At 37.4% G+C, this 72,089-nt stretch overlaps 4 protein-coding genes across 4 annotated transcripts in view; 1 reads left to right on the forward strand and 3 right to left on the reverse strand.

Moving 5' to 3' along the window:
* Nucleotides 1-1,557: 1,557 nt before the first annotated feature.
* LOC127417169 (aspartate aminotransferase, mitochondrial-like) lies at nt 1,558-12,292 on the reverse strand. The gene is made up of 10 exons (XM_051656968.1): nt 12,118-12,292; nt 7,728-7,884; nt 7,338-7,466; nt 7,199-7,258; nt 6,905-7,066; nt 6,669-6,773; nt 6,303-6,453; nt 4,767-4,932; nt 3,153-3,303; nt 1,558-3,027 (listed from the first exon to the last, which is right to left on the reverse strand). Exons 1-10 carry the CDS (start codon nt 12,210-12,212, stop codon nt 2,905-2,907), a joined length of 1,299 nt encoding a protein of 432 aa, XP_051512928.1. The 5' UTR covers nt 12,213-12,292; the 3' UTR covers nt 1,558-2,904.
* Nucleotides 12,293-15,219: 2,927 nt separating this feature from the next.
* On the reverse strand, nt 15,220-24,379 carry calb2a (calbindin 2a). Its single transcript, XM_051656627.1, has 11 exons — nt 24,202-24,379; nt 20,850-20,926; nt 19,923-20,012; nt 19,578-19,658; nt 18,760-18,816; nt 18,050-18,127; nt 17,447-17,502; nt 17,318-17,357; nt 17,145-17,198; nt 15,932-16,003; nt 15,220-15,832 (listed from the first exon to the last, which is right to left on the reverse strand). The coding sequence occupies exons 1-11, from the start codon at nt 24,293-24,295 to the stop codon at nt 15,716-15,718; spliced, it is 816 nt and encodes a 271-aa protein (XP_051512587.1). The 5' UTR covers nt 24,296-24,379; the 3' UTR covers nt 15,220-15,715.
* Nucleotides 24,380-39,325: 14,946 nt separating this feature from the next.
* Nucleotides 39,326-47,794, reverse strand: pnp6 (purine nucleoside phosphorylase 6). Its single transcript, XM_051656638.1, has 6 exons — nt 46,881-47,794; nt 44,517-44,686; nt 44,156-44,259; nt 41,311-41,486; nt 40,792-40,982; nt 39,326-40,680 (listed from the first exon to the last, which is right to left on the reverse strand). The coding sequence occupies exons 1-6, from the start codon at nt 46,901-46,903 to the stop codon at nt 40,484-40,486; spliced, it is 861 nt and encodes a 286-aa protein (XP_051512598.1). The 5' UTR covers nt 46,904-47,794; the 3' UTR covers nt 39,326-40,483.
* A 1,544-nt stretch (nt 47,795-49,338) lies between these two features.
* The window catches only part of hydin (HYDIN axonemal central pair apparatus protein), a 120,993-nt gene continuing 98,242 nt past the window's right edge, over nt 49,339-72,089 (forward strand). Inside the window, exons 1-10 of the mRNA XM_051656808.1 lie at nt 49,339-49,416; nt 49,947-50,072; nt 50,734-50,853; nt 51,989-52,123; nt 52,854-53,053; nt 53,219-53,343; nt 63,811-64,012; nt 64,884-65,061; nt 70,172-70,271; nt 70,612-70,730. Coding sequence (XP_051512768.1) covers nt 49,339-49,416; nt 49,947-50,072; nt 50,734-50,853; nt 51,989-52,123; nt 52,854-53,053; nt 53,219-53,343; nt 63,811-64,012; nt 64,884-65,061; nt 70,172-70,271; nt 70,612-70,730 — 1,383 coding nt within the window. The remainder of the gene's footprint in view (nt 49,417-49,946; nt 50,073-50,733; nt 50,854-51,988; nt 52,124-52,853; nt 53,054-53,218; nt 53,344-63,810; nt 64,013-64,883; nt 65,062-70,171; nt 70,272-70,611; nt 70,731-72,089) is intronic.

Genomic DNA, 72,089 nt, shown 5'->3' on the forward strand with positions numbered 1-72,089 from the left:
TATTCAGTTGGAAAACATTTATACATATAAATGATGCGATCCAACGTGCATTTGAACAGCGGTGACACACTATCTTATGATGTGTCACATTCATACGAGCAGACAGAGAAGTAAGTCTGAAGTATGATTGGAGCAGCAGAAATAAAAATAAACATTGTGTAAATTGTCATGTGAATATTTAGCTTTATGCTAAGCAAAAATGCTATTTCTAGCCATTTTACATAACCAGTTACCAGACACTTTCATAGATTTTTAACAAGAAAATCCACATTAGAACATTAATTCTTTATTCTCTAGTAAGACCTTTGATATTTGGGCAAAAATCGTATTCTTGATCAGAATTTTTGTATTGTTTTTCTGTAACAATACCTAAAAATCCTTAATTTTACAAATTTGTTTAATCTTGTTTTAGAAGCAACACTGGATAAGATATTTACAATTTTTTCAGAGAAGGCAGATTTTTTAAAGTCAAAACTGATCAGTCAAAATCTACCAGTGCTGAAGAAGTAATCCAAAGTATTTAGAATACGTTACTGACCTTTTGTAACGTATTTCATTAGATTACTCATTACATTTTACAGCATGTATTCTGTAATCTGTAGTGGAATACATTTTAAAAGTAACCCTCCCAACCCTGTTAACTCTATATCTTCAGAAGTAATATGATAGGTGTGAGTGAGAAACAGATCAATATTTCAGTCCTCCCTGCCCAGTATGTGGCGAATGTGAATTGCCAAAAACAAAAGAAGAATGTGGAAGTGAAGCGGACATTTGAAGTAAAAAAAATACTGATCTGTTTCTCACCCACATCTATCGTATCACTTCTGAAGACATGGATTTAATCACTGGAGCCCTATGGATTACTTATACAATCTACAGTTATTGTCCCTACTGTATAACCACAATAAATAAAAATGATTCTCTTTTTAACAGTGTAAAAAGCTTTCAGAATGTTTGTCATTTTGTTTAAATTCTTTCAAGACATTAGTTGTTTAAACCAAAGTCTTTCTAGCAAGTCAGTCCACTGTCGGCCATCTTTGGAATGCTCTCGGGAGGCTATTTCCAGTCATGCCAGTGCAGCTCCTCTCTACTTGAATGGGAGAACACCGAAATCTCAAAAACTGCTCACCAAGCTTAAATTGAAATGACATTTAAAATCAGCAGTAAAATCTGACAACACTGGTATCATAAAGTGTGCTTTACCTCATATTACACTAAAAAGCGCAATTTTCCCAGCTTGTATAGCTAATGCACATTCTCAAGTTGATTGACAGGCGATGTCTGTATCTAAAAGGTGATTGGCTCTTTTAACTGTAAGGCTGGACTTCCTTTCTTCATCCATTGACCGTTGGCCGCAAGAGCTCCTTGGTTGGCCGTTCCAATTTCTCCCATTAATTTTAGAAGAAGTGGCCCATCTCTCATAAATAAATAGTATCTGCAAGTTACCAGATTTAATGTAGTGGTTTAATTTTTTTAAGGGATTCTGTAGTAAGATCATATGATCCATATAAATGTTTAAATGTTTTGCACACAAGCTTCACAAAAGGATCACAAACGTGAGGTTTCATTGAGCTCACCTTTATTCATTTGTTTATTGTTTAAGTTGCAGGAGGTATACCACTTGTGACATTTTATAATTAATTTGTTTTTGGCAAATGGCAGTTCTGAAAAATGTGGAAAATTTTATTAACATCTCGATTTAATTTAGGAATAAAATAATCTGTAATACAAATATATATATCTTTAACAGTGTTTCAATAGACAATGAACTTGATCACACCTTTTTCTCTTTTTAGTGCAATTCAAAACATAGTACCCATAACCAGTTGATGACACTCTTAGGCAGAGCCAGTTCAGAAAGGAGACTGAATCACTGGATCCATAAACAGACACAACAAACAGCACTAAACATGCAAAGCTTTTCTTAAAGCATTGATTAACTACTGAAATATCAGTTACAATGCATGTTCATGGAGGTTTTAATTTCAAAATGAATCCTAATTATATTTTGCCCATATATGAAAATGACTGTTAATCAACATTATTATATATTATTATATAAAATTTAACAGATCAGGTTAAATTTCAAGAGCCAGGACAAAATTGGAGAACATTCCTCCTGGTCCTCAAATTAGTGTGTATGCCATTTATAACATGATTTGTGTGTGACGTTTAGGAAATACTGGGCAGTCATACAGCAAGATAACTACAATAAATTACACAGGAACACATCTAGAGCACAACTGTGGGTAAGCATTCATCACTACTAGTGTGTACATAGCAACTTACAACTCAGGATGGATCAAATGCCTTGTTGTCATAAATATAGCCAAGAACAATATTTCACTACTCAAGAACACCTTTGATGTTAAATCATTAGATGGATAAGAGTGTAATAACTCAGGCACCTCTGGGTTAAATTACCATTATAAATTCATTACAGTCCTTCAAGAACTTTACAATTAGTATATAATGAAATCTGGTTTATTCTTTTTAGTTATTTCTCTATTTGGGTTTGAATAGTCTAGTCTGACTACTGTGTTTCAGAGAGTTTCTAAACAAGCAAAACCTTGATTTATGCATGCTGTAAATCAGCATTTTTGGACCATAAAACCGTTCTTATCGGTTTTACCTCAGGAAATACATGATAAGTTATATTTAAAGCTTGTTGTTATTATGGAATTTCAAAGCACAAATCCTGCCTTAGTTTCTTAAGTGGCTCACATTTACAGTCATGTGTCAACCTTATAATGCCAAATCAAGTGAACTGGCAGACTACATATTAGCCCTATTTCACATCTGGTCCTAAAAGAGCGCCAGTACTTCAAATCATGTAAATTACTTTTTGCTTATGCAAACCTAATTACCCCTGTGTCTGCTGCAACTAGTCACGGGACCCCGGCTTTATTTGGTGACAGCATGGATGGCGTGTGCTAGATATCCCACGTTTCCAGAGGTCACACCAGCCATGGAGATTCGACCATCTTTCGTCATATATATAGAGAATTCTTTAATCAAACGCTCCACCTGACAAAGAGACGTAAAGAACACAAATGAGTAATAGGTGATAGTGCGACAAAGATATGATGTAGAGACCTCAACAGAGTATGAACTTATCAGTAATATTAAGAAAACACTTTCACTTGACTTGCCTGCTCTGGTTTGAGCCCTGTGAAACAGAACATGCCAATCTGGTCTGTGACATGCTGCCAGTTTTGAGTGGAGCCCTCCTTTTTCAGATTAGACACAAGCATTTCCCTCATCTTAATGATGCGGTTTGCCATGCCTTTCACCTCCATAAGCCTACCAGATAAACAGTCAAATAACATTCTGTAGAACTCATCACAGGCTAGCTGGAAACAGTGTCATGTATTTTTGAGATCAGGAAATGACCCGAGCTGGATTCAGACTAAGATCACCTGCATACAAGTGCTACTGCCCAACTGCCCGCTCATTATTTTGCATTATCTTTATTAAAAATACTGGAAATATTTTCCTGTTTTTTCCTTGCTTAATTGTGACAAAAAAGTCTGGGGTCACCGGGTCTCAAGATGAGCCAGTCTCGGTGGCTCAAAGGGTTAGTTCACCCAAAAATGAAAATTCTCTAATCATTTACTCAGCTTCATGCCATCCCAGATGTGTATGACTTTCTTTATTCTGCAGAACACAAACGAAGATTTTTACAAGAATATCTCAGCTCTGTAGGTCCATGCAAGTGAATGGTGACTAAAACTTTGAAGTTACAAAAAGCACATAAAGGCAATATTAAAAGTAAGTGGGTAAATCAATGTCTTCTGAAGCGATCTAATCAATTTTGGGTGTGAACAGACCAAAATATATCTCCTTTTTCATTATAAATTTTAACATCAGCAGTCTTCCTTGATGATTATGATTTCAAGCTCTATTACACTTCCTAACGCCATCTAGCACTCTGCGAATGCATCAAGCACTAGGAAGTTTTTGAGCTTGAAATCATGACCGTGCCTAGAGACTACAATGGCAAGATGTACAGCAGGGGTGTCAAACTCAGTTCCTGGAGGGCCGCAGCCCTGCAGAATTTAGTTCCAGCCCTGCTCCAAAATGCCTCCTTATAATCTTCAAGCATTCCTGAAGACCTTGATTAGCTGCTTCAGGTGTGTTTAATTAGGGTTGGAGCTAAACTCTGCTGGACTGTGGCCCTCCAGGAACCGAGTTTGACACCCCTGATGTACAGTGAAAATGGAGTTACATTTTTGTTTGTTCTCACCCAAAACTGATTGGATCGCTTCAGAAGACATGGATTAAACCACTGGAGTCTTATGGATTACTTTTACACTGACTTTGTGATTTTTGGAGCTTCAAACTTTTGAGCACCATTCACTTGCACTGTAAAGACCTAGAGATGAGATGTTATTCAAAACATCTTCATTTGTGTTCTGCTGAAGAAAGAAAGTCATACACATCTGGGATGACATAAGGGTGAGTAAATGATGAGAGAATTTTCATTTTGAGTGAACGACTCCTTTAATTCAAGGAATATCCCACAAGTATTGCCACTTTCAGATCTGGAGGAAAAAAAAAACAAAACAACTTGAAGCATCATAGACAAACTTCTCATGGTAAATTTTCCACAAAGGTAATGTTGTTCGCATGAGTCGCAACTGAAGTTTTCTTTAATATATGGTTTGATCTGAATTGAGAGTTCAACTGCCAATTTCTACCTGCATTTGGCGCATGGCGAGTGTTAATCTTAGACCCTGGTAACAAGTCTTACTCTTGGGACTCACCACTCTTTGTTGAGATCAGGTGTGTTGAGAATAGTGGAAGCAATGCGCGCTCCATTCATGGGGGGGTTGGAGTAGATGGGCCTTATGAGAATTTTCAGCTGGGACTCCACACGCTTTGCCTCTTCAGCATCCTTACAGACCACAGTGAACCCTCCTACACGCTCACCTGATCACAAAATGCAAAGATAGAGCACTGATATAGCTTTCGCCATAGAGTAACATTTAAACATACAGTACTTCATGAAATAAACATTTCACACTTACTGTAGGTAAGTTTATAACTTGGATAACATAACTGTATTCTGATATTTACTTTATTTATAACAATATTACAGTAAATATAGGAGACTTTTACATGTCTCTTTGAAATACTTGATTCTGATTGGTCAATTACAGCATATTGTGGTCAAATATTTTTGTACACTGATCAGCCACAACATTAAAACCACCTGCCTAATATTGTGTAGATCCCCCTCGTGCCGCCAAAACAGCGCCGACCCGCATCTCAGAATAACATTCTGAGATTATATTCTTCTCATCACAACTGTACAGAGCAGTTGTAGACTTTGTAAGTTTGAACCAGTCTGGCCATTCTCTATTGACCTCTCTCATCAACAAGCCGTTTCTGTCCACAGAACTGCCGCTCACTGGATGTTTTTTGTTTCTGGCACCATTCTGAGTAAATTCTAGAGACGGTTGGTTGTGAAAATCCCAGGAGATCAGCAGTTACAGAAATACTCAAACCAGCAATCATCCATGCGATTATCTAATCAGCCAATTGTGTGGCAGCAGTGCAGTGCATAAAATCATGCAGATACGGATCAGGAGCTTCAGTTAACATCAACCATCAGAATCTCAGTGATTTAGACCGTGGCATTATTGTTGGTGTCAGACGGGCTGATTTGAGTATTTCTGTAACTGCTGATCTCCTGGGATTTTCAGACACAACAGTCTCTAGAATTTACTCAGAATGGTGCCAAAAATAAAAAACATCCAGTGAGCGGCAGTTTTGCAGATGGAAATGCCTTGTTGATGAGAGAGGTCAACAGAGAATGGCCAGACTGGTTCAAACTTACAAAGTCTACGGTAGCTCAGATAACCACTCCGTACAATTGTGGTGAGAAGAATAGCATCTCAGAATGCTATTCTGAGATGTGGGTTGGTGCTGTTTTGGCAGCACGAGGGGGACCTACACAATATTAGGCAGGTGGTTTTAATGTTGTGGCTGATCGGTGTATAATGACTGCTAAACTATAACTTATTGTCATAGGCAACCATTTTTTTTCTACAAAACTGTGCTAGTTCTAGGTCTCAGCCCAAATCAACATTTCATGTGCACTTTTATTTACTTATTTAATAAATAGCTGTTTATTAAGTGGAATAATGTACAATTAGCCAGTCATTATTGTGTGAATTGTAAAATCGGGTCCTAATAATCGTGTCAGGGTTTTTTCTCTGAGAATGACTGGCTGACTGTACATTATCCCTTTTAAAAATACAATTTATTAATTAACACTACACAAATTTTATGCTCACCGTACAGCCCCATATTCTTAGCAAAAGACTGGGACAGTAGAATGTTATGGCCCTGCTCAATGAAATAACGCACAGCCCAAGCATCACGATCAATGTCGCCACTGGCAAATCCCTGGTAAGCCATGTCAAAAAACACCAGAAGATTCCTTTTCTGTTGAGAAATGAGAGTGGAGAAACTTATTATTGCTTAAAAAAATCATTCTTTTGAGACTTAGTACAGTCCTTCTTTTATCTGTCCAAATGGTCAAACACAGAGATAAGTCACGGAAAGGCTTTCCAACTATTCTGTCACTTCACCTAAGTAGCTTTTCTTAGGCCTGTGTTCAGCTGGCTCACAGACTTTAATTTAATGTCACAACCAGTTACCTTGATCAGATCAGCCATTTCCTTCCAATGCTCAGGCTTTGGGTCCACTCCTGTGGGATTGTGGGCACACGCATGCAGAACCATCACACTCTTCTCAGGGATTTTCTGATAAAGAATGGAACACCGCAATCATTCAACAAAGGTATTTGAGGCCAATGATCAATAAAACAGTATGCTGACTTACTTTCACTACTTAAACAAAAAACAAAGTACAAAACAAAATTCCAAGATCTTACTGAAATATCATCCAGGGCTCCTTTGAAGTCAAAGCCACAGGTTTTCGGGTCATAGTAGGTGTAAGCCTTTAGCTGCATGCCTGCATCTCTGAAGATAGGGGTGTGGTTTCCCCAGGAGGGTTTGGGCAGGTACACATCCCGGGCCACATTGTGGAATCGGGACTAGTCAAGAGGATATGTGAGAGTGAGGGTACTCGGTTAGTAATATTTCTCTTAACCAGACAACAATTACAACCACATAAAATCCAAATTGTTTTGTGAATTTTTTGCATTCAACTACTTTTAATTGCATACCAAAAAGTTAGCACCAATACGTAGAGATCCAGTTCCTGAAATAGTCTGGACTGTAATGCTCTGTGTGCAAAGAGAACTGGCAATTAATAACTAAATCTCTGGAAAAGACTTCCTAAAAGTTTAGCTTTGAAGTACTTACTCTTCCACTCTTTAAGACCTCATTATCAGGACCAAGAGCCAGCTGAGCACAGGCCTTTGAAAAGTCTGCCAAACCTCCAATTGGAAGGTACTCTTTATCCAGCATCTTAGCAGCAATCTGGGCCTCAGCCTGAGAATACCAAAATCTGTCATTTGATTTATGCAAGGATTAGATGATTCAAATGTTATTTGGATGACTAGAAATTGATATAATTTTGGACAATTGCTCTTTTAAATGTAGGTCAGCTATAAAGCTAGAAGATAAAATAGTATGCCCAGTGTGACTCAGAGTTTCAAGCAAATCTATCTACCAGGAAATGTTTGTCATATAACAAAAGGTTTGTCCATTGTTAAGTTGTAAGGTAGAAGAATAGGCTATATAAGGTGGCACCTTGCGGACACAGTTGAGGACATATGGCTTGCCCTGGTCATCTCGATAAGCTCCCACTCCGAGGTTCATCTTCTTAGGGTTGGTGTCACGTTTGAAAGCCTCTGTGACCCCCAGGATGGGATCAGGGGGTCCCATCTGCACCTCTGTCCACCATGAGCTGTGAAAAAAAGAATGCACCCAATAGTTAACTTAAAAGCAAGGGTAAGTAAAAGTAAGCTGCTCCAATCAAATAGCTAGCTATAACTGCACATTGCCATAAAATTGACCAGGACAGTGGAGAGGTTGAATGTTCACAACTTTCATTGTTACATATGCATTTTAAGCATCTGAGCTCAAACCCTTCTGTGCCAGAGTTCAATAGCTGTGATGCCAATGGAATTTATAACAATTCAGGATTTTTGATATTAGTAATAAACTGATTTAGCAGTTAAAATAGCAGACTAATATAGATCAGTTGACCGGTATTTGGCCACTGTGAGATTATCAGCATTGGACCACAACTGTGCCCACTTTGCAAGTTGGATGATTAACAAATTGGTCATTCCCCTTGTGTCAATTTCAAAATCTAGGCAGTACACATTTTCTGTTTTCATACATTTAGGTGAATTTTGAGTAAATAGTGTGTAAAATAAGAGTTCAAGCACTTAAAAGAATGGTTCACTCCCATTTACCTCATGCCATTCCAGATGTGTATGACTTTTTCTCTTCTGCAGAACACAAAATTTCTTAGAAGAAATAGCTCTGTAGGTCCATATAATGCAAGTGAATGGTGACCAAAATTTTGAAGCACCGAAAAGCTCATAAAGGCAGCATAAAAGTAATCCAAATGACTCCAGTGGTTTAATCCGTGTCTTCTGAAGCGATCCAATCGGTTTTGGGTGAGAACGGACCAAAATATAACTCCTTTTTCACTACAAATCTTGACATCAGCAGTCTCCTTAGCAATCATGATTTCAAGCTCAATTACACTTCCTAGAGCTTTCTAGAGCTCAGCGCATGCACCGAGCACTAGGAAGTGTAATCGAGCTTTAAATCATGATCGTGCCTAGAGACTGCAATGGCAAGATATACAATGAAAAGGAGTTATATTCTGGTCTGTTCTGGTCATACACAATATCGATTGGATTGCTTCTAAAGACATTGATTAAACCACTGGAGTCATATGGATTACTTTTATGCTGCCTTTATGAGCTTTTTGGTGCTTCAAAGTTTTGGTCACCATTCACTTGCATTGCATGGACCAACAGAGTGGAGATATTCTTCTAAAAATCTTGAGTTCTGCAGAACAAAAAGTCATACACATCTGCGATGGCATGAGGGTGAGTAAATGATGAGAGAATTTTCATTTTTGGGTAACTTTCCCTTTAAATTTTGCAACAATGTGCACATCTTATTTGCTTTTGTATTATACAGTAAATATTGTCAATCGGCCACCCTGCACTCTAGATATTGGTATCAATATCAGCTATTGATAAACCCAATTCGGTTGATCAATAATATCCACTTTAAAAACAGACCTCATCCTTACTCTGGTACCAATACTAATTATTTGAGTATCAGTATACATAAAAAAAAATGTAGTCTTTGGACAACTCATTAAAAATTCTTCAAGCTGGAGTTTAGAATATTATAAGGTGATTACTATCACAAAGCTTTCGTTCTTTAAACTTGAAGGAATGTCATTAAAAGCTTAAAAACTTAACTGTTACGTTCCACTAAGTTATGTTTTGTGAATGTTTGGTGCATACATGTTTGCCTGTCTGCTTTGTATTCTGCTCTCCTAGGATAAGTAGGAGATGTCCTAACGGCTCCTGATGTTAATCAACGCGCTTGAGCGTCTTCCTCTTCTGACTGGCGCCTGTGGCCATGTGCTCTGATATAATAGCGGTCCAGTTTGGAGTTACGACAGAGACATTTTCTCTGCGGTCTCTCTTGCTGACTACCTTTCTCCTGTCCCAGATGCTGGATAATTTCTCCCTGTGTTTATGTACCGTGTAAGGTATTGTAGTTGTATGTAATGTTATCGCAAGAGAGTTTTGTTGCACTGATTGTAACTGGACATTCATTGTTATCCCTAAGTGCAGGGCGAGTTGTATTATCTTGCGTTACTTTATTTAGTGAGTTAATTTTAAGGAAGCTGTAGGGAGGTGGGCGGCAGTTATTTTGTATATCTTTTTCTCCTGTTTATAGTCAGAGAGGGAGTAAGGTTTAGTATTGTCTTTTGTTTGTGTCTTTGTTTTGTATATAGATTATTTAACTGACTAACACAGGTAGACTTCTTTGTTTGTTATTTTGGCACTGCCCCCTCCTGAAGTTAATTTATTGCTTCTAGGTAAAATTCTTAAGTTTCTCTGTAACTCTTCTGTTCCCATAATAAAACTTTATTGTTGATTTGATAAATTGTGTGGTAAATAGTGCTGGGACGGGAAAACAGGGGCTCAGTAATGTTAATTCGTTTACATTTATTTAGTTTCCTTAACTTATTTTATAACTGTTCCTCCTCTAACCTAGACAGGGGAGGTCGTAACACTTATCAACTTACTCTACCATCATTAAAGAGATTCATGTATGAACTTAGGCCTAGAGAAAAGCATGTTGCAAGGCTGTACTTGTTCTGATGGATGCTTGGTGCACGCTTTTAACCATCCGAGTCCTACTAGATAGCCTACACACAGGAGAACTGTAGGCTGTCTGCTTTGTAAATAACTGTAAACTGGAGTAAAACACATCCAAACCCCACCCACATAAGGTAGTGTAGTTATCCAATGAAATGAGGTGTACACCATTCCACCCTCTGAATCAAAACCAATCCTGTGCCATGTTCACACACTGCCCATTTCAAACTGAGCTCTAAGTGTCAAACACCTTTTCTTGTACCAGACATTATTAAAAACAACCAGAACTTAAGTAAAAACCATAAGTACTTGGTCGATGTGCTATCATATTTTGTATTTATAAGACACACACTACTTTAAAGGCCTTGTTTTTGTCCTCGATGACAGGCATAACATGAAGTGCAAAACATTAAAGGGATAGTTCACCCAAAAATTAAAGTTCTCATTATTTACTCACCCTCATGCCATCCAAGATGTGTATACACAAACGAAGATTTTTAAAAGAATAGCTTAGCTATTAAATGAAAGTCAACAGCGTCAAAAATTTTGAAGCTCCAAAGAGCACATAAAGGCAGCATAAAAGTAACCCATACAAATCCAGTGGTTAAATCAATGTCTTTAGAAGCAATGTGATAGGTTTTTGTGAGAAACAGATATAAATATTTAAGCCCTTTTTTCAAATAAATGTCCACTTTCACTTCCACATTCTTCTTTTATTTTAGGCGATTCACATTCTTTATCCATATCGCCACCTACTTGGCAGGGAGGACAATTTATAGGAAAAAAGGCCTTAAATATTGATCTGTTTCTCACCTCAACTACCATATCGCTTCCAAAGACATGGATTAAACCACTGGAATTGTATTGACTACTTTTATGCTGCCTTTGTGTGCTTTTTGAGCTTCAAAGTCCTGGTCACCTCTCACTTGCACTGTAATTCCTTTATTTCATGATAATAGTTTAATGTGGCATTTGGGGTTGCACGTACACATGCATCACTTTATCCGGCTGAGCACGGGCTGCAGTGATTGGCTGAATTTAAGGACGTAGGCGCGATGAGCTGCTACCAGAGCATGTGCTTTTTACAATGTAACTAACTGTTAGTATCACAGAAAATTAACAAGTAACCAATACGATTATTTTTTATATAATAAGGTGTTTTTGTAGTAAAACAAACAGCCTGATGCCAGTTCAGAGCCCTGCAAGGTGCCTGGCAATCTGCAGCAACAGTTATTCGTGTAACTGAATACTTTAACAGAGAGAGAGCAGCAACAGGATACACTCCTAAAAAAAGTGTATTTGTTGTTTGTTCCGGTTATCTCCATTTAATCACACTACAATGCTATTATAGAGAAAATCAAAAATCTATGAACAACCTTGGAACAGACACTAACCAGGCCTGGTTGAACTTGCTATATGGCTAATGTGATACTCAATACTAGACGTGAAAAACAAACTCTTGTCTGCTAGCCTGCTAATAACCAGGTGAACCCTGGTCTGGTCTGTGATTAAAGCGATATTAATGATTTTTGACGACTTCTGATGTTGACAGCGGTCATTATAAAGTCATTCTAAAAGATAAAACCACTGGTCAAACATCATAAACATTAGTGTATTCCAAATGAAGTTGTATTCTAAGCACAAGACTAATGTATTGTGCATTACAGCTGAGTGGCATGGTAACATTTAACTGTGCTCTGTCTGCTAACTGGCTAACACAAGCCAACATGTCAGATGGGCGAGTGCGTGCACAAGAAAATAAAAACACAAATTACCTTGCACGGAGCTGTAAAACTACCAAGGCAGGGGCCTGGGCCTGGGCCTGGGCCCCGACTCTTGTCAAAATCTTGCTGGACTTCAGTAGTGCCATTGCTCGCAATACAGATGACTTACTGGAAGACAAACACACACTGCAAAGGAACTTGAATGTGCTGTAGAGCCAATGGTTTATAGCGCCCCCAAGGACATTGCATTGCATAGCGTCCGGAGACAAGGGGTAGTACAGTAGACGTGGCTGGAATAGTGACTGAGATTGAACTGGCCATTAACATACGTGACCAGAGAACTAGCTAACAACAACGAGCAGCTGATGCAAGTTATGGTGAAACTACGCTGTTTGACTCGGCAACATTTTCCTCATCCATGACAGCAGTGTGTTGGGTAGTTTTTAACCTAACTCTACTGGATTAGTGGCCTTTTTTAAACTATAAATCTCCACCTTTCACATTCTTGTTTTGTATTTGGCGATTTGCATTCTTTGTGCATATCACCACCTACTGGGCAGGGAGGAGAATTTATAGTAAAAAAAGGACTTAAATATTGATCTGTTTCTCACCCACACCTATCATACCACTTCTTAAGATATGGATTAAACCACTGGAGTCATATGGATTAGTTTTTTACATTTATACTCTCATTATGTACATTTTGGAGCTTCAAAGTTCTGTCCCCATTCACTTGTATTGAATTTACCTGCAGAGCTGAGATATTCTTCTAAAAATCTTCATTTGTGTTCAGCAGAAGAAAGAAAGTCATACACATCTGGGATGGCATGAGGGTGAGTAAATGATGAGAGAATTTTCATTTTCGGGTGAACTATCCCTTTAAATCAAAAAGCGTGGGGTGAAAGAAAAAAAACCCTGCCTTGGCTGCATTTGATGATTTTAAATCAAAATAAGCTTCTTTTATCATTTCCTTTCACACATATTGTGTTGTTCCATAAATATTTGATTTTGATCACCACACATTACCACATTTATATATAGCCTACCATGGTATTTACATGGTACTCCAAGGAACTTTAAAGAATACCATGGTATTACCATGGTCCAAAAACATGGTAATTGTAATACTATGATACTTTTCTGTCAGTGGAGTCATTTTTATGCCAGTCTTGTTCCACAAGCCATGTTGTTCTCAGTCCTGCTCTATGACACATTACACGCAATTTGAGACATTTGTGACATCTTGTCATATGAAGCAATATGTATGTTGACATAATGCACTTATAAGCAGTGGCCACTTGGAGACAATGTTGCTCCACACATTTCAGCACCCCCCCCCCCCCCCCATTAAAATAACTCAAGTACCACCCCCAGCAACTTGTCTCAGGATCTAAAAGCTAAAAGCTGTAATTTACTCCAAACTATTGTTTACTGCTAAATCTTAGTCATTCTGTGAATATAAATATTTCTTAAATCACAAATATACTTGTGAACATATGTACTGCCAGAAATATAGTTCCAGTATTTTGTGCACAAATAAAAACATAAGGCATGAGCCTCAACTGTTTAGGATATATTTGATTACATTATTTAAAAGATGAAAGATAGCCTATTAAAGTGGTAGCATTTTAGTGGCAGCATCCTTGTCTGCCTTGCAGGAGATTCAGGGAACGGTAAGGTTAGACTTTTAAATCCTTGCTATTAGTTGTGCTTTGTCTTGATGTTTGAGACATATCGTCATAGCTTAGAAAGCATTTTGTATTCTTGCTCATCCTGAACTGCTATTAACGTGAGTTGTGCACTATTATTAAAGTCATTTTGGTACGATATCATCTGCTAAAAAAACTTCTATTTAATGAGATCAGTTGAAGTTGGTTTACAATACAGCATAGCTAGGTGTAAAATAATGTCCAGTAGCAGAAATACCTCCACATTGCCGACGAAAAGGTATTGGCATTGCAATCAAATGCCTTGTGTACTACAGGTCATTTTATTTTTAGATTTCACTTGTGAAACAGCAGTAACCAAACTTAAGTAAATTATGGTAAAAGGAATACATTTCCAAGCCAAGAAAAGGTGTAGCAGCTGTTGATGGACACCTTGCAATGTGAATTGCTTTATATTGAGAGCAGCTTCATAAGGTCTCAACCAAGTATTTAGATGCCAATTTTATAATTAAAGTAGCTCTTTAGATATTGCAAGGCCATTTTAAGCCTCCAAATTATACAAAGGCTTTGTATAATTAGCCTGGATTAACTTTTACAATTGTTTTTTTATCGTTTTGAACCCCACAGTCTCTTTCCCCTTTGCAGTGTAGAAATGGCTTAAAAGAATATCCCAATAAATGTATTGTTTATTTGCTTTGAACTTGGTCCTCTTATTAGCACTTGCTTAGAAACAATCAGCATTGTGACACTACTAAATTGAGTCATATTGCTTTGGGTTACTTTTTCAATTAAAGTTTTATATATATATATATATATATATATATATATATATATATATATATATATATATATATATGGTTTATGGTTGGTTTAACAATTGAATTGAATAGAATTTGCCATATTATATAAAGTTCCCTAAACAACATATAGGGCTGGGTTTTTAATTGTCTTATACAACATTAAATACATTGAAAATTCTAGGTTAGCATTTGTCAAATTAGAAGCATTCTTTTTTGCCATTGTTAAATGTCTTAGACATAATCATCAGTGTACATTGAGGCAACATGAACAGTCAATGCAAACAAAGTTTTTTTACTTGCCTATGTAAAGAGAATCCCCTTTTATAAAACCAAAACTGCATTTGGATTAATTATTCATCATCTAATGATTAATTAATTGGAATTTCTACAAACTATGCTATGAAAGAGGAAAATCTGACTGATTAATTATTTAGTGTGGTTTAAATGGATCTGGACGAAATTAGGATTTAAAAAAACAAAACAATGTTAACCAGACGTGATGTCTCAATTCAGCAAGTCACAGCAAAGTTACATCTGACTGAGAGTATTATTCTAAACCCTCAGAAAGAGTGAATGTAGTCCTTTTCCGTAGAATGAATGTTCAGCATTTGGATTAGCAAATACAAATATGTATTCTTTTAATAGTTTTTCCTCTACAATGGACAAAATATCTGAAAAATGAAACATATCTTATCACATAACTTTTATTAATGCTCTCCGTTACATCCTTAACAGTATCAGCCAAAAACGCACCACAAACCCAAACATAATTGGGCAGGACTGAAATGATAAATGAGGACAAAACCAAACAGATGGGAAGAAAACTAGAAGAAGAAGTGGAAGCCAAGCCCTCCAAATAAATATATCACATCCCTTATTATACATTATACCATTTGTCTGCTACTCTTTCAATCAGAGACTTCTTTAAATATATAGTTTAAAAATGTTGCAGAGGGCATCATAGTAGCTGGGTTAGTTTGTAGGCAAAGGAAAGCAGTGGTGATCAGGTTGTGTGAAGGAAAAGGAAAGGAGAGGAGAGATTTTGTGCTTTTCTGTGCACACTCATTCAGAAGTCATATAGAGAGGAGGACAGGAGGGGGAGGGTGGTGCCTGGCACATGCACACAGTAACAGTAGTCAGGCAGCTGGAACAGAGCTGAGATGAAGGTCAGGAAGCCTCAATTCACAGCACTGGCTCCCGACAAAGAACAATTTCCAGCTCTGTGCGGTACAGTTTTCCCCCGTCTGACAGTGCCATGATGCTTTGCTTATAACCAGTCAGGCTCTTAGAGTCCACCTCCTGAGGTTACACATAATCACAGTGCAACAGTCACATGGGATTGCCTCTGTTATCTGTCATTGTGAAGTGATAGAATTATTCTGAGCTGTCTAATCTCACCTTATTGTTCTTCTCATAGAGGTCTTTTAGGAGAGCATCCAGCTCTTGCTCATCAATATAGCCGTTTCCATCCTTAAGAGCAGGAAATACATCTGTTAAATTCTGTTTGATACAATATATAAAACCTTTTGCAAAGTCAGGGCAAGAAGCTTAGAATTTTAACATATACGTTCATTGTATCATATAGATTACTTACCCTCAAGTTGTTCCTAACTTGTGTGACTTTCTTTCCTCTGTGGAACACACATTGAGATGTTAAGTAGAATGTAAGCCTCAGTCACCTTTCAGTTTCATTGTATGGAAAAAGATGCCAAGAAAGTGAATGGTGACTAAGGATGTCATTCTTCCTAACATCTCTTTTTGTGCTCTATGGAAGAAAGAAAGTCATAAAAGTTTGGAACAATATTAGGGTTAGTAAATGATGACAGATATTTTCACTAAACTATTCCTTCTATGAATAATTGAGTGTTGGGACCTCACAGAAAATCTCTGGTTTAGCCCAACTCATGTGAGCTGGTGCTGTACTGTTGACTAATAGTCTCTTTATTTGCTCAGAGATATTGTGTTTAATTTGAGACAAAAAAAAAAAAAAAAAAAAAAAAAAAAAAAATATATATATATAATTTTTTTTTGTCTATTGGTCTCAAATTAAATATATATATATATATATATATATATATATATATATATATATATATATATATATATATATATATATTTTTTTTTTTTTACATCTCCATGTTTATTTGATTTTATATAAGCTAAGGTTTACATCATTTTGCCACCCTAAAAGTTACAAGGCAGGTCTGTGTAAGTTAACTGGAGAAAGATGATAACAGCTTTGCAAACAACACAAAATTGTGGTTGTACACTAGCCAATTTTATCTTGCACCAATTTTCATTTGGGATTCTGTAATTACTGGTGGTTGGCAGTTAAAGTGTTGTAAATATGCCTTCAGTTTTGCATTTTAAATTGGGTCCCTCATAAAAGCAGTGCTAAACAAATGATGATACCACTAAGCTGGAAGAGATGGGCAGAAAAAACACATGCAGGTGCCTCTGCTCATTTGCCTGCACAACGAGGACAACGTTTTGCATTTAGAAGGCAAGGGAGGTAAAATCAGAGCAACATTACAGCATTCCATACAAATCTGTATAATGTCCTGAAGCCCTAAGCCTATTCACTCTATAATACTGCTGGATTATACACTACCTTGTCATAGTATGTAAAGATGGCGTTGAATTGGTCTGCAGTCAACCTGACACCCTGTTGAAAAAAAAAAAAAACAATTCTGTACCAAATAAATATTTGACCTCAGAAATCTTGTGAGGCCTAAGAACAGTGTAAATGCATTTTGATTCATGTAAAAATGTATGTTATCCCACCTGAAACTTCAACAAGAAATTTTCCTGAACAGGCAGAAGTCTTAAAATAAACAGAAAAAAGATTATTGGCTGGATTTATCTAAATAGTCCAATATCTTTGTGGACAAACTTTCCCAAAACATTTCCCACCTTGCCATTTCTGAGAGACCCAGCTTCCCATCGCCATTCAGATCAAACATCTTAAGCTAAAAAGGGATTGAGAGAGAGAGAGAGAGCAGAAGGCTTAGATTAAACTTTTATGCAATTTAACAACAATTAAAACAAACCACACATACAAAACCTGCATCAAATTTATTTATGAAATCAAAATATTCCAATTGCAGCACAGCATAAATGATAATGTTCTTCACAATTGATAGAGGACAGCTAAGATCACAATTATTCAGCTGGCTTGGCTTGGAAAAAATCAAGTTTGAGTCTCTGGCCTTAAGGAGCAGACATATGTCAGCACAGCTTGAGTACAGACACAACCCGTGGGTCAGTGCATGCACAACTCATTTAACCAAGCTGCAGTCACCAGCATGGTGGCAAACAGCTCAAGGATCTCAAAGTACAATACCAGATTTTAAAGTTTTATATTTGTGCTCATTGGTGTTATCTAAAACTTTTAATTTGTTGTTACTGGGTAAATGTTTTTTTGCTGAGTAAGATCTTTTTCAATTTTAAGACGTCTGCAGATAACATAGGAGGTAAGAAAATGACTAATGCTCACCACTTTGACTTACTACTTACTATTGTTTGTGTGTATTCCATCAATTTCTGGTCATCGTAGTGTCTGTTTGCCTTTTTCAGCAGGTCAGAGAGAAAGCCCTGTTTGAGAGAAAAAAGGCAAAGTCAAAGCATCTGAAGACTTAATTTACATCCATTTCAATAAGTGATTTAGAGATGACATAAGTGAGTTTGTAAAAAGCTAATGTAGCTTGTTGGTTTAAGCCAGAGTTTCAACCTTTTTTCAGCTCAAGCAATTTGACTTACTTTATACACTTGAAGTACCCCATGTAATTTTAAAGGAACTGTTCACCCAGAAATGAAATTTGAATTTGCCTTAGTCACCATTCACTTTCATTGCATCTTTTTTTCCATGCTATGATAGTAAATGGTGATTAAACCCTGGTTGGGAAACCCTGTTCTAAGCATTTTTGCCTGATTTTCTGTTAGTCTCAATAACTTTTACTTTACTTGAGGTCATAGCCTCCTCAGTGATTAGTGCTTTATTTGCTTTCTTTACAAATGTAGTAATTTGTATACTCTCCTCGGAAGGCAGGCACCCAATGCAAGGAGATTTGCATAGTTTCCATCTGCCTCATCGGCAGCATTCTGTATTCAGTATTCTGATATATTTGAGTTTGAAAGTAGAGCCACTAAGACGACTAATCACATTAGTGGCTTTGGAGGCACTCTTCAGGATTACTTTGAAGTGGGAAAAATAATAGAAAACTTACCTTTAGTTCATTAGCCTCAATGAAGCCACTGCGGTCTGTATCATACTTCCGCCAGGCCTACAGATACAAACAAACATATAAAGATATTGTATTCGTTACTCTTTACTACATGCAGTATATTTTACAAGACAAAGTGCATTGAAAATATACATGTAAATTCCTTCTCTCTCCTTTTTCCTCTATTTCTCTCCCTACTAATAAAATTCATACTTAATATGAGACGTTAACATGTATGGAGGGGGAGCAAAAAATTGTCAAGTTATTACATGAATTACACTGGCTTTTTCATTATACCCTTTGTATTTCCAAGACAAAGCAGCTGTGCATTCTAAGAACAAGGAGCAAGAAATGCCATTTAATGCATGTTTTAATCTTGTAGCTGTCCTTGTTTCCATCAAGGGTTCTTATCAAAGATAGATGCCTCCCTCTACAGGTCTACAGAGAATTACAGCAGCACATCGATAATATATGACTCTGAAAATAGAGTTTGTACTTACTCATTGGATCCCTTTAAAATGCTTGCCTACCACACTGGATGATTAAAAAGCTCTCATTTTCCCTTCTTCAACTTGACATAATGCATCATTAAGGCAGTCAATTTCCTTCAGTCATAGTTATAGCTGATGATCAAACTCTCAGAAATGTTGTTTGTGTTACACATATTATATCATGAGAAACGGGGGTAGACAAGATATTTGTATGATGCCCAAGACGTAAGCTGTTACTATTTGTGTGTATACGTACATGTTATTTTTTTACACAGAGTTAAATATGTACCGTAATAGACCATGGACCTGAAATGTAAATGTAACACTTACTGCCATGAATTCAGTGCTGGATCCCACAAACTGTCTGAAGCAGAGGAGGAAGTTCTCTTCTGTGGGCAAGATCTGCGCCAACTGATAAAAAAAGTAAAGATGACTGGATTAGACACCCATAGAACAAGGGAACGAAAGTAATAGAAAACTTCATTTTTCAGTTATGAAACCTGGGACTTTTTAGGCATCTAGGTCAATAAGTTACATGTTTATTAAAGCTATAAATGGCATTAGAGTGCCCTCTTCTCAGAAAGCAAATATACAGCATTATGGCATGCATTTTATCAGAGACTAAGTATTGAACAGCAGAGTTTTGGTGATGTGTTAGGTGATATGTTCCCTTACCTCTGACATCTCAATTCGCCCGTCTTTGTTCTGGTCGAATTTCTGCATGAACTCTGTCATCTTCTCTTTAAAGGCTGCATTTGAGGGGTCCTGCATTATGAAAGCACAACAAGATCAATCTATTTCTAATTCATGAGTTATTGGAAAAGCTTTTTCTTCCAATTTGAGCCTCTCATGTTAGGAAATAGCTATCACCATACAAGTTGTTTACATTGTGCTGTGCAATACAGAGTGTTATGCATAGAAACAGCACTGCCATTTGTAAAGTATATGGTATTTCTTACTTTATGAGACAACAGATTTTAAGTGATTTCCGGGGTTCTCCCATTTTATTGTTGAGTGTATAGACATAAAGATAAAATCTCCATTCCTTACTTTCCTGCCATCTGTCTGGTCATCTGGTCATTTCATTTGTACGTGGTTACAAAAACTAATGCCATTCTAAAGCAATATGTAAGTAGTATGCAAGTCAAGTAGTATGTGATTTCTGTGCCACTAGGAGCAGAAAACAGAAAAATAACTGTTTTAAACAAGTTTCAAATGCTTTCCGTTTTCTGTTTTTCACCCAAACAGTCTTGCCCCAAACGCATGCCATTGGTTGAGCCAGTGTTGTTATGTTGGGTCGCTTAAACAAACAGATTACAATTCCGTTTGGTGCAACACAAAAATAACACTGTTTCTATCAATATCTTAATATTGTTTGAGTTTATGCATATTTCAGCATTAGGATTACTATAACATCTGAAAGATTTGCAACTACTGTGTTTTTGAATCTTGAGTTGATCTCATTGTTTTAATATGAGCACAATGAGTATGTCATTGCTGCTTTGCATGTAACAGGTTTACTCATGACTTTTGGATTATAATGATGATATTGTGCATAAAATATACTTCTTTAAATGATTCCTTTCTTGTCTGCATACTTACCACACCTGCCCCTCTTCGTGCAATCTCCAGCTGACTAAAGAAGTTCTCAAGCTCCTTACCCTCAATGTAGCCATTTCCTGCAATATAAGGACGTAGGGTTGAGTACTTACTTAAATGGCATAGTCCATTATAATGTTTGTCATTATATGACTAGATAAATACTATCTTGAAATCTTTTTATTGAAATGCTAAGTAATGAGATTGGCTGGATGGCTGCTTTGAAGCTGGTTAACTCTAGATTGGTTTGTTGGCTGGCACCCAAATCCAAGTAACACAGATCTTAATTAAAAACTTTTGATGGCAAGTCTCCCAGTTAAGCTTTGAAGGCTCTCTCTTTTTCATTTTTCCTCTAATTGGGGGCCTTTACAGTATGAGTCTTTTAAGGCCATTTATTCGAAAAGATGAAAAGCAGAGTCTTCTTGATGCTTCTGAGTATAATGCTGAAATTTTAAATTGCTTCCACAAATAAATGTAATATTACCATCTGGGGGTAATTTCCCATGCCAGGAAATTGGCCTTCATGCAAAGGAAATGTGTGTGTGCATGAGCACATTTGAATCGAGAGTTTGTGTATATGGCCTAATACATCAGAACGTAAAGTGATTGTAACTTATGGGTAGTGGATCCATAAATATATTATTATCTGTGCTTCTCCCCATGGCATTGGGTTTGCAGAACTGTCTTATTGTTAACTACTATTATTGGTTATTAATTTGCCTGTGGATTATATTGGTATTTGCAGACAGCTGGACACAGGACTCATGGGAAATCTATATTTTGGTTATTTATAATTCATTTGAATTACCATCACTTCTTAGCATGGCTACAAAGGAAAAACAATGAGCTGTATAAGACACACTGTGTGTATACAATTTATCTGACCATCTCATTGAAAGTCAGAACCCTGAACATACAGTACATCGATTGTAGCCAAGGATCTAAGCAGAACAATTAATCTACTAATTTTCTTGGTACAGTACATGCTCATTAGAGTTTGCACATGCATTGATCCTGCTGAGTAATGGAGTAAAAGATTTACTATGTTGCTTTCTGGTGTCAATATACGATACCTCTGATATTTGAAGAAATAATATGACCATTCATTCTCTTTACATTGAATTAATTTTTTGCATACATATCGAACTCATAGGCTTTGAAAATGTCTGTGTGCACAGACTGTTATATGCATGCTAATATGCAGATGGCCCATGCATTAATTACATACTGAACATTCAATTTTATATTTCAGCTCTATGCCCATTGCTTTGCTTCCCTATATGCTATTATCATCTCAGTTTTGCCACATCTGCATACTTTTTGCATATGCCATCTTGGAACTAGAGTTGATGTGTTGTAGCCATTCTGGGCCACAACACATCAAAATGTGTCACACATTGAACTTTACGTTCCATTGTGCTGCAATAGCTATGCCCTTTACTGATAATGAAATGGAACAGCATGCTATACTTGGATGAGTGGCAAAACATTTTAAATGTAAAACAATTATAGATACTACTTAATAACTGAGAATCTTCATTGATATTATTTATTTGATAAGTTAACTTAATAGCATTCTCTATCTAATCCAGCTTTGAGGCAATTAGATTAATTATTAATTGCATTTTAACCAAACATCTCATATTTCATGCCTCACAGACTTGACAGCCTGTGCAACCTTCTCGGCTTCAAATATTTTTTCCTGCAAACTTTATTCTGTGATAACTAGTTATATTATTTTATCCTGGAATTTTGATAAACATAACTTGTAAATGAATTATGCAACGTCAGCACACTAACTGTAGGCTACTTCTGACCACCCAGCTTTAAAACAAGTTTGCGAATGTGTTTATAATGCAAAGGGTTTTAAGTGTTTCAATTTTCTGTGACCTGAAAGAGGTCCTAAAAGCACAATTCAATGCATTTCTCACTTTTGTCTTTAAGATATTTTATGATTAGATATTTATCGAGGTCAATAATCCGTATTTATCCAAGTGGCATTGCTATTCTTCTGTATTTCAAGAACGCGCATTAAGGGAGGGGGGGAAACCATCAGGAACGAAACCCGAACCGAACTGTCAAAAATTACTGCTGCCCAATGATGCGACCTATAAGGAAATGTCGCTTGTACATACATAATTAAAGAGCTTCAGTTTAAATAGCTTCACTGCTTGAATGAGATATTTCGGCTTTAGATATTGCAGGACGCAAGAAAAGCTGCTGTCTCTCTAGAATAATATCCGACGAGCTTCCTGTAAGTGATCTTCAGAGGACGTCTGGGGAACTTGAACACATGAACACTCGCACATCCTCCTGACAGAGCGATGCAGGGAGAGATGTGCGCAAGGTGCGCAAAAACACTTGGAAATAGACACTATATGAGAAAGTGAACGTTTGGGCTGTCTCAAAACCACTGACAGCGCGCGCTTATGCCAATTATGCTGCACCTGCTTGTGATGCCCAAGGCTGTCTCATTAGAGTTTAGGGATTTCACTTGATTTCATAAGCATCGTGTAATAATGATTCAGTAATAAATGTATTAATCAATTTTATTTTAGTCAAATAAAGTCGTTTTACTCGTTATTCCTTTTCCATACTAGAAAATTGCAGTAGACTATTAAAACATGCAATGACGGATACACTTCTTCGTAGGATTCTATCAAAATTCAAAACATTTAGAGACAATGACAAATGTGAGACGATGCATTTGACTTCGCCAGTTTAGAGAACCTAAAGAACTGATTTGTGCAAAGAGGCATTTTACTAAATTTCATGTGTATGATTACACTCCAGCATTCCATCGCTGATAAATTATATATATATATATATATATATATATATATATATATATATATATATATATATATATATATATATATATAAAGAAAAAAAGAAAAGAAAATCTTGTATCATTAAATACAAATGCACAATAATAAGGTGTGAACTCTGATATGAAACGGGACTTTATATTTATATCAAATTAAAATAAAAAAAATTAGATGACATAAATAGCATTTTTGCATGTTTTGTACGATTTCCTAAGTTATCAAGTTTTACATCATCAGTGAAAATCTTATTTTTTGCTAAATGGATCATGGTGAGTCACAATGGAAAGTAATAAATAAATCGTCTAATGTTTTTAGAAACTCTTTCTTTCTTTCTTTTATTCTATTTATTTTATTTGCACAAGGAAATAACTAAATCTCCTATTTTGTTTCAGTTTGAGTTTTAGTTGTAAGCTTCAAACTTTCTTGCTGCTTTTTTTTTTTTTTTTTTTTTTTGAGAATATTTCACTTAAATTAGTACTTTCTCACAATGTGTAATCCTTGGAATAAATCAGCACATGTGGACTCACCGTCTGCATCAAAATGTTTCCAAATATCCAGGAACTGGGATGCTGTCAGCTCAGCCAGGTGAAGGTACGGAGGCTGCTGTCCTTTGTTTGCCATGTTTTCGTGTATCTGTCCTACTGTCCACAAGAAAATCCCGGGCGAACTTTTACTCAGTCAGAGTGAAATTCGCACTGGAACTCCCCCTGCTTTGCAGTGGGTTTTAAACTCGCCGAGTGCTTGCAATCCTTTGATGGTCATGCGGGTGGCGCAGTAGTTCCAGTATCGTCGCTTCAAGGTTCATCAGCGCGCGCGCACGTGCTGGAGATCTCAGCCCTCTCCGCGAGATGCTTAGCTCTACAAATGCTTTCACAGAATTATGTAGATGGGCCAGAATCCCCGTTGGGCAGACTGGGGACGGATGCAACACTTTTTGCATTTCTCTCAGTTACTCAGAGACTATTTGGACTAGGCCTAGTAGACCAACCGAATGCATGTATATTAAACTGTTTGCTATTTACCCATACCATTTAAAGATGATTACATGTGACATATCGTTCACAGTATTCATTTGACTGGAAGAAGTCAGATGTTGCAACTGACCTCAATCCTGGGGACATGCAATTATTAATTATTTAGTAATATTGATCAAATAGCAGTTATTGAGTTTTGTTTGTTTATGCATTGAACGTAGGCCTACCTTGAGTCAATGTGCAGATGTTAGGCTACAGATGCTGTTCAATCTCTCCATATTTCAGTGTTAAACAGGAAAAATGGAACAATTTGCAATGCAACAGACTGTTATTAAACATGTATTTATTGTACAACACTGCAACTGTTTATTGAGGAGAACCCCTCTTTTAGTTACCCTCTTCCTCACACTTGGCATAATGAAAACAAACAGAATACAATTTCTACTTTTAGATGATTTATTCACTGTATGACAAACAATAATTGCTTACTATTTGCTAATGGACCATTACAATAATAAGATTACGTAAATACAAAACAATGAAATGATTGAGTTATCACTTTATTAACTCCAATGATTATGTACCTCACAATGACTTGTATAAATGTATACGTTATAACGTAATCTTATTTTTATTTTTTGTAATGGCATCAATACGTCACTGTAGAAGACAACAGTTGACAATTTTATATATTTGGATGAACTATCCTTTTACGTACCCCACAATGACTTGTGCATGTATAAATGTATACGTTACAATGTAATCTTTTTTATTTTATTTATTTATTTTTTTTTTGTAAAAAAATAATTTGTACAAATTATTACAAATTTGTATTTGGTTGAACTATCCTTTTATGTACCCCACAGTGACTTGTTTATGTTGAAAAATACTGTTGTGTGGTCTGTATTGAAATGGATGCTTAGCTTGGGGACAACCCTAACAGCCATGACAGAACATCATGTGCTAGCTAGACACACTGGCCTTGACACATGCTAACCATGTCACTTAGAAGTCAACTAAACAATTATTCAAACTAAGTAAGTTTTTTGTTTTTGTTGTTGTTATTAAAAGTTTTTATTGATTCCATATAATATATATATATATATATATATATATATATATATATATATATATATATATATATATATATATATATAAAATAAAATAAAAATAACAGAATATTTGGACTCACATTATATTATTTACAAACCTTCATCCCGAACATTAACTGCCCCACCCCAACAACCAACACAAACAGATACCCCAGTGGTCAAATACAATTGACAAAGACACACAAACAAACAATAAAACAGAAGAAAATATTTAGAAATACATTTAAAAAAGTATATGTTCAGAAACAAAAAGGCTACAACATACACATTTAAAACATCATGACTCCCTCCACTGCCCCTCCCTGAGAGCCCTCCAAAAAGGCCAAATAGCTGCCCCACCTCCTGATGAACATATCCATGTTGCCTAGCCTTCTATATGACAACTCTTCCCAAGATGCCACCCTGCCCATCTCCTTGCACCACTCACGAAACGAGGGGGCTCCAGCTGACTTCCATCCTCTAAGGATAACCTGTCTGCCCACCATAACACCGGCCAGGATCCAATTCTTCATGTACTTATCTCCTACATCAATGACTGCCCCGTCACCCAAAATACAGAGCCTGGGGCAAAAGGAGATCCGAGTACCCAATACGTCGGCCATAAAATTCTGGACCCTCAACCAGAACTCCTGTATCTTATGACACCCCCAAAAAACATGGGTGGTGTCTCCATCTTCTTAATGGTATCGCCAGCAGTTGTGTGTGTTCTTAAGACCAAGCCTATACAATTTAGAAGGGGTCCAATAAAATCTATGTAGAATTTTAAATTGCATAAGGCGCACCCTTGCATCTCTAGATGCAGACTTGACATTTTTAAGAATCCTAGCCTACTCTCCCTCCTCCAAAAACAAATTTAAATCTTCCTCCCATAATCTTATGAGGGAATTTAAAGCTCCATCCCCCAGACACTGAATTAGCAGGGAGTAATACACTGATGCCTCATGACCTTTTCCAAAAGCAGTAATCACCACTCCCAGAGTATCTGCCTCACTAGAGGGGTGCGTGCCACTCCCAAAAACAGTGCAGAGTAGGTGGCGCAGCTGTAAATACTTATAAAATTGAGATCTGGAAATCCCAAAATTTTGAATCAAATTTTCAAAAGGTCTCAATACTCCACTCTCTTATAGGTCACCGAGTGAATTAACCCCGCCTCACAATCCAATCTGACCCACAGAAAGGGGACTTATTAATGCATAGTTTAGGGTTCTGCCATATGCTCGAGGCTACATTTAAATAAATATCCGAATTTAACACTCTGGACACTTTTGTCCATATCGAGTGTAAATGCAAAATAACGGGGTGTGACTTAACTTCTCAGATTAATTTGATCAAAAGGCTTTGCAGAGGTGAGATAGGGACAAGAGCTTCCTTTTCAATACAAAACAAGGGAGGGGCTCTCTCAGGTGGAAGCGACTAATGAGCCAAATGTCTGAGACAAAATGCATAATAATAAAACAAAATCTTGGGTAGGCCTAACCCACCTTTGTCAATCAGCCTATGTAACTTATTGAAATTTAACCTGGCACGCTTACCATTCCAAATGAAGGACTTTGCTATGCTATCAAATTGCTTGAAATAAGAGAGGGGGACATCTATAGGGAGAGATTGTAACATGTAGTTGAATTTTGGAATACAATTCATTTTAATTACATTCCCTTCCCAATCATCGATAAGTTTAATGAAGCCCACCTGTCCACATCATTCGAAAACCTTTTTATTAAGGGATCAAAATTAACTCTGACTAAATCAGACAAATTTGCTGGGAATAAAATTCCCAAATACTTAATGCCCTGTTTGGGCCACTGGAAGGCGCCTGGCTGGAAGGCCGTTACTGGACAGTATGCTGTCAGATCCAAAGCTTCGGATTTAGACCAATTGACTTTGTATCCTGAGAACTTGGAAAAGGAATGAATAATTCTGTGGAGGCAAGACATAGATCTTGTGGGGTCGGAGACGAATAATAAAATATCATCTGCGTAAAGCAGAAGCTTATGTGCCACACCTCCCGCCACCACCCCTGGAAAATCATCCTCCTTTCTTATCGCGGCTGCTAATGGTTCCAGGGCAAGACAGAACAATAATGGGGAAAGAGGGCAACCCTGCCGAGTGCCCCTATTCAGAGTAAAATAATCAGAAATTAATCCATTTGTTTGTACCGCTGCTACAGGGTGTCTATAAAGTAACTTAATACAACAAATAAATGTACTTCCGAACCATACATTTCCAAATTCTTAAAAAGTTAATCCCATTCTACAATATCAAATGCCTTTTTGGCGTCAAGTGAGATGGCAGCGACCGGAGACTGATCATTCGCTACTGACCACATGATATTGATGAGACGCCAGATGTTATCAGAAGAGCTACAGCCCCAAATAAACCCCACCTGATCTATATGTATAAGTGATGTCATAACTTTACTTAATTGATTAGCCAAAATGTTTGACAACATTTTTACATCTAGTTGGATCAGGGAGATTGGACGGTAACTTTTACACTCACTTGGATCTATGTCCTTTTTAAGAATCAGACTGATCCGGGCTTGTGTCATGGTAGGAGGAAGCTTTCCATTCTTTAATGATTCAGTATAAACTTCTAACAAAAGTTAAGGCAGTTCTGTAGCATAGGACATACAAAATTCGGAGCCTTGCCAGTAGGTAGGGACTTAATTACCTCGTCAATCTCCTCCAAGGTTATCTCAGAATCAAGAGAGTTTTTTTGCTCAGTCGTCAGTTTAGGAAGATCTAATGGTTCCTCAAAGTTTCTAATATCTTCATCAGTAGATGAAGACATGGAACTATAAAGATCAAGGTAGAAATCTTTAAAGGCATTATTATTATCAATGGCCGAGGTAAAAATGTCACCACCAGCAAATTTCACTGAGGGAATGGTAGAAAAAGACTCTCTCTGCTTTATATATCTAGCCAAAAGCTTCTCTGCTTTGTCTCCCAACTCAAAGTATGACTGTCTTGCCCTGAATAACCAAAACTCCACTTTCCACGACAAAATAGTATTATATCTGTATTTCAAATGCCATCAGATGACATATGGCGCTCCAGCTCTGCCTCTGCACTTTTAATATTTCCTTCCAACTCCATGAGTTCTCGTGCCTTGGATGTTTTGATGAATGAGGCATACTGTATAATACGGCCCCTAAGAACCGCCTTAAGTGCCTCCCAAGCCACGCCCACAGAGGATACTGAGGACCAGTTGGTCTCCATATAAACATTGATCTTATGGACTGATGAAAAAAATCAGTCCCTAGTCCCTACCAGATGGGTTCAAAAGTCTCCAAATATCTGTAAGACCAAGATTTTACACATCCTGTGAAGCGTCAGTGTTGCTCTAGGGGGCTTACACACTTTTGCTTCACTATGATCAAGGACTGAGTCCATCAAAAGATTAAAGTCTCCTCCCAATATTATATCATCAGGGGTGCCAGCGGTTTGCAGCATCCCTTCAAGATCTATAAAAAAGCCCTGATCATCAGCGTTAGGTGTGTAAATATTAGCCAAAATCAACCTTTGCCCTTGAATTTCAGCTAAAACAATAATGACTCTCCCTAATTTATCTTTAGTCTGTTTGAGACATTTGAATTGTAGATGTTTATTAATCAATATAATGACTCCCTTGCTCTTACTTGAGCCATCACTAAAGAAAAAATGTCCACCCCATATCTTCCCAAATTTTTCAGCTTCCTGCGGGGAGAGATGCGTTTCTTGAAAAAACACTATATCATATTTCTTACGTTTAAGAAAAGTAATAACCTTCCTTCTTTATATGGGGTGCCCCAACCCATTTACATACCATGTTGAGAGAGACAATCCACTCATATTAACATTTGACATTTTGATATAGTAGAAAAAATTAATTGTGTGTCAAAAACAAAATTATGCAGACCACATTCCCCATTAGTGAAACAATGAAACCCCGAACGTCCCCCCAAACAAAACAAACAGAAAAAAGAAAAACATGCGCATTAACCCTGCGCACGAAAGCACCAACCAGTGACAATCCCTCTAAACTCAAAAGGTCCATGAACGCCCACGAGCCCCCACGACAACTTTGCCATCGGATTGCTCAATTTTACCTCACAAATTTGTGAGGCAAAATTACATAACAGAAAATACTTTGTAAAATAAACCCCAGCCAATAGGAAGAATGAACACAAAGAACGTGTAGATTAAAGGTGTGATGATCCACAAAACAAATTCCAGCCGATATAAAACCATTCAGATTCCTCGGACAGACAAACGAATGTTCAATGTGCCAGCTGTTATGAGTTCAGCGGATGACATAATCATTCCAATGTCCCGTAAAAATACACAACAAAACAAACTCCAGCCAGCAGGAGGAATAAGCACGAAGAACGAACAGATTAATCCACAGCTGTTCCAAAGGAGTGTTATTCAATAGAACAAGTTTCAGCCACTAGGCAGAACCAGCACAAAAAGAAACAAAACCGGCATCCCGGTTCCCTGGATGGTCGAGTCAATTCACTCGGAGGCCGCATAAAAGTATATACCATGACTTACACAATCCGTCAACTTTATAAAAGACATCCTTTGTGTGAGCATGTAGATATTTTGCAGTCATCCTTGGTGTCCACTCTCAAACTGGCTGGGAACTTCAATGCAAAAGTAATCTTCCGTCAAACAAAAGTTTCTTTAAGGAAAAGTGTTATTCACAAAACAAACTCCAGCTGCTCGGCAGAGCCAACGCAAAAAGAAAAAAGAAACCAAAATGACGCCCAGCTTCCTCAAAAGCCAGAGTAAGTACAGAGAGTCGACCCACTCACATGAGAAACACCCAATGGTTTACTCACCCATTGATTCTATAAAAGACATTGCCTGATTGGGACATGTAAATACTTTGCGACCGTCCTTCTTTTCTATTCTCAGTTTGGCCAGAAACATCAGAGCAAAAGTGATCTTTCGCTGATGTAAGAGTTTCTTACATTCCTTGAACCGATCGCGTTTCTCTCTTGTCGAACTCGCAAAGTCCGGGAACAAGAAAATATTATGGTTCTTCCAAGAAAGCTTCCCTTTGCTCCTCGCCTGGCGCAACACAAGATCTTTATCAGATGATCTCAGAAATTTGTCCAGGATTGATCGGGGCCTTTCTCCCTCAGCAAATCTGTGAGCCGGGACTCTGTGAGCTCGCTCAATTTCCAGTTTATGGCCTGTTATGTCGAGCAGACTCGGGAAAAGCTCATCTAGGAATTTCACCATATCTCTGCCCTCCACATGCTCAGGAATTCCAACAATTCGAACGTTATTCCTGCAGCTTCTATTCTCAAGATCTTCAAACTTTTCAAGGAGATGTTCCAAATCAACTTTAGTCGCGGGTGGATTAGCAGTTAATTCCCTCTCCGAAGACTCCAGACAATCGATTCGTCTCTCAACATCAGTCACTCTTGTAACTAACTCAGAGAATTTTATTTCCATTGCCGTAATCGATCGATGTATTACAGCGAGATCCTCCAAGTCAGCAAGAACCTTCGTCAGCATCACCGACATGTTGGACAGTTGACGCTGGATTCCTTCTCCCGCCGCGCCATCCAAATAGAGTCCCCGGTCTGTAGGCCTGTCGGGGCTTTCATCCTGAGCACGTAAGTGTCTTTTAATGTCTCCAGAGCCCGAGGATTTTGACTTCTTTGCCATGTTTTGACTCAAAGAGCTCATGTGTAACTGGGTGTATCAAATTTCACCAGATTATAACATGAAAATAATAAAAAATTTAGCAAATGCACAGAGTTCGTCGCTCACACATCTGCTTCTTGCATGACGTCACGTGACCCCCCACTAAGTAAGTTTTGTTTAATTCATGCAAAAGGTCAGGACAGTATGACAAAAATACAGCTCATGAAAATAATTACTTTCATACCACCAAAACCATTTTTTAAATTTTTTTTTAATTTTATTTTTTTCAATAAGTTCAGGAGCAAATGTTGAATGTGTCTTCCTGGTGGGGGAGGGTCTAACTGAGCATGTGCAGTATGAGTGTCATCACTCTAGCATGTTTCTGATTGGAGGGATAAGACTTGTTGCAACCGTCCCCAGTCTCCTCTATGTATGCTATTAAACTTTCTGCTCTGCTAACCTGATGTACAGCCTTTGTGGAAGCTATGTAAATTATAGAATGACAAAAAAGATGATGAGAGGCAGGGCATTGACATTTTAAGAAGAACAAAAAATGAATACAAATTCCATAGCTCTTTCTTATTTTTTCTTTTTTTCTTTTTTGCATTTTATTCCATTACAGCCTTGTATGTTGCGTGAATTTGTTTTGTATTTATTTGGATCCAATGCATACAAAGTAGGCTATTGTGGACATTCCAAGTATTTTTGGTTGAACTGTTTAGTTGAACTGTTAATGTAGGCTAATTTTGTTTGTGTTGTTAAAGGGATAGTTCACCCAAAAATGAAAATTATCTCATCATTTAATCACCCACCCTCATGATATCCCAGGTGTGTATGACTTTCTTTCTTCAGCAGAACACATTTGAATAAAAATAGAAAAATATCTCTGCTCACTAGGTCCTTAAAATGCAAGTGGATGGTGATCAGACTTTTGAAGTTCCAATAATCACAGACAGTCAGCATAAACATCATCCATATGACTCCAGCAGTTAAATTAATGTCTTCTAAAGCAATACGATCACTTTTGGTGCGAAAAAAGATCAATATTTAAGTACTTTTTAATTATAAACCATCGCTTCTGGTAAGCTTCATAAGAGGGTGGAGATCACACGGTCTCTCGTTTGACATATTCACGTTGCCATGATACGGATGTAATCTCACATTCTCCTCTCGGTTGAGACATCCACAATAAGCACACAAATGCACAATTGTGAGTAAAGACAGATACAAATACAGATCTAAACCAAAACTAATGAAGCTTCTGTACAGCGTTCCTTCTACTCAGTTGTGTACTGTAAACAGCGCTGTTCCAGGTGTGTCGCACGTGCGTCAGTTCTTGCGTGTTTAAAATGCCAATGCGATTACGTTACACACGTATACCGCTGCTGACCGGAAGCGATGATTTAGAGTTAAAAAGTACTTAAATATTGATCTTTATCATGCTTTAAAAGACATTAATTAAACAGTTGGAGTCGTATGGATGATGTTTATGCTAACCATCTGTTCTTTTTGGAGTTTCAAAAGTCGGATCACCATCCACTTGCATTTTAAGGACCTAAGTAAGTCCATCCCTCACAGCCTCGCTTCCTGCCAAAAATCAAATATGGTGCTACAGTGAATAAGGTCTTTTCATTGAAATTTGTTGTAGTTTTAATGTTTTGATGAAATCGTTGTGTTTTATACTAATGATGAGGGCTAAATAACACACTGCACTGATTATTTCGCTTTGAAAGCCTGTAATGAAGTTTTAGAAGTAAAAATGTCATTGTGTGGTTAACCATCGACCTGTTCAAGTTATTTTTTCATAGTATAATATGATAGGCTATAATTCAATAGCAACATGCTATGGGTAGCACAGGAGTAGGCTATGTAATAATGGCAATGCACTCCCAGTAGATAATGTCAGAAAAGTTGCTTTGGGCTATTCCTTTCCCCCCCTTATAGCTTATTGAGGCTATTGCTATTGATTTTTGACGGGAATGAAAACGAGGCTGTGAGGGATAGACTTTACAAATTTAGTGTTTTCTGGAGTTTTTTGTAAATAAATTTTTTGTTAAGATGTTTTTTCAATGCGTTGTCAGCTGAACGATCAACACCGATTTAAACAAGATTACAACCCATTGAACTGACAGTAGGCTACTTTTATCCCTCGCTGCCTCATTATCATTCCAGTCAAAAATTCAATATGGCGCTACTCTGAATAATGTCTATATGCTCAAATGTGTCAAGGTGTTTGTGAATATCGGTTTGTGTTCTCTTGCAAGTGCATTGAGTGATAAAAGACGCCCGTCCCCGTGGAGCCCACAGCATCAATGGCTAATTATCCCACCTCACTCATGCATGCACACTGCTGCCTGCACCATAGGAACAGGGAACGGGACTTACCGCAGGGATCCCGGTAGTTTAGCAGTAATTACTGCATCCTCACTGCCATGTGTAAGTGCCCAGCCCATGTTCAACTCCAAAAGCTTTCATGCCAATTACAAACATTTGACCGAAATGGCTCAACCAGGGCCAGATTAATTAAAAAGCCATACACTTAATCACATTTCACACATCCCAGAGAGCTGGTGGCTTATATGGAGGGCCCTCTTCACGATCAAGGCATCCGAACACTAATCTCGATTATATGTAGGCCTATAAACAGGCGCTCAAGTTAATTCAATGTTGAGTCTGGTCAGAGGTGATGACTGATATGTCTGACTCTGAGAGCTTCAAAAATGACATTGTCCAATAAAACTAGTAGACTTAGCAAAAGCTTCTTTGCGACTTGCATTGAGAGGCTATAGAATATGCTCTCTAATTTGAAAAGTACAATTATAGCATAATGATTACAAAGCAGTACCCATCCCCCATACTGAATATGAGTGGAGGAGATATGTATAGCCTTATGTAAGTCCGCAAGTATTATCTTGCCAAACTTAAGGCATAAAGCATTTTTTAACATGCATATATTTATTGACATAGCTCTTTTCAAATCAATGGCAAAATTAACAAATTTCATTGTGCAGAATGGTTGTATATGCTATTAATGTGTAATAAGGCGTTTATGACATATGGATTATTCACCAAACAGTTTTTTAGTTTTTTGAATAAATATTTCCCAAATAATTCCTTTGTGATTCCAGAGAGTAACAGTCCAGGCAACTATTTTCATCCCTGCAATGTCTTGCCAGTACTATCCTTTTTAAGAGCGGAGAGGCTTTTACCACTCACTTTCAAGGTTGCTGTGGTTTAGACGTACCTTTATCCCCAGTGAATGCTTAGTTGTTAATGTGAAGTGAAATATGAGAAACTACCTCCAGTAAGGGCGGTGTCACACACTGGATTGTCATTTCCTTTTGTTCACTTGAGAAGAGCCAAATGTGACTTATGATATGTACCGACTTACTTCGTATGTCTTACCCCAGGCTGTAGCTCTATTTAGGTCAAAGGGAACATGAATTTGAACTATAGCTCATTGAATTTGCAAATGTTTTGGAGACATATAGAACACTGTTAAGATAAAACAGTTTTATTAAACTCTTATCAGTTTTATCAGTCATATACTATGTCTTAAAATAATATTCTGGGTTTAAAACAAGTTAAGCTCAACTGACAGTTTTTGTGGCATAATGTTGATTACCACAAATATTATTTTGACTCATCCCTCCTTTTCTTTAAAAACGGCAAAGTTCTGGGTAACAGTGAGGCACTTACAATGGAAGTGAATATGGCCACTTTTTGGAGGGTTTAAAGGCAGAAATGTGAAGCTTTTCATTTTATAAAAGCACAAGTTAATTCTTCTGTTAAAACTCATATATTGTTTGAGCTGTAAAGTTGCTTAAATTATTATTTACCAGGATTACAGAGTTTAAGGCATGACAACAAAGTTGTAAAACTGGAAATAACTTCACATACAAAAGGTTAGTAAGTGATTTTATCACACTAATATCAAGTTATCACACATATTGTTTATGTCTTGTCACCATACTTTTGAACCTGACTATTTAAACGTTGATGGATTGGCACCATTCGCTTCCATTATGCCTCACTGTAACTCAGATTTTTGCTTTTTTTTAAAGAAAATGAGTGACAAGTTTAAAATAATTTTTGTGGTAGTCAACAGAATGCTGTAGATTAAATGCAACTTCTGTTGAACCCAAAATAGTCCTTTAAAGAGCACCTATAATGGTTTTTCAAATATTACCTTTCATGTAGTGTGTTATATAGCTGTTTGTGAATGTAAAAAAGTCTGCAAAGTTTCAAAAATCAAAGTGCACGATAAATGGTGTTATTGACTCCCAAAAGAAAGAACCGATTCTGAACCCCTGAAACGAGTCGTTAGTAATTCCAGACTTACTTGCTGTACTAACCTACGGAATTTGGTAACAAAAAACCCACCTCTGGTTTGCACTGGCTGCTCGCGAACAGCTTTGACCCTCCCTCAAACACTACACTAAGCGGTAGACCAATCACAACAGACAGGGACATCTGACCAATCAGAGCAGAGTAGGCTCTCTGAAAGGAGGAGTTTAGAATGAATCCTTTAGAACGGATCATTGAAAGAGTCGTTTTTGACACTAGGAAAAAAAGGTAATGCTGCAATTTAAATTATGTTATTAAAGTGTTTTTTGACCTTGGATGCATGTAAATCTATTGTATGAGACCTTTAAAACAAAATGAGGCACGTTTAAAAACCATAATAGGTGCTCTTTAAACAACCACATAAAAAAAATCGCAAAAAAACTTGTAAGAGAACAAAAAAAATAGACTGACCATTTTCATCATTATTTCTCTAAGAAATACAAGCAAACTTACAAATGTATCTCATCCTGTTAAGAGCTTGGTGCTGAGTTTGAGGGGCTTGGTAGTGATTGGAAAGGTTATTAATCCATGCCTTTACTCCGTCTAGACGGTGCTGCCAGGAGGCGGAGTGTTTCAGTCTGATCCTGAGTAATAATCAGTTTCCGTTCCTCATGAGCGGGAGGAAGCACGTAAATCACCAGCTTCCTTTGAAGAAGCCTGACCCAGCAGCATCTACAATTCTTTTGAATGCATTTAACACAGCTCTTTTCACAGGCTGCCTTTTTTATGGTCTCCTGGTGGCATGCAGTAGACAATTCCTAGTGTCTGCAAAACTCAAGGGCCTAACTGCGTAACAAAAGATTTGAATGCTTCTTGAATTTTAAATACTTTGTACCTGTAGTCTATTCTACTGCTGAGAAGCTAAACAAAACCAAAATTTGAATGATTTAAACATGTTGGGCGAATTCCAATCGAAACTGATCATCCCTATGCCCTACTCACTCCAAAGAACAGAGCTCTTGATGTGGGCACTCTGAAGGGAGCATAGTAATACTGTATGAATGTACCCTTCGCTAACAGTCTTGCGGTAGGGCACTTTTTCTTACTTTACTTTGGAATGACCATTTGAGTGGTGTCCCCTTCCCACAATGCCTTTCAAGGGCACAAAAATGCAGTTTGGAAAATGCTCATTATGTCTTATATTTAAATTATGTAGCCTAATATGGCAGCAACAAATTGTGAATGATAAACCTATTGTAACACACTATTTGTGTACACAAGAGATTCTTTGACATATCCCTCATAGTCAGATGCTGTTGTCCTCAGCAGACAACCTTTCATAGACGTTATGGAAGGACTGGGTATCTAATATGATCAACAGGGCAAAAATGTCAATCAATATGCTCTGAAAGTGACATTGAACTAATATGATCATTGAGAAATAGTAAGTCGATATGATCTGCCTGGCTGTACTCCAGTGAGTTTGCTGCTGACGGGTGAGTTTAGCAGTGTGGAAAGTCTTTATTCAGCAGAGGTGTCTCAGTCTGTTCCCTCTATATCCTCAGCTGCACCTTCACTGTTTCATTGATCAGCTTCCTTCATATATATATGTGAGACAAGGGATTATAACTTTTGGAGAGAGATGTCACAAATGCGGATATGATAAAGGCATTGATCTTTAAACAATGTTCTGCGTTACCTCCACTCTCTCTCTCTCTCCCTCTTTCTCTCTCTCAACTGTGTCCTGTACACAGATAAATGAGATATCTCTTTCTAATATGGACCCTGTGCCTCAGTGGATTCCTCTTTTCCAAAAATGTGTATAGATGGTTAATGCCGATGTGTCCCTTGTGTTCCTTGCTGCAAACATGATTTGAGAGAGATGGCAAAAGAAATAAAGAGTAGCTTTCCACCAGCAAAGAATTTCAGTGGGTTGATTAAAGTGAAATGAAAAAGAGAAATCAATGGAGTGAATACAACGTGAAGGGATGCACTATAGGGCAGAGTTTGAAATATCAAGCTTCTGATTTAAAGGCAGTTTACCCGAACTGAAAATGTTGTCATCATTTACATACCCCCATGTTGTTCCAACTTTCTTTCTTTCTTTCTTTCTTTCTTTCTTTCTTTCAATACAAGGAAAGTGGATGGTGATTTAAACTGACAAGCTCCAAAAAGTACCATTAAAAGTATCACAAAAGTAGTCCATTTGTAATATATTCTATAGATTTTAGCAATATATTCCAAGATTTCTGAAGTCATATGATTGCTTTATATGAGAAACAAACCAAAATGTAATCACTGATAATCTTCTCTCCTTTGTCCTCTTTTTGTTTTTTATGGAAGAAAGAAAAAAATACGGGGTCCGAACAGCATGATGGTGAGTAAATGATGACAAAATTTGTATTTGTTGGTGACTTGTTTGTGAGGGTTTGTGGGTGTTTCACATACTGTTCAGTCTGGCAAGAGTCCACCACCCAACCATTATAGCAATTATTGTTTTCCTCATGACTGACTTTAATATCGCAGGTTTATAGAGCCTTTGCTAGTGCAATCTGGAACTCATGAAGAGACCAAAATGGAGAACACTGAGCACAAAGTTCAGAGGAAAACAGCTAAAGAAGAAAACAGAGGAATTTCAAATGAAATAAACTGTTGGAGAGCGCAGAACACAGTCTTCAGATCATTATATTTTCTGACATGAAAACTGTTCCTCTTGAAACCATCACGTGGAAGTAGTCACTGCTGCAGACACTTTGTGCACAAACCCTTGAATATTTTAGGGAATGGCCTGTCACTAATTACATAACAGTAACCAACCCACTAATGGCACACAGGGACTGTGATGGTTCTGAAAAGTGCTACTCTGGGCAGACTTGGCACAACTGGGTTTGCATAAATATTTTGTAGAAGTCTGTGCTGTACTATCTGAATAACAGATTGATCTAAAAGTTTTGTCATGATTGGGCAACTGAAGATTGCCTTGCTTTCTCTAAAATAACTTTTCTTCACAAATTTTATGTGTGGTTCACAAACAAGCAGACGTTCTCTTTCAAATAGTTGTATGACTGAGCCATAGAGTGATCATAAATCATTTCAAATGCTTGCTGCTCTTTAGTAGTGATATGCGAAATGCCACAGCATGCGGGGTATGTAGTATAACATTCTGCCGATTGCAAAACATGTTTCCCCTTACATTAAGTTTTTGCTAGGTGAGAGATTTGCCGCAAGCTTGATGTCGCTAAATATTTCATTTAAACCCTACTTCAGAGGTGGGTCATGAAGATTTATCAATAATGTAATGATCAAGAATATGTGTGTGTGTGTGTGTGTGTGTGTGTGTGTGTGTGTGTGTGTGTGTGTGTGTGTGTGTGTGTGCGTGTTTCTACCTCTCTCTTTCATGCACTGACCTACACACAGCGTATGGATTGCAGGAAACATGATCATAGACCATTGACCACGATTAATATTGATCATCACAATGGCACTCTCTAAACACAAGATAAAATCTTGTATTCAATGCAGTCTGGTTCTCATAGCTCTCAAATAACAACAACAAAAAAGAACATGCAAAAGATCTCAAAATGGCAAAAGGAAAGGAGAGAACACCCATGTTTAAAAAAAAAATATTCAGAAACCAAATAACATTTATATTGTAATTTATTTGTTGTTTTGTATTCCTTACTATAATATTAATACTAAAATGCATCCAATTAATGTTAATACTAAAATGCCTCCAAAGACAAGATTAAAAATCTATAAAGTATCTTTAAAGAGTACAAAGATATTTTTCACTTATAATTGCAGAAAAAATAATAAACAAGTTGTTTATATATTTATTCAGAAACATTTAGACAAATATTAGAGTCGACAGAACTAAAAAGATAAGACATTTACTTACATCCAGCACTATATGTAACTGTCCACCTAATTTAGTCTTTGATGCAAAATCAGTAAATTATAAATTCCCTTTCATACAGCGGAGGATGCTATCACTGTTTTATAGTGTAGAATCTGTTTACAGTATATCTTTTGATATACTGTATACTTGTTCTTTAACTCTTCAATCTAGACACAGCCACAAGAACTGATTGTTGTACAATGCTGCTTAATTTAAGTTTTTTTAAAATTTGTTTCAGTAAGATTGTGAGTGCATCATCTACATATTGGCCAGAAAAGCACATTCATATTACATTAATATATTATGATTAATAACTAGTTCAAGTTCCACAGTGATGTTTGAGTAAGCACCACAATACATGCTGTGCTTTGAATATTATCAGACCCTGCAAAAAAATCCAGCTTAACCAGCATGCAATTACCATGCTGGTCTAAGTTGGTTAATGCTGGTTAGTGGTGGTTTGGTCCTGGTCCAGCTGGTGGACCAGCATAGCCCCGCTTTTCACCAGCAAAACCTAGCTGCTGAAGTTGGTTGACCAGCATGTTCTTTCAGGTGAAGCTGGTTTAGCTAATTAAAAAGGTCACCAGCATGCCATACTGGGGGACCAGCACACAAAACACAACTTAAGCTGGTGACCAGCAATGCTGGATGTTTTAGCAGGGAATGCACTTAATAGAGGTAAACGAAATGAACCTAGCCTAAAGCTAGACTCTGGAGAGTCTTGAGGTACTGTAGAGTCTTGAGGCACTAGAAAGTCCATAAAGTTACTCTTACCCTGAATGAGAGACATGATGATTAGGTTGCATTGTCATTCTACATTGTTAAGATGCCTGTGTCAAAATATACAATTGTGCGAAAGCCTCAAGATTTTGTTTTACTGCATGTAGTAAATGGTTGCACTACATTTTTGTCACTAAATGGCTGACTAGCCTTTGCAGGGCTTCTGTTCGCATACGGGTGGTTTCCAGCACCTCTTTATGATTAGCCCTCTCCTTGCTGTCATAGTCAGTCACTACCTTATTGGTAATAAGGGAGAGTCCAAACACACGCAACCCACAGTGTCGAGCGACCACCACCTCTGGAACAGTGCTCATGCCTAGAATGCAGTCACAGAAACAGTCATCCCAAATGAACCGTCAAATAGCCATATTTTTTAATTAATTAGTTATAATTTTTAATTTGTTTTAAAGTGTTTTATAGTACATACCCACAGCATCTGCTCCAAGCATCTGTAGAACTCTACATTCAGCAATCGTCTCATAGGAGGGTCCAGCCAACATGCAGTAAACACCCTCCTGGAGGAAGGAGGCACAGCCCAGTTGTTCGGCAATCTTCCTGGCCAGCTGCACCAAGTCTCTATCATATGCATCAGACATGCAGGGAAAGCGCACTCCAAATCTACAGAAACATATTACAAATGTGAACAGTGGATTGGATTTACATATCCTTGAAGAGATATTAAGATTAAATTCAAAGGCTGATAGCAGAACCAAAACTAAATTTTTCCCCTATACCAGTAAAAAATACATTTATTTTTCAAATTAATCACAAATAAGTTTAATCATTTCCTGCCATTTTCTGCCCACTTCTTCACATTCTGGCATTAGGTCCTTCAGACATGCTTTTTTATTAACATAATGGTAGCAACAACAAAAAATGACTAATCTATACGATTACATGTTTAAATAATATATTTAACCTTTTAATACACTTAATAGTAATTCACCTGTCCTCATTTTGACCACAAAGGGGATTTTGACCTGCAAAACCCGGCATGTTGATATGGTCTTTGATTAACATGATATCACCCACTTTGAACTTGGGATTTAGTCCTCCAGCAGCATTAGTCACAATCAGAGTCTCAATCCCAAGAAGGAAGAACACTCTTACTGGATATGTGACCTAAAACAGAAGGAGAATACCATAATAAGTTTTATTTCTGGTTTGACATTTTTTTGGATTATCTTAATGAAATAATAAATTGAAGATTGAAATGTGAACTGACATAGTTAATGCTTTGTTTTTAAAATACAACTAAGCCAAATAATTAAGGTGCTTTATACTGTAGTTTTTAACTTCCTTTGTCTAAACTGTATAATCAGGTCAATCTTTTCACATGGTAGATTTTAAAAGTCTTTGAACTTTTGCAGCAATGCCATTGGTCAAGAAACAGATTGTTTCACCCAAAACTCATGTCATTTGTTTAGCTATTGTTGCTGTGTTGGGCTGCTTGGGATGCTCAAACAAACAGAGCAATGTTTTGAGCCTTATTTTTTACACATTTTGGGTGAATCAACCTATATGAATACTACTGATTGTTGTTTCTGAATATTAAACTACTATAGGAGAAAGTATTTAAACATTAAAATAATTACACAGTTCACTTTTAAGAAAATATAAGAAACAAAACGTGTTAGGAAATCGTTTTTGCCCTCACTGGCCCTGAATTTATAAATGACACACATGACAGCTTTTCTACAATACAGTCAAGAATGTGAAAAGCAATTTCAGCCACACATAAACAAACATGCTCAAGAATCATAAATCAAAGAATCACATATTTTACTTGGCTTCTGCATCAAAGAACAAGTGTTGTATTATGTGTCTGTGCATTTCTGAACATTGTTTAACCACTGATCATCTGATCAGGCAACACACATGTTGGAAAGTTGTGTTGTAAACATTTAAATAAGGCATTACTAAATGACAGAGAAAGTTGTCAAAGGTTAACTGTGCTCTTCTCTGTTACACATAAATTTCTGATAGCAGTGCTGAGTAACACTGAGAAGTCAGTGTTTAAATACAGAATAACCTCTATGTTAATGTTGTGGTTTATAATTGCTAAAGGAAAAGAAAAATTGAGAGATGATTCTTTGACTTTGATTTATTAGGTTTTTTCAGTGTTTATTACAGAAAGGAAGAGAACTCAATCCAAAAGTGGCAAGAAACAAAATGCTTTCATTATCAACTGACAATGTGCTTTTTCAAAAGTGATTTTACCAAAATTCATAGCTATGAAAACTGACATGCTTTTACATATCTTTTGTTCTGGTTTTGTTTTTAGACTTACTTCCTCTGTGCAAACATGACAAACAGATTGTTTGTTGTAAAGCTTGACCACAGAAGAGGTGCAGTTCTACTCAGCTGTCAATGAGTCTGTTCTCTGCACTTCTATAACTGTCTGGTTTGGTTCAGCTACCAAGTCAGACATCAGAAGACTTCAAAGGATAGTTCGGACTGCTGAGAGGATTATTGCTGCTCCCCTACCCACCCTGCTAGAACGGTACACATCCAGAGTAACAAAAAGGGCTTGTAAAATCACTCTTGATCCCATTCACCCAGCACACTTCCTTTTCGAACTGTTGCCCTCTGGCCGGCGCTACACTGCACTGAGCACCAGAACAGCCTGTCACAGGAACAGTTTTTTCCCTCAGGCCATCCACCTTATGAACAGTTAAAACTTCCCCCAAATACTTTACTTTGGTCAATATATTCTAATAGGATAACATTCTGAGATGCTATTCTTCTCACCACAATTGTACAGAGCGGCTATCTGAGTTACTGTAGACTTTGTCAATTCGAACCAGTCTAGCCATTCTCTGTTGACCTCTCTCATCAACAATGTGTTTCCATCTTCAGAACTGCTACTCACTGGATGTTTTTTTTTTTGGCAACATTCTGAGTAAATTCTAGAGACTGTTGTGCGTGAAAATCCCAGGAGATCAGCAGTTACAGAAATACTCAAACCAGCCCGTCTGGCACCAACAATCATCCATGCAATTATCTAATTAGCCAATCATGTGGCAGCAGTGCAGTGCATAAAATCATGCAGATACGGATCAGGAGCTTCAGTTAATGTTCACATCAACCATCAGAATGGGGAAAAAATGTGGTCTCAGTGATTTGGAGCGTAGCATGATTGTTGGTGCCAGATGGGCTGGTTTGAGTATTTCTGTAACTGCTGATCTCCTGGGATTTTCATGCACAAGAGTCTCTAGAATTTACTCAGAATGTTGCCAAAAACAAAAAACATCCAGTGAGGGGCAGTTCTGTGGACGGAAACGCCTTGCTGATGAGAGAAGTCAACAGAGAATGGCCAGACTCGAACTGACAAAGTCTATTGTAACTCAGAGAACCCCTCTGTGCAATTTTGGTGAAAAGAATAGCATTTCAGAATGCTATTCTAAGATGCGGGTTGGCACTGTTTGGCGGTACAAGGGGGACCTACACAATATTAGGCAGGTGGTTTTGTGGCTGATCTGTGTATGTTTAAATGTACAGTATATGTTTGTATGTATGTATATATGTTGCATTCTCTTGCACTGGAAACTTCTGTCACCATGACAAATTCCTCGTGTGTGTAAGTATACTTGGCAATAAAGCTCATTCTGATTCTGACTATTTTGTGCTTCCACAATCCACAGATAAAGCAGGTGAATTTTAGAAGTGATACCCAAACTTTAATTAAAGGATATAAGCATTTGCCAAGAGTGATATTGATGACAAATACACACCCACTAAGAGCCCAAATTTCCTGTTGAGGTTTTTTTTTTTTTAAGAATGATACTCACCGTGGCTATGTTATAGCCCTCATAGAAATGAAAACGGCCTTGCATGCAGACACACTGCTTCCCATTTAGCTCTCCAAACACCAGCTGGCCTTTATGTCCTTGCACTGAAGAGACATGAGGAAAGTCAAGGGGTTGTATATTTTAATTTTTGTTAATGAAAACAATAATCAGATTATGGCAATAATTGCAATTTTTTACAGAAAGTGAACTGGTAGATTTTTAGATATTGCAATATGGGTAAATGTTACCATCTTTCTTGTTTTACCTTTCTATTTGTGTGTATTGAATGAATAGTTTATTAAACAAATGTAAAATAATCAAAATACACCAAGGGTTTATGTGAATTTCATAACTTTTGTACCTGTACTGTGGGGGAATCGAGGGATTTTCTCATAAGGAAACACAGTCTTGTTGTTTAGCAGATCAGCCAATCCACCGAGCCCTGAGCCACAGATAATTGCCACTTTGGGCCTAATAGCTGTATGAGCAAGCAACCAGTCTGCTGTTTCTTTGTACTCTTCATAGCTGTAGCTAGACAAAAACAAAAATAATTTTTCTGCTTAAAATGTTTTTGAGGGGCAGGCTCATCATTAATTATTAGAATAAACTCAAGCAGTGGCATAATTAAACTGTCACACTGTTGGATTTGACTAGGAGTAAATTCCTACTTAATTGACAATTGGTTGTAAAATAGGTAGCTGTTAGAATGATCTGTGTTGGATACACACACATCAAATGACATCAAATGACCTGCCAAACACAGTTACCCCATCAAGTTGCTATGAGAGTGAGGACACAGATGAGATGCAAGTGAGCTGACAACAGGATTTATAGAACAGACCAAAAAAATAAAAAATTAATAAATAAAAAACACACTCTGTCTAAATTGGCAGAAGCTTTTATTAGAGAAATACATTTAATTATTGTATACCTCATTCTATTGTATTCTACTGTCCTTAGTTCTGCTTGTCATTAGCTCTGATAATGTGCTGCAGTATGTTGAATTACCCCTTTTACTGTCTTTACTGTCACATTTAGATTGTCTGCAACAATCACTGTAGTAAATGATTTCCAGTAACTGTCTAAATGTGCAAGCTGCTAATATATAACTCTGGTCATGTTACCATACAAGGCTAATGGACGTGCAGCAGAGAGTTAAATCAATTGGTAACACTTTACGATAAGGTTCTATTTGTTAACATTAGTAAATGCATTAGTTATCATGATCAATGTTATAAATACATAATTTTCATTGATATGTGCAATACAAAAAAATAATTTTAAGGTGAACTTAGACAGTTACAGTACATAACGTAAATGAATAATTGTGAGTTCCTTGAACTCAATAGGAGTGGTGGTGGCGTAGTGGACTATAGTACTGAACTGGTAAGCAGAAGGTTGTTGGTACAACAGCCACCACCATTGTGTCCTTGAGCAAGGCACTTAACTCCAGGTTGCTCCAGGGGGATTGTCCCTCTAATAAGGGCACTGTAAGTCGCTTTGGATAAAAGCATCTGCCAAATGCATAAATGTAAATGTAATAAAATTAAGACTTTAAGTAGCCTATTACTAACTCAAACAATCAAGTACCAAATTGAGGTTGTGGGGAATACACATAATTTTTTTTCACTGTAAGATGGTAATTGTACGCTTTATGCTTGTAGTTGCTAAACATGAGAATGCCAAAGGTAACATTCTGTCACCAAACCAATATGCTCTGTGGCTCTCATAAAGTGTCTGTCAATTCTTCTTTATTTAACCACCATAAAACGCAAGTCATTATAATCTGAATTATGTTATAAGCTACATATAAATCTAGTCTTATCAGTCTGGGAACAAACATGGAAAACATTAGGCGCATCCTCACTGAACTACTTACGTAGTTGGGCTGCCCACATTTATGACCAGGAAGTTTTTCTAACAAGTAACATTTTGGGTAGGAAGAGCTCAATGGCCGTGCTGTAAGCATGCGCTGTCCGTGGTGCTGCAGGGCGTTGCGGGATCAGCACTTTCCATTCAGAGCGCTTCCACCAGGCTGAGCTTCAAACATACGTGACTGCGAAACACTCAATGAGAATGCACAATAGGTCTCTTAATTTCTAATGACTGTGCTGCTTTTTTTTTTTTTTTTTTACTTTCAAAAAGCTTGCCAACAGCCACGATGTCCTCTGTTGGCACAATTATTATTGCTGGGTTTTTTCACAGGTTTAATAGCGCAGCCTGTCTCTTTAAGAGCTGCAAATAAATCTTGAACTGGAGGATTCTGTTATGTAACCATGAATACGTATGGTAGATTTGACATATGTGGTAGCTAGAAATGCGCCTGATCAACAGCAAATAACCCCATTCGAAATTATTTCTTCATGTTTACAGTGGAACTGGAAGGAGCATAGTGGTATTTACATGAATGACAGAATGATGACGGAACTGAAAATCCTCTTGAGGATAGAGGCTGCATGTAAATCACAGGTTTATTTCAAATGATCCGCCACCTGTTCAGATAAGACTTTAGATTTGCATATGAAATAGAGCCTTGGGATAAAACGTAAGTGACCGTTGTCATGGCGAGAAAGCGCTATATCACATATATTATTTTGCAATAAAATTTCATTTTGGTTTGTTTTTCTATAAATGTTGATATACTGTAAGTCTAGGAGACTGATTGGGCAGGTCCGTTGTAAGAGATCGAATCTGGCACTCAGCAATTATTCGTTTTTCGCCTTACCTGCATTCGTCGGATGTTGACATTTCCGCAGTGGCTGGTGATCGTTGGCACGAGTGATAGTACACAGAAACCTGAGCGAGAGGTCAAATAACCGACGGTCTCGTGGGAAGGGTGGCGTGACGGAGGAGGAGTCGTTCTTAAACTCGTTTTTTAAAAAGCGCTCGTTGTTCTAATCCAATTTTCTGTCAGAGTGGGCCGCTCACTGACCCGCACTCAAAAGAGCCTTGAGAACTGTCATCCTGCCAGGACCAACACAGCAGGGAAAAGAACATGTTTCCCTTTAGTTTGACTAAATTGTCCTGGCAGTCTCACTTGTCACACGCTGGGACTGTAATTATGGATGTTTCTTTTTTAAATTTAAGTACAAGATGAAATGCCTGAAGTTAACGTTACTGTGATATCAAGCCTCTTCTGTATTGTTCAGTAGCAAAATTACTTAAGTGGCATGCCACCTTTTTATGACGCATAGATCCAGTCAAAATTTAGATATAAATGTAAAAAAAAAAAAAAAAAAACACCTTTGAAATATCATAACTATATGTTGTATTGGATCTTCATAAAATAATCTCGATAAAAAAATTAAAAAAAAAAAAAGAAAAAAAGAAAAAAGAAAAGAAAAAGTATATTATGCAGTGCCTGGAAGGCACCAGAGAATATTTAGCAGAGACGGGCCACTGCTATTTAAATGAATGGGAGAAATTGGAAAGCTCAACCAAGGAGCTCTGAGCGCCCAACGGTCAACGGATGTAGAAAGGAAGTCCCGCCTTACAGTAAAAGAGCCAGTCACCTTTAGATACAGACATCACCTGTCAATCAACTCTGGAATGCGCATGCGCATTAGCTTTACAAGCCAGGAAAATTCCGTTTTTTTTAGCGTAATATAAGGTAAAGAATCACAATTTATGATACCAGTATTGTCATATTTTATTGCCGATTTGAAATATGTTCTTTGATCGTAATCTTGACCAACCGTTTTCGAAATTTTAGTCTTTCTCCATTCAAGTAGATAGGAGCTGCACTTTCATGACTGGAAATAGCCTCCCGAGAGCGTTCCAAAGATGGCCGACAGTGGACTGACTTGCTAGAAAGACTTTGAAGGTATTCATGTCATGACAAGAGAGTGGATGTAGGCTACCACAGGTGTATTCAATCATCTGTTGTTATGATCATAGACATACATACTGAACATCTGGCTTTAACTTTGATTTAGGACTACTACTATTGGAGGGATGAGAATTGGGAAATGAGAAAAGATCTAAAACAAAGTACTCAAAAAAGACAGAAAGAATGAATGAATAATAAGGATGTCTGAGTGAGTCTGCTGGTTTCTTGTTCTGTACACTATTTTTTTTTTTTAGCCTGTTTTTAAGATATAGCCTACACATTTTAATTTTGATAACAAAAATTCCATCAAATTGAATTGTGTTATCTTTAATAACATTAAATTGTATAACATTTTATTAAAGGAATGTTCCGGGTTCAATACAAGTTAAGGTCAGTCAAAAGCATTTGTTGCATAATGTTGTAGATTACCACAAAAATTAATTTCGACTCGTTTTATAAAAAAAAAAAAAAAAAAAAAATCGAGGTTACAGTGAGGCACTTACAATGGAAGTGAAAGGGGGCCAATTTTGAGAACACTTCGTTATCTAAATTTGTTGACAAATACTAAACTTTAAGCCTTCATTTTTTATTTATTATTATTTTTATTTATTTTTTCAAACAAGGGTGTTCCACACGGCCATACATGAGACGCGAGTGCCCTGCTCCCTTCAGAGTTCCCACTTCAAGGGCTCAGCCCTTCGGAGGGAGTAGGGCATAGGGATGTTCACTTCCGTTTGAAATTCGCCCACTTTGTTTGGTTTTTAAGTTGCTAAGGTACAGACTCCTCACCCACTGCGCGAGCTGACAACTTTCAGCGAATCCCAGTGCGTCTTTTAGCACGCCTGCCAATCAGAGGGGAGTTTATTGAGTACATGCAGTACCCTGCTACCGTGGTAACTGCTGCCATGGTAAACACCACCACGCTCAAAGTGGAGTAATGTGAGCTGCTAGCGGACGAATCTTGACCAGTTGAATCTTATTTAATCTGGCGTTTTACACACTTTGTTAATTTCGTTTCTTATAACACTTAGTTTATAATTTAGCTATGTTGTTATTTGATTCGTGCCATTTAAACGCATGTTCGGATAAACAATACATTACCAATGTTGGGAGCTAGAGTGCTAAAGTCGTCTAGTCACCTACTTTTAGGAAAACATTTCTTGTATGTATTTATCTTGCTTGTCATGGTCAATCACGAAAGAAACCAGGGACTGGTCACTAGACTATGATATCGCCTTAAAACAAACAAACAAACAAACAAACACAACAACAACAAAAACGTTAGTTTTGTTTCAAAATGCTAGTCTCTAATGTCCAGGCTTCATATTCAGCCCTTCAAAGTTCACGCGAGAAGATGCCAGTGGGTTTCAAAACAAAAATGGTGGCACCCCGACATCCTAAAGTGGTAAAACGGGAGGAGAAAGCCGCAAAGGTGAGCATTTTAATATATTAATTTAAAATATTTTATATTGCATTATTTAAAACTGAACTCACCAGACTTACTATGACACATTATTTTGTTTTATTGCTTAATAAATGAGTTTTATTTTACTTACATTGTAACTTTTTTTTTTTTTTTTATTCTGACCTGAAAGAAAAAGTGCATTTTTATGTTCCCTTTCTTGATGGACAGAGGAATCTTTGATTGTTGTTACAAACACAAAAATGGCAGTGTACTGTAACTAGTTAGATGTGAATTCATGTTTGGGATTACATTTTTTAACATCTTCCTTTTACAATTGTACTGTATTTCAATGAATATCCAATAGATTCAGTATTTCTGAGTCAATAAAGAAGTTTTGGGATCTGTATGTCTTTGTACTTTAATAAAAATAATATACAAACATTCTAGTCAAAAGACCTGCTAAGGTTGTAGAATATAGGCAATCGCTACCGAATATAGGAACATTTATTTTTATTGTGGTTCATAAATGCACTTACAACAGTCTATGTCTTTTGCAGCTAATTCCATCTGTATATGCTCAAGAAATGTCCCAGACTACAGAAGAGCGGTTAGCAAACAATAATGAGATGCATCCACCCCGCATCCTGGAGCTCTTAGACATGAGTGAGACCACACATCACAAGGTAAATTTAACTTGCCCAGCTCATGAGGTTAATTAATTAATTTGCTTCTCTAGACCACTTTTTACAAGCATCTTATAGCAGCATCATTTTCAAAGTTGTAGCTATAAATGTGTTGCCTAATTATCTTCTCTCTTGGGAAGGCTTGTAATATCTAAAGTCTAGCCAGTGGCGGGGGGGTTGCTGGGGGGGCTCCGTGCCGCCCCCCGGTGGGAAGCCGCCCCCAGTGGGATGCCACCCTGGGCGACTGCCCATGTTGCCCATGCCTAAATCCGCCACTGAGTCTAGCAATTGCAACTGTTTACCTTCGTTCTGTGGAGTTCTGTTGTACGTACTGTAAGGATATCGGCTTAAAGTTTATTGCTCAGTAAAATGTGAGATAAACTAGATACGACAGGTGTAATTTTAACATTAATTTTCTAATTTTTAACTTCTTAAACAACAATCATTGTATGCTTTTGTTTTTCTTGTCCATAGTAAAGTAGACATGTGGCTGCCAAAGCATAGTAACTAGGTTTATTTCATCTTAAAAAAATTGTTAACAGATTCTTTACTCTCTGTATTAGGTCAAATCTTTCTGTTGACCCAACATCCAGTGTTGTCAAAAGTCATTTTCTAACATTTTTATCAAATATCTGACTTTGACATGCTTTTTTTCTTATAGTTTTCCTCATTAGATTTGGACCAGGCCATGTTTCAACCGTACCCATCAGAGATTGTGTTCCAGAACTACACACCATTTAAGACATACAAGGTCCCCTTAGAGCTACGAAACAGTGACAAGGTGACTTTCATGTATCAGAACTCTTAAAGACCAATCACTGAATGTATTAGAAACAATAGATAATTCTAGACCCTATTTAGTCTGTCATTCATCTCAGCCCCCCTTAAAATCTGTGATTCAGCTGTCAGCACCCTTTAAAATCTGTGATTATGAGGTCACATTTGCTGAAAACTGAGGCTTGCTGTTACACATATCCTCAACTTAAAGGAATAGTTCACCCAAAAATGAAAATGCTTTCATCATTTACTCACCTTCATGCCATCCCAGATGTATATGACTTTCTTTCTTCTGCTGAACACAAACAAAGACTTTTAGAAGAATATTTCAGCTCTATAGGTCCTCACAATGCAATTGAATTTGTACCAAAATTTTGAAGCTCCAAAATGCACATAAAGGCAGGTTTGGGTGAACTGTTCCTTTAAGTGTTATTCAGCCCTGTGGTTAGTAGTGCACCAAAGTATTGGGGAGAACAGCACTGTTCTCTAGATCAGCATGGCGCACTGCCATCGCATACAGCTTTCAGACACCATTCCAATTCTCTACCGCATGAGACTGGCCTCTTGCCTGCCCACTCTTCGTTCCAGTGAAAAACAACATAAACTGCAAACAAATACATCACCATTACTGATATACATCTGCTGACAAATTTATGCAATATTAATTGGTTTATTTAATAAAATGTCAGTCGATCAATATTTTAACTCACAGAGCTGGAAATGTTTGTCTGAGCCACAACATCTCATAAAGGAGTAAGCTCCCCTAAGGCTGAAATCCTAGAATTGCCCTATACTACATTTAGGTATATTTTTCTTTGTGTGTGTTTGTGCCTGTGTACTTGTTCATATTGCATTAAGAACTCCCAATTCAGATGAGACAGAATTTAAATCTGGAGGGTAAAGAAATAAAATATTGATAATAGATTTATTTGCTTGACTAAGAGGATAACACATGACACAATTAATAGAAAAAGTAGATGGTCTTTTTTTGTTACCTTGGCAGCAATGGCAGCCCTCTTCAGATCGAGCCCTGGACATTTTCCAGTTGCCAGGATTTATGAAAAGACAATTAGAGATTATTTGTTAATTTCTGTGTGTAATGAACATGGACTTGAACACGTTGTTGCTGACCACTGCAGGTTCCTCGACTAGTAAAGGTGACTGAAGACGACTCACTTTATTTTAAAGTGGTCAGCCCAATAGATGCTAGTAAGAAAGTGGCTCCTGGCATGGCATCTACATTCACCATTTTATTCACTCCACAAGAGAACAAGGTAAAATTTATAATTTCATGTCCTTTCTTTACTATGCAGTAACTGCAGTTTAGATTCATGAGTACAGGTACTTCAATGGTAGTACATGAATTGCCAATGGTATTATAGTCATGGGCAGACTTTTTTCACATTTTCTGTGCTGATTTTTTAAGGAAAATCTGTGGAATTCTGCAGTAGGATTTAAACATAGCAACATTTATTAAATGAGAGTACTACACTCTTATTGGTAGATAAAAACATCATGAAATTATCCAAAATATTTCATAAACAAACATGCAAGGGATGAGGAATGCATAGAAATTTTATGAATGACAGCTGTTGCAATTCTGCGGTAATCTGCAGGGTTCTGTGCATGCACATTCCGTTTGGGCCTGCTTATGGGCCATTTGATTGTATTTTATTGAATGGCCAAAGTAACGTCATGAAATGAGCTATCATAAAATGTAATCACATTGTGATTTTTAAAAGAATCACAGATCCCTGTAATTCTCTACAAATTTAGTACTGGGTTGGGTCATCTCTCAATATCCAATGTGAGCCAGTCTGGGTCCTGAAGCAAAACCAGTTGAAAACTACTAATTTAAAGGGACATTTTGTGTTTCAGTTTGGAAATGTATATCCCCTCCTCCAAATGCACTGTAAACCACTATGTTTACAGTAAGTTAGGAGGAGGGGATATACATATTTCTGTGTTCAACATACTGTATCACCACTGACTATTGCATTTTAGGATTACTTGCACAGACTCATCTGTGTGACTGAACGTGAGAAGTTTGAGGTTCCTATTTGCGCAATTGGGCCTCGTGCCATCTTGGACTTCCCGGATAGTGTGCATTTCCAAGTCTGTCCAGTCAAGTGTGTGTCCCAGAGAACTCTGCTTGTACGGAACATCGGAAACTGTGAGGCCAAATTCCAACTCCGCACATGCAAGTAAGAGAGGAGTTTAAATGCAAATTTTGTGAAAAACAATAATAAACAAGCATCATGGTATTTAGATAATCCCATTGTTTGATCTACAGTATGTGCATAAATTACATATTATCTTGGTATTTGCTGTTGCATCTATAATGTTAATGTTGTTTATGTTCCCCACAGCCCATTTTCCGTACAGCCCTCTATAGGGACTCTTGATGTTGGTCAAAGCATGCAAGTTACTGTTGAGTTCTTGCCTAAAACCACAGGGGATCACAGCCAGGATTTGCTGCTGCACTACCACTCAGGTACTTATTCTAATTACATCACCATCAGATTTCCATACATCACTATGAAAACCTGCTCCTCCCACATGCTCCGTCTCTAACACACAAACATTGACTGTAACACTATCCCACTGTCATATTGACTAAGTCAATATGAAACAGGTACAGTTTTCCACAGGCACTCATCTCCATTCTACTCCCGTGCTCAGCAAGTGTAAATGATCTTATTATGAAACTTCACCATTAACGTCCACATTGTTCTGTATTCCAATTATTTTGTGCTTGGCTAATTTTCTTATACAAGCCATGCTTTTTACTCTCCACTACACACACATGCTGCACAGACAATAATGCAGATGGCATTGTAATGTAAAAGACTGCATTCATTTTTTAGAAACAACATGATAGAGCAATCCTGAAACAGCATAAACCAAACTCTGTTATGCTGTTTGAGGCATAATCTGTATATTCACCAATTTGTTCTCCCCTATTAGGTTATGTGGAATTAAATATATTATTCTTTAGCCGTTGATAACCATGAGGCTAGTATGGTTAAAAAGCAGCAGTAATATTTGTTGGATTTAGGTTAGAATGGTTTATTTCTGCTCTTTCAAGAGATAGCCCTTTAGGTGAATATTTCTATTAATGAATCCATTTAACAGATTTTTGAGCCTTATCTGCTGCAGGTGCCTGGGTAATCTATTAACTAATATTATCCCTTGCCTGGATGATCAAGTGGCATACATGTTTTGTTTCGATAGGCAAATTTGTGAAATTAATGAAATTCCCAATAGTTAGCTGTGCTTTGAACTCTTGAAACTCTCTGGGCTATGATATTTGTCAACCCAACTGATCTATACAAATTATGTTTTACAGAATACATTAGTTGAAGCATTGATATAGGATTAATCTGATCGAGTCTTAAAGGGATAGTTCACCCACTGATATATAATATAGAACTGGATTGCTCATGACATCATAACAGTGAAGCAACTGCGCCGCCATATTGCTATGCCCAAACATTCCAATGTTCCTATTGACTTAATAGAAAATCATCTCATTTCAGCGAGTAAACATTAATCATTCAATCACCGATTTTATATCTGAAATCTGCATGTACATCCCTACAACTCAAACGCCCTACACATGTAATTATTTATTTATTTAAAGTCAGGAATTTTTCCTGTTTCTTGAAATTCCGAATGAGTTATGTATATCTATTTCAAACAGTATCCACCTCTAACATACTTCATCAGAGAACAGATAAGCTAAATGTAAAGAAGTTCACTGAAACTGAGGTAAGATACAAACAGACATTTTCAGACTTATTTATTGTGAACATTGAAGTGTTTGTTCAGAGTTACTTGTTTTATGTTTTAATCAAAAAGTGCATTGTTATCGCGGTCACTTAAATATGAGAGCACGCGCTCTCTCTCCCTCTATCACACCCGCATCGGGTGCACAGAGAGGGAAACACGCAAAGCAAAGTTGGTTAAAATTAAACTGATACGCTAGGTTTAAATGGCAAACGAACACGTATTTATGACATGTATCCATATATGACTACAGAGAGCACTTCAATATGAAAACAAGCAAATCCCGGGCATTTAAAGTGAATTACAAATCCCAGTCTGACTTTTTTAAAGTCCCTTTCGAGGGTAAGGACGTATTGTCACCCTAAACAAACAGATATTACAGCTTGCATATTACAATTTGTGGACAGTTTTGCCGCTTCCTTTGGTGATTGTTGTGCTGCACTGATAGACTGAACACCAGGGGAGGTGGATGCTCTGACATTGTGATCCACATAACGAATATTATCCATAAGCAAAATCTAAATTAAAGATGATTGTCACTAGAGGGCGAAATGCAACTGTCATATCAGCAGGTCGGAGACGGTGATACGGGGGTGTTTTCGTCTGTTAGTCATTGATGCTCTATGGCAGTTTGGGCATACCAAGATGGCCGCTTGAACACTTCTGGTGGCTTCACCTCCTGCTTTCTGTTGCATCAGCGATCCAGTTCTATATAAACTCAGCAAAAAAATAAACGTCTCTTTTTAAGGACACTGTATTTTATAGATAATTTTGTAAAAATCCAAATAACTTTACATACAGAATATTTATTGTAAAGGGTTTAAACAAGGTTTTCCATGCTTGTTCAATGAACCATAAACAATTAATGAACATGCACCTGTAGGACGGTCATTAAGACACTAACAGCTTACAGACGGTAGGCAATTAAGGTCACAGTTATAAAAACTTAGGACACTAAAGAGACCTTTCTACTGACTCGGAAAAACACCAAAAGAAAGATGCCCAGGGTCCCTGCTCATCTGCGTGAACATGCCTTAGGCATGCTGCATGGAGGCATGAGGACTGCAGATGTGGCCAGGGCAATAAACTGCAATGTCCGTACTGTGAGACGCCTAAGACAGCGCTACAGATGGACAGGAAGGACAGCTGATCATCCTCGCAGTGGCAGACCATGTGTAACAGCACCTGCACAGGATTGGTATATCCGAATATCACACCTGCGGGACAGGTACAGGATGACAACAACAACTGCCCTAGTTACACCAGGAATGCACAATCCCTCCATCAATGCTCAGACTGTCTGCAATAGGCTGAGAGAGGCTGGACTGAGGGCTTGTAGGCCTGTTGTAAGGCAGGTCCTTACCAGACATCACCGGCAACAAAGTTGCCTATGGGCACAAACCCACCTTCGCTGAACCAGACAGGACTGGCAAAAAGTGCTATTCACTGACGAGTCGTGGTTTTATCTCATCAGGGGTGATGGTCAGACTCGCATTTATCATTGAAGGAATGAGCGTTACACTGAGTCCTGTACTCTGGAGCTGGATCGATTTGGAGGTGGAGGGTCCGTCATGGTCTGGGGCGGTGTGTCACAGCATCATTGGACTGAGCTTGTTGTCATTACGGGCAATCTCAACGCTGTGTGTTACAGGGAAGACATCCTCCACCCTCATGTGGTACCCTTCCTGCAGGCTCATCCTGACATGACCCTCCAGCATCACAATGCCACCAGCCATACTGCTCGTTCTGTGCATGATTTCCTGCAAGACCATGGCCAGCAAAGAGCCCGGATCTCAATCCCATTGAGCACGTCTGGGACCTGTTGGATAGGAGGGTGAGGGCTAGGGCCATTCCACCCAGAAATGTCCGGGAACTTGCAAGTGCCTTGGTGGAGTAATGGGGTAACATCTCACGGGAAGAGCTGGCAAATCCGGTGCTGTCCACGAGGAGGAGATGCACTGTAGTAATTAATACTGACTGTTACTTTTGTTAATTCTGTATCTGTTAATTTTGACCCCCCCCCCCTTGTTCAGGGATACATTGTTCCATTTATGTTAGTCACTTGTTCAGTTTATGTCTTAGTTGTTGAATCTTTTTATGTTCATACAAATATTTACACGTTAAGTTTGTTGAAGATAAAAGCAGTTGAAAGTGAGAGGATGTTTCTTTTTTTTGCTGAGTTTTATATATCAGTGAGTTCACCCAAAAATACAAATTCTGTCATCATTCACTCACATTCGTGTTGTTCTAAACCCATATTACTTCCGCAGAACACAAAAGGAGATGTTAGGCAGAATGTTAGCCTCAGTCTCCTGTCACTTTCATTGCATCTTTTTCAATACAATGAAAGTAAAGGGTGACAGGTTCCTTCTGACTAACTTCTCCTTTTGTGTTCCAAGAAAGAAAGTTAAAAAGGGTTTGTAACAACATGAGGGTGAGTAAATGATGGCAGAATTTTCATTTATGGCTGAACTATCTCTGGCTGAACCACCGTTTGACCTGAATCAATTTGCCTAATTGACAGCCTTCTTTGCAAAATTGATAGAAAATGTTAAAATAAACATCATGAGTTTTATCACTAAAAATGCATTGGTAAGAGAGTATGTATGTTTATAAATTGACATGCCATTGTGTGCATGAATCTTTGTAATTCTATGTGAATTTGTGTATGTACTGGATTGCAACACAATTCAGAATTTGATTTAGGCATGTGTGTATGTGGCGTCTGCAGGTGCTCTCTCTGCTTGTCTCAGTGAATAAACACACAGGCCTGCTGAAGTCCACTGGCATTAACATTTTAATATGTGTTCTGCACTAAAAATACTACTTTGAGCCCATCATGGGAGTATCATTTTTAATTTAGCACCTTTTCCTGTCTCTACCTCATTTATGTTTTACATGAAGCTGCTTTGGAGCATGTCCTCATTGGTTTGGTTCTGGGGGCTGTCAAAAGCAGCTCTCTGCAGTCCCAGCTGCCTCTCAGACAAGCACACAGTCCTAAGTCTCTAAAGGTGCTCTGTCTATACTGTATAGGGAAAACACCATCCCTACTCTGTCCTCTGATTTGAAAGTGTAAAAGCCTTTGCAAACCAAATGCGAATTTTCACCACAAATGCTTACCCCAGACTACATCAAAGTGTCTGTGTTGTAGAGCTTCAGGGAATGTTACTGGATCCATCTTAAACTTTACAACAAACATTTAAATGAAAGAGTATAGAATAAATACGGTTGAACTCAGTTTTATTCACCATTGATCTAGTTCAGGGATAGTTCACCCAAAAATGTAAAATTCTGTCATCATTTACTCATGTAACTTGTGTTGTTTCACACCCATTTGACTTATGTTTTGTTCTATGGAACACAGTCACCATTAACTTAGTATGGAAAATAGATGCAGTGATAGTGAATGGTGACTGAAACTAACATACTGCCTAACATCTCCTTTTGCATCCGACAGTAGAAATAAAGTCATACTGGGTTGGAACAACATGAGAGTGAGTAAATTATGTCAGAATTTTCATTTAACTATCCCTTTAAAGGGATAGTTCGCCCAAAAATATAAATATCATATAAAGGCATCATAAAAGTATCAGTCCAGCGATTCAACCAATGTCTTCTGAAGCGATCCAATCGGTTTTGGATGAGAACAGACTAATTTTTTTTAGAAGTAAAAAAAAAATAATTATTACACATCTGAGATGGCATGAGGGTGAGTAAATGAGAAGAGTATTTTCATTTTTGGGTGAACTATTCCTTTAAGTTTATAGCTCTATAATTTCATTTCAGAACAGTGGCCAAACAATTTCCTTTAAACTATAATGTGCTCAGTTAAGATCCAAAGGTTACTATCCATGTTACTGATTGACAATAAACCAGCACGGATTTAATATAAACTTTAACTCTATTGTTTTGGCTGTTCATAAATGAATAATGCACTGCAAAAGCTAAAGACTATTACTGAAGCCTGTGAAGTCCCTCTGAAACCTTAATGTGTTTAATTACCAAGAGCTGGAATTAAGCGTAAGCACTGTATCTCTTCCAAGCATCACAGGCAAGGATGCGCTGCCTAATCTGTCCTACATTTTAGAATGCCTCCCAGCTGTTTTGCTTTATATCAGCTGCTTTATCTAGGCAGCAGAGTTTGCCCATTGAGTCTAAAATATGCATAAGGAGCCAAAAAGCCCCAAGCAGCAGCAGCTGTGGGGCAGAGGGGATCCTACCCGCTAGTTCACAAATAGTGTGACTCTTTCTTGTACAGTGAAAGCTATTTCTTCTCAAGGGACTCTTGGAGGTTCTTCAAAGGCTTCCCCTCTACAACAGTTTAATGCATTTCTGCAGACACAGCTATAAATAGAGAATGCATATTTGGAACTTTAGAAGAGAAATGGTTTGTTCCATGTGAAGTAAAGCACATCTCATTTCTTTATATTTCCCATTACAAATTGCAGGGCATCACCCATGGCTTGTTTTGCTATTAATGCCATTCACACAGAAACAAAATCTCATTATCTTGGCATTCAGGGACAAGAGAGAGGCAGAGTAAGCTGAGACCATCTTCATCTGTTTAAAATGGCAACATGGTGGTGAGGAAAGCTAATGAAAAAAGCATCAGTATATGTATGAGATATAAAAGCAAAACAAACACATCAGCTCCCTTGCACGGGTCACGGGTCGCTTTTTCCATTCTGTCTATATCAATCTCTCTCCTCTCCTCTTCAATAGTCTGTCTAGTGCTTAGACAGCGTAATGCAATGCATGCAAATCATGTCATGAAAATAAATAAGATAATTACGACAGTAGGTGGAATGCATCACCAAGCCTTCACAGCATTGAAAAAATGTGCTGTACTACTGTAAGAATAATGTATAAACTAAACATGATTATTGTTAAGATAATTGTGTTTTTCTTTTATTTATGCCTGGGTTTTTTTTTCCTTCAGTGTAGTCTACTTTTGTGTTGACCTCAGGTTAGTATCTTAAACATGCTAAATTTGGCTCTTTTCATGCAGGAAGTTGATGCTTCTACAAGATTTCAAATAGGATGGCCCTGTTTCTTATTGTACTGTATGTGTCAGTCATCTCAGTTCTTCTTTATTTTGTGGTCTTGAGGACCAAATTATATTAGCTGACTGCTTTTCTCCTCAAGAAGGAGAAACTCCCTTATCTCTCTAGGCTTTTTAGAGTGCACTTAAGAGTGATCTGATGAAGACATCGCACACTCTGCAGCACTGTGAAAGCTTCCCTCATTTCCCATTCTTCTCCCCTCCCATTGCTTCTGAACAGCTCCCACAATCCCTCAAGTCTGCTGACAGATGCAGTGTCCCTTCAAAGACACAATTTCCTTTTCTCTTTTATTCCTGTTAAAGCTCCATGCATAGAGACAGAGGTTAAATGTCTCTGGCTCATTTGTGGAAAGTGATATCTGCACAGAATTAATCAGTGGAGAGAATAAGAGGATGAAAAAGGGAAGATTGGCATTGGTCTAAAGGAAAGAGAGAAACCAAAGCATGCTTCTCTTCTAAACATCTTCCAGGTGTTATTGATAATTATGCTGATTTAATTTCTAACCCCCATTGTTTTATTCTCTGTCTCTGTCACTGTATTCTCTCTCTTTCCAATTCGCTCTCTCTCTCTCTTTTTCTTCCATAGAGACTTTTCTTTTCCTGTATGGCTCTAAAGCTTAAACATAAATGCTGATACTTTTGCTTCAGGTGTATCAGATGTGTTGGAATTAAAATGGCTTGTTTAAAATATCAAATTCTGGCTGCTAGGAGAGATGCTTCCATAACTGCAGCAGCCGCTACAAAGAAAATGCCCTAGGCTCATGTTTCCTTCATGCGCACACTCATTCTTTACGCGGCAACACAAGAGAAAGTTTGGATGTTGTTTACATTTTGCAATGTACTGTTATTATTTTTCTATTTTCATGGTTTAACCTCGAACACAAATTGCTTTGACCTCACTGAGAATGTTGAAATACATTCAGCTCAGTTTTAGTTGCTGTTTGTATTTACAAATTTGTATTTGTGTTTGTTGTTCATAGGCTTTGCCTATGATGCAGTGAACTAGTTAGCATTAAGCCCAGGTAAGCCCGTGCATTAATGCGGCCCTGGGTGTGGGTGAGAACAGATCAATATTTAAGTCATTTTTTTATCATAAATTCTTCTCCTTGCCCAGTAGGGGGCGATATGCACGAAGAATGTGAACCACCAAAAACAGAAGGAGGACTTAAATATTGATCTGATTCTCACCCACACCTATCATATCACTTCAGAAGATATGGATTTAACCACCAGAGCTGTCTGGAGTACTTTTATATTGCCCTTATGTGGATTTTGGAAATTCAGAATTTTGACACCCATTCACTTGCATTGTATGGACCTACAGAGCTGAGATATTATTCTAAAAGTCTTCGTTTGTGTTCACAAGGTGAAAGAAAGTCATACACACTGGGATGAACTAATGATGAGAGAATTTTCATTTTTGGGTGAACTAACCCTTTAATTTTGTTTTTCCAAAATCCATAGCAACCTTTAGTGCTCGAGTCGCCTCAGATTTTAAAGCCAAGTGGACTTTGAATGCAACTAAGCAATATTTGTTTCATGGTATGTAAAAAAAAAAAGAAAAAAAAAAAAGTTGCAAGTTGAGTTGCATCTTCTGTAACTAACAACCGAAAGTTGTGTCATCATCTGACCAACCTCATGTTGCTCGAAACTGGTATGACTTTTTTTTTCTCATGGAACACAAAAGGAATTTTTATCAAGATGACAAAGTTGCTCTTTTTCATGCAATGAAAGTTGAGTTGAATTAAGTTGAGTTGCAAGTTCCCTTGGTTTATTATGCTACACTGGGATTTTAACTTGATGAACCCCCTTACATGCTAAAAGGGATAGTTTGACCAAAACATTTTGTCATCATTTACTCAACCTCATGTTTTTGAATTAACTATCCCTTGAACCGTTTTCTTTCGACATGTCTTATCTTGCTTAGGGCACCAAGTGAGCCAGGACTGCCATGGTGCCCCCACAAAAAACATAGATGAATGATGCCCTAGGCAGCCTTATAAGCCACAGTGTACTTGATAAAAAACAGTGTTCAAATAATATTAACAAACAGGTAAGAGGCTATTATCTGTAATACACCTGATACCATGCAGGTCTCAATGGGGTGTGTAATGTCTGTTTGGTAATGGTCTTAACAATCTGAAAGGCCTCTAGGGACCTGTCTGTTTGTGTCCATGACCCAGGGCCCCTGCAGAATAGTCATCAGAGAGAATCGTAAGCTGAGAAAAATAAAAGTATTCTCTCTAGAATGTGAGCAAGAGTTTCAAACATTGCACACACACACACACACACACACACACACACACACACACACACATGTTGGTGCGGCCATCTTTATGAGGACTCTCCATAGACATAATGGTTTTTATACTCTATGAACTATAGATTATATCCCCTAACCCTACCCCTAAACCTAACCCTCACAAAAAACTTTCGCTGTTTTTAAATTTTCAAAAAAAACAATTGTTTAATATGTTTTTTTTTTTTTTTTTAAGCAATTTGAATTATGGGGACACTAAAAATATCCTCATAAACCACATTTATAGCATAATACCCTTGTAATTACCAGTTTGTAACCTAAATGACTGTGTAAAATGTCCTCGTAAACCACCCAAACCCGCCCACCCGCACACAAAGAACATATACATGTAGAATATATGTACATACAGTATATGCTATATGCCAAGTGAAAATTGTGTCATGTCATTGGCCTTTGAAGAGTGAAAGAACAGGCAATAAATGTAACAGTATCCAACCACTTTTATGAGTTTACCTCTTTTGATTTTGCTGTAGATATGTTTACTTGATCTTGATGAATTGCCTCATATATTTGCACCCTACGCTTTGCTCCTACCTCCGCCAGATCTGAGGCTGTCAGTCAGTGAAATCATTTTGATTGCCAGATGCACATGTTTTATTACCCAAAATCGATGTAATTGGTATACATTTTAAAGGGATATCAGTTGCTGTTTTATGTTTTATTTAAATGCTTATTTCCAATTTGTGTCTGTGTTTGGGTGTGTGAGTTGTGCTCTGACATCATAGACAGGGCTGGGTCATGATAGTTCACTAAGCATGAAGCTCCTGTTTTGAATGTAGCCAAACTAGCAAAACAAATAAAAAAGCAGGTAAAACGCACATACCTATAGGCCTCCTGCCCTGCTAATTTGGGATCTTGTTTTGAATTTTACTTGTGTTTTGTTCGCTGGCCTGGTTGAGATCACGTGAATGTGTTTCACTGAGGAACTCTGTTGTCTTTATGGGCCTTCAGGTTCACAATCATTGCAGCACAACAGCACCACCACCATGGTGACTTATAAAGATCACATAGCTGCAATTGTGTAATTGCCAATAATTTTTTTCCTTGCTTGGGAGTTGATGGTGACTTTTTAACTACTCTTTCAGGTACGTTCTCTCTACCCGAGTCACCATTATATTTGAATGGGTTGTATAGAATAAAAACATCGACCTAAATTGTGCTTTTAAGTATACGTTTTACATTACCCCTGTGACATTTCCCAACTTTAAAATGTTTTTTTTTTTTCTGACATCATATACCCAATTAAGGCCGTTATTAGCTATTTTTCCACTTGCCTTCAACCCCGTAATGTTCAACCCCTGAAATATTTTGAATGTAATGGGGTTGGCACAAAACATGTTGTAAAAGGGAAATATAATAGACAATATCTTGAGACTGACCCATCAATGTAGAAATATTCAAGCTTTGATTGATGTTGTTTTGGTGAGTCTTATGGTCCTGTCCTGAATGGCGCACTTGTGGTCTAGTGGTCTTTTCTTGTGCATGTCCTTGAAGTCCACAAGACCGTAGGGTTGCCCATTTGTCATTTTATGATCCAGGAGGGTGCTCAAAAGCGGACATTTAATATGCAGTCACTATGTGCCCTCCATGGCCCCTTTTTTGCTCGACTGGTACGAACCCAACAGCAGACATCCAACAACCCATGTGGTAAAGTGTAGACTTAAGGACCCTGACAGCTGAAGGTGCTATTTGGGGCAAGGCCCCTGTATGTTGACAGTATTCTGTCTTCATATACAAGAATTTTTACCTGTGTATTATAAACCTTATGTCCAATACATGATTTGTTTCAGGCGAAGACATCCACATCTGCCTGTCTGGAGATTCCACTGATATTAATGTAGGATTGGACAAGAACTTTGTGATGGTGGAGAAAACCTACATCTCCTTGGCTAACTACCAGAATGTGACAATAATGAACAGGAGTGATTCGATTGTGCATTACCAGTGGAAAAACTTTGCCAGTGATGATGAAGAGGAGCAGGACAAATTAAGGTCTGACAGGTTGACTACATCTACTTAAAGGAATATATAAGTCAAGTTAAGCTCAATCAACAGCATTTGTGGCATAATGTTGACTACCACAAAAATGAATTTTGACTCATCCCTCCTTTTCTTTAAAAAAGAAACAATCGATGCTACAGTTAGTCACAATGGAAGTGAATGGCCAATCCGTAAATGTTAAAATATTAAAAAGTATAGCCACAAGATGTAGATAATATGCATGCTAACATGATTTTAGTGTGATGAATATGCTTACTGACCTTTTCTGTGTAAAGTTACAGTGTATAAAATTTTACAACTTGCCATGAACTTTTCCATGATGACATAACACAGTTACCCCTAAAACAACCGTAAAAATGATTAATTAAACAACTTTACAGCTCAATTAATACACAAGTTTTGACAGAAGAATTAATGTATGTGCTTTTATACAACATTAAGCTTCACATTTCTGCCTTTAAACCCTCCAAAAATTGGCCCCATTCACTTCTATTGTAAGTGCCTCATTGTAATCTCGCTTATCTCTTGATAAATTAACCCTGTTTTTAAAGAAACAGAGGGACAAGTCGAAATAATTTTTTTGTGGTAATCAACATTATGCCACAAATGCTGCTGGTTGAGCTTAACTTGTATTAAACCCAGAAATCAATCTGCAGCATATGTGGCATGTTGTTTGACCACAGAAAATGTTTAATTATAAATTGTAAGTGCATTACTTTACACACATTTTTGCTTCTTTTTTTTTTTTAACAGAGAAACAATAAAAAAATAAAAAATCTGTTGTAATAAAGCTTTTATATTCCTTTAACAATATGTGTCTTGTTCTAGTCTACCTTCTGTCTCTCTCTTTTCTCATGTGTAGGCTTTTATCAGAGATGCATCAAGAAGAGAATGAAGGGATGGAGCAGATTCTGACAGAATGCACTGATCCCTCTCTTCGAGCTTGTCTTTCACGGTTTTCCTATACCCTCCAGGAGCAACTTGTGCACACTCAACAGCAGCTATTATCTTTAGATCAACACATCATCGTGAGGCCCCAGGTGTGTTGCTCACACCCAGACACATGACAAGCATCTATTTTAGGTTTCAGTTTACCCCAATGCAATATTACATAAGCAGCAATTAAATTTGTACTTGTACTGTATAACCATATGCCTAAACATATGGTTGAAACCAAACTTCATGTCACTCAACGAGCATTTTAATAGATACAGAGCATTTTCTAATTGGCCAAGGGACTTTTTATTTTTGTGGGTGAGTGTTGAAAATGATGTTTGTGACTGAATAATAGTTTAATTAGTAATTATGAATGGACAGGTTTATTACAGTGCCTGTAAGATAGGACTGGATTGATATTCCTCAACCATTCTGGAAGGGGGGAGGTAGGGGGTTCTCAATACCTACGTATTAAACTTTTGCAATTAATTCAGCTTTCAGACAGCGTTCAAACTTTAGTTTGTAGATAAAATTGGTCTTAGGGGTGTTATCTATTTTGAAACTTTTGAAACTTTATATTTCTTTAGAAATGTAAGATTAAAATATGAAAATCTCCCACGTTGATACAATGTTAGTCATTCAAAATCTAACCCTAATACTTACAGCAATGGCATCATCATATTTGCAAACTAAATTCCGATAGCAAGCACTTGTACCTCCTTGCGGGAAATACAATTCTAGTTTTTATTTAGATAAAAGTTTATTTATGTGCATAATCTCTATAATTCGTTCCAGCTGATTTGGAATAATTTTTTCTCTCCAGATGATATAAAAGCACATTATTCTTTGTATTGAATTCTGCAGCAGTTTGCATCTAGTGACTGGAAAATCAGCAGGATTTTATGTCTCTGTTAGCGTTTGCATTGTGTCTTCAGCAGCTGCAGAAGTTATGCAACTTGCCAGTTGATTATGTCAGATCTGCGTCTATGATGTATACAGCTAAGGAGGAAGTCCACCTTAGCACTTTGTTTCTTCCACCTGGCCAGTCACTTATCCTTCAAATGACACATCCAACAGTGTTAACAGTTAATTCTGCCATCTCATTGTGACTTACATTCTCTTAAAGGCACATACAGACCCATTACAGTGATCCCATTTGCCGGCAATTTTTTTCACGTTATTTAACGTGTACATGCTGTATCATGTATAGGACAGTGAGATGTGCAGCCAGGATACAAATTAAAATGTGTCCCATTGTGTTCTCACAGCTACATTCTTTTGATTTGAGTTTGACCTGATTTTACCTCCAGCCATATTAACCTTACTTATCCATTTTTAGGCCCTCACAGACATTTCTCAAAGGCTTGGCATACTCACACACTAAAAGGGATAGTTCACTCAAAAATGACATTTGTCATTTTGTTCCAAAACCTGTAAGATCTTCTCTTTTTTGTGGAACACAGAAGGCAAAATGTTAGAGACTGACAGTCTTAGTCACCATTCACTTTTTTTTTCAGCCTGTCAGTCCCTATAATTCTGCCTAAAATCACCTTTAGTGTTCCACGGAAGAATGTCATATGAGTCATATGGGTTTGGAATGAAATGAGGGTGCGTCAGAGTTGACATCATTTTCATTTTTGGGTGAACTATGTCTTTAAGATGGGGGAGCATAGATTGCTTACTGCCTATACAGTTCTGTCAGCTTGGGCAGGAAAAGACAGAGAGAAAGCGAAAAAAAAAAAAAAATTTACTCTGCTTGGATATGAGCATGTGTTTAGATGCAGTAGAGCTTCATCACGCTCTCTGTAACCTGAACGTGAATGTGCCAAGTCCTGCCTGTTGACACCATTTAGTCACTTGTGATTTACCAGAGACTTCTAGCCAATGTAATTGCAAGACCACTCCTGCCTGGAGCACCCTAAATTTACTGTAAGTGCCCAGGGTCAAGAGCGCAATGGTGACAGAAGATCTCAGTAACTCCCTAGTTTATGGGCTGTACCACCTGGGACAAGGCCGTAACCATGTCTTGAATCGCGGGTGTCCTCTGTCCTTTAAAATAGTAAATGTGGTAAATGCGATAATTTTCTGAATAAAAGCTTTAAATACATTAAAGTTTTTTAAATGTGACAAAAATGTGATAATTCATGGTTTTAAATTATATATTTTTTTAAGTTTACACAGTACAAGACAAACACTGTGTCCGCATTGCTAGCAATTTGCCCATGTCAGTTATATTTTCTTTCTTTTTTGTGCTGTATCAAAGAAAAGACAAATCTGATTTGAATTTCTTTTAATCACTGGTGAATCTGTAAATGACATGACATCAGCTGACTTGCAAAAATACATTTTCAAAATCGGGCTAATCAGCCGAGGAGAGGGATAAAGACGAGCCGCATGCGGCAGTTCGGGAGAGAGAGAAAGCCACACGCAGCTGCTGCATCCGGCTCAGCTTTATCCCTCTCCTCAGCTGATTAGCCCGACTTGGGGTCGGCCGTGCGCACTCACAGGTGTCTTTATACTGAACCTTTAATAACGATTTATAGTATTTGTCCTTTATGAAGCTTGAAAGCTCCTGCTTACTATAAACTGTTATTCTATGGAATAGAGCTGCTTAAAGTATCTATTTTTATGTTCCAAGAAAAAGTAACTGCATATGGGTTTTAAACAACATAAGGGTGAGTAAATGAGTGAGTAAAAGTAAATTTTCCATTTTTAGGTGAACTACTCCATTAAGTGGTGGCTCATTTTTTGAGCACAGACCTGACAAGACATACTCAAAATAAAATGGTCTCTTATAAAAGAAGACTAAAGGAGATGCTGTACAAAATTCAGAATTAATTAAAGACATAAAGAAATTATTAAGAAAACCTTAAATTGATTGTTAATTACGTATTACCTAATACTATTTGCACTAAAAGTATATGACACTGTCCTTGTCACAATCTAACAACTCAGTGGAAGACTCAAATCACAGGTCTAATGTTCTAGTTCTAATCTGAGGGTGATAATGCTCTACTTTGTGTTATAGATAATTTTCTAAGACAATGTGAATTTTCTAAAAAGTTCCTTCCAAAGCTTGCCAGATAACCACATTCATTCAATTCCTTTACAATATACACACATTCGCTCTTTGATTGATATGCTGAAAACTACTCTGTTAATGTTTTCCCATTCACAATTATGAATGACATAAGAATCATGTACTGTACATGACATATTTTCAAATCAAAACGGCGAATTTCGCCAAATGGAAAATAATTTGCACCCTTGGAAATTACTGTCGGTTGGTACATCATTTTAATCATAAAACAGTGGTCAAATTTAGCAAATTTAGTTAGATACTTACATCTTACATGATACTAACACTCTTAACCTGAACTGCTGACACTGATGCGTGCAGGGTTGGGAGGGTTATTTTTGAAATGTATTCCACTACAGATTGCAGAATACATGCTGTAAAATGTCATTTGTAACGTATTCTGTTAGATTACTCAAGGTCAGTAATGTATTCTAAATACTTTGGATTACTTCTTCAGCACTGGTAGATTTTTTCACTTGTTTTGACTATAAAAACTCTGCCGGTACAGTAAGACAAAATACTCATGTTAAAAATACATTCACTGAAAAACCTAAATATCTTATGCAGTGTTGTTTCTAAAACAAGATCAATCAAATTGATCTTGTTTTAAGGATTTTTAGATATTTTTACAGGAAAACAATACAAAAATTATTATCAAGAATATGATTTTTGCCCTAATATCAAAGGTCTTACTAGAAAAAAAGAAATTATGATCCAACGTGAACTTTCTTGATAAACAAATATGATTGTGCCTGGTAACATGTGCATGTAAAATGGCTAGAAATAGCATTTTATCTTAGCGTAAAGATGACAATTTACACAAGGTTTATTTCTACTTCTTCTGCTCCAAACTTACTTCAAACTTCTCTGTCTACTCATATGAATGTAACACATCATAAGAAAGTGTTTCACTGCTTTTCAGATGCACTTTGGATCGCATCATTTATATGTATAAATGCTTTTCATCTGAAAGGACTAAATATCAAATGAAACAAATGACAATCAAATGCAAAGTAATCTCTTCTGTAATCAAAATACTGTATTCTAAATACCAATGATTTAAATTGTAACTGGAGTGGAATACAGTTACTTATATTTTGTATTTTAAATACGTAATCCTGTTACATGTATTCCGTTACTCCCCAACCCTGGATGCGTGGTGCTGGAATAATCTGCAAGGTCCCCGCACAGCTTCTTAAATTTGAGTCCCTCCTTCATTGATTTGATTGGCTATTGACGAGTGGTGTTAGACTACTGAGCATGCTAAAAATTTGTGTTGTGTGGGGGTTGACAATTTGGCAATATCTTGTTATTAGTGGGGACTTGTCCCCCTCAGTGTGTATTGCGATGACGGCCCTGACCTGGGATTGTACCGGTGATGTTTGCTTTAGCAGCTCAGATCGTTAGATTAACACCACTTTGTATTTGGCATTGCCTTAGGGAGTAGTGTGTGTGTGTGTGTGTGTGTGTGTGTGCAAACAAATTCTGATCACTTTCACACATCACTCCTTTTAATAATTCTGGTTTTTACAATTAATTACTATGAATATTGTTGTTATTATTATCCTATTTTTCAGGTTCAGGGTTGTCTCAGCACAAAGACAATTATAAGTACATTGCACTTATGCAAAAACAAAAAAACATCCTCTATTTGAAATAGCGTCCAAGCTTTATTTGTGAAATCAGTGAAGTCACAGAAACCGTTTATATTATTTAATTATTCTTGCCATTAAAATGAATCTTAAACTTTAAAAGTAAACCTTAACCAGATTACTAACCTTTTAGCTGGTGTTTATTGTCCAAATAACACAGTAGTACACTAATTGTCAGCCTAGAGCATCAAATTGTACAACTGAGATCTCTGCAGTTTTTTGGTCTCACTTTCTTTGGAATGATCTTGCAATTTCTTTATTAGTATAAAAAAGTCCCATAGACAAACCCTCAAAATAATGTGCGTTGTTAAAAACAAATATATCCCCTATGGTTCTGTGTTGCTTTGCGTTATGTTAAATTAATGTAGGGCCCTTGGTTTAACTACAAACATGCAATCATTTTCAGAGCATCTTGCAGAAGAGCTTATTTATTGTGTTGGAAGAAATGATCTTTGTGTTGGCTTGACATTGTTTTGTTGACAGGAGGGAGAAATCTGGCCCAACCGCACAGCAGAAGTCAACATCATCTTCAGACCCCAGGAAGCCAGGCTCTACCAGCAGACTGTTTATTGTGAAATCACTGGTACTTAGCACCATGATAGCAGACATTCTTACCTCAGTAGAGTGTTGTGTTAAAATGAATATTGCTGTGCCAACTTTGTGCATGCACGGTTGTATTCTTTTCTAACAATGCATAAAAAATTTGCATATTGCGCTTAGGCCCATCTGCACAGTTGGTCATCAGATTTGCATTTATTTGCAAGTCTGACTTCTTGATTTGTAGTGACCTAAAAAGTAAGACTGTTTATATTGTTGGCAGTGACACTTCACAGCTGTTTTCATTGTGCTAACCTTCCCATCCAATTGCAGAGCATATGTAATTATTTTTTGTTTTGTCAATTGAATGCTCTGTACTTTCATAGGTCGTGAATCTCGGTTGCAACTCTGCATACAGGGAGAGGGTATAGGCCCCAAACTGCAGTTCAGGTTTGACTCTCTAGACATGGGAGACATCGTCATTGGCTCCAAACAGAGCTATAAGGTACAATTATAGATACCTTTTTCTGAATCATCGATCTTAAATGGATAGTTCACCCAAAAATAAATTTTTGTTCCAAACCTGCATGACTTGCTTTCTTCCTTTGAGCACAAAAAGGGACGTCAGGTAGAATGTTAGCTTCAGTCACCATTCACTTTCATTGCATCTTTTTCCATACAATGAATGTAAATGGTGACTGTGACTAAACATTCTGGCTAAAATCTCCTTTTGTGTTCCATGCAGGAAAGAAAGTTATAGGGGTTTGAAACAACATGAAGGTGAGAAAATGATGACAGAATTTTAATTTTAAGTAACCCTTAAAAGGTACAAGCAAAACAGCTTAAATGGCATTGCATCAAATTAAATCCCTTCTTTATTTAATTATTTAACCTAATAGCCAGGATTTCACAATTCAGCATCTGCATCCATAATAATACAACTAAATGCAGGGTTGTTGTGTGATTGTCCCCTTGTTAACCTTCAGTAAAGTCTAAAAGACATGACCTCTTAGTATTACCTCCTCCAAATCATTACACAGACTAAAGCATTATGTGGTGGTGGGAGAGGAAATATTGATGAAACAGAAAAACTCTTCAAAGGATTGATTTGCTGTGAAACCATCGCACACAAGATTTAATCAGCATGTTGCTGACAATCTGCCAAGTGGACTCAACAGCTTTTTTAATTGAATTATAAAAGCCCCTGATTATTACAGAGTCTTGAAATAGAGCAGTATTTGGCTCAGTTCAAATACATTCTGTGTTGAATTATGCAAACGGTGTGCCTTTCCAATTCCTTTTGTTATTTGTGCTTTTGTGTGATCCCATTAATATAATTGTCCTGGAAAGTTTTAATCTGATTTGGCCCTGAGGCCTCCCTTTGAGCGAGTCTCCAAGTGTATGATTAAACAATGTAAACTGATCCCACTGGTGAAAGAATGAAACAATTGGACGTAGACATGAAAATTTGAGCCTGTATATATTATGTAGTATCCTCTTTCGTTTGTGTTCCTTTTCTGTATGGGTTGTTGAAAGTTTGTGTCCAAGACTGCAACAGAGGATGCACCTTCTGCTCAGGGTATATGGGCTAAACCAGAAAATGATGTTTTTATTTTATCAGTCTGTCTCTGAAAGTCTAATTAGGTATGGAATAATAGCATGAACTGTTCAGTTAAAAATCTAAGCTTGCTCGCCTAGTACAGATAGTTATGAAGATCATAAGTTGGAAAGAACAGCGATCTACTCAGTCAGTATAAGAGCAGTACTGAGACAAGGTCATAAAATAATATCCATCTATTAGATATTTTTAATGAGGATTGTATATTTGCCGTCTGGTAGACAATACAGAGTTCCATAGAGGTAT

The sequence above is a fragment of the Myxocyprinus asiaticus genome, chromosome 26 (assembly GCF_019703515.2).
Source record: "Myxocyprinus asiaticus isolate MX2 ecotype Aquarium Trade chromosome 26, UBuf_Myxa_2, whole genome shotgun sequence".
Taxonomy (NCBI): domain Eukaryota; kingdom Metazoa; phylum Chordata; class Actinopteri; order Cypriniformes; family Catostomidae; genus Myxocyprinus; species Myxocyprinus asiaticus.

Bases quoted from the DNA above. Each gene is read 5' to 3' on its own strand.
- calb2a (XM_051656627.1), bottom strand. From the start codon at position 24,295: ATGGCAAACAAAGGACAGCAGCCTCCGTACCTTCACCTGGCTGAGCTG. The intron at 18,817-19,577 runs GTAAGTGTTACA...TTGTATCTGTAG, and splicing joins CCAGCACTGAATTCATGGCA to GCCTGGCGGAAGTATGATAC. The intron at 17,358-17,446 runs GTGGGAAATGTT...GTTTATTTTAAG, and splicing joins GGTCTCTCAGAAATGGCAAG to ACTTCTGCCTGTTCAGGAAA.
- pnp6 (XM_051656638.1), bottom strand. From the start codon at position 46,903: ATGTCAACATCCGACGAATGCAG. The intron at 41,487-44,155 runs GTGAGTATCATT...CTTCTGTTTTAG, and splicing joins AGGGCTATAACATAGCCACG to GTCACATATCCAGTAAGAGT. The intron at 40,983-41,310 runs GTGAATTACTAT...ATGTTTCTGTAG, and splicing joins TGTGGTCAAAATGAGGACAG to ATTTGGAGTGCGCTTTCCCT.
- LOC127417169 (XM_051656968.1), bottom strand. From the start codon at position 12,212: ATGGCACTACTGAAGTCCAGCAAGATTTTGACAAGAGTCGGGGCCCAG. The intron at 7,067-7,198 runs GTATGCAATTAA...CCTCTTGACTAG, and splicing joins GTATTGGTGCTAACTTTTTG to TCCCGATTCCACAATGTGGC. The intron at 6,454-6,668 runs GTAACTGGTTGT...ATTTCTCAACAG, and splicing joins AAATGGCTGATCTGATCAAG to AAAAGGAATCTTCTGGTGTT.